Genomic DNA, 72,089 nt, shown 5'->3' with positions numbered 1-72,089 from the left:
TAACATTCCATTATGATGTCATAATGCAAAATTTTATTATGATGTCATAATGTAACATTTCATTATGATGTCATAATGCAACATTCCATTATGATGTCATAATGTAACATTCTATTATGATGTCATAATGTAACATTCCATTATGATATCATAATGTAACATTCCATTATGATGTCATAATGCAAAATTCCATTTTGATGTCATAATGTAAAATTCCATTATGATGTCATAATGTAACATTCTATTATGATGTCATAATGCAAAATTCCATTATGATGTCATAATGTAAAATTCCATTATGATGTCATAATGTAACATTCCATTATGATGTCATAATGCAACATTCCATTATGATGTCATAATGCAACATTCCATTATGATGTCATAATGCAACATTCCATTATGATGTCATAATGCAAAATTCCATTATGATGTCATAATGTAACATTCCATAATGATGCCATAATGCAAAATTCCATTATGATGTCATAATGTAACATTCCATTATGATGTCATAATGAAAAAAATCCATTATGATGTCATAATGTAACATTCCATTATGATGTCATAATGCAACATTCCATTATGATGTCATAATGCAACATTCCATTATGATGTCATAATGCAAAATTCCATTATGATGTCATAATGTAACATTCCATTATGATGCCATAACGCAAAATTCTATTATGATGTCATAATGCAACATTCCATTATGATGTCATAATGTAACATTCTATTATGATGTCATAATGTAACATTCCATTATGATGTCATAATGTAACATTCCATTATGATGTCATAATGCAAAATTCCATTATGATGTCATAATGCAACGTTACATTATGATGGCATAATGCAAAATTCCATTATGATGTCATAATGCAAAATTCCATTATGATGTCATAATGTAACATTCCATTATGATGTCATAATGCAAAATTCCATTATGATGTCATAATGTAACATTCCATTATGATGCCATAATGCAAAATTCTATTATGATGTCATAATGCAACATTCCATTATGATGTCATAATGTAACATTCCATTATGATGTCATAATGCAAAATTCCATTATGATGTCATAATGCAACATTCCATTATGATGTCTTAATGCAAAATTCCATTTTGATGTCATAATGTAAAATTCCATTATGATGTCATAATGTAACATTCCATTATGATGTCATAATGCAAAATTCCATTATGATGTCATAATGTAACATTCTATTATGATGTCATAATGTAACATTCCATTATGATGTCATAATGTAACATTCCATTATGATGTCATAATGCAAAATTCCATTATGATGTCATAATGTGACATTCTATTATGATGTCATAATGTAACATTCCATTATGATGTCATAATGTAACATTCCATTATGATGCCATAATGCAAAATTCTATTATGATGTCATAATGCAACATTCCATTATGATATCATAATGCAAAATTCCATTATGATGTCATAATGTAACATTCTATTATGATGTCATAATGTAACATTCCATTATGATGTCATAATGTAACATTCCATTATGATGCCATAATGCAAAATTCTATTATGATGTCATAATGCAACATTCCATTATGATATCATAATGCAAAATTCCATTATGATGTCATAATGTAACATTCTATTATGATGTCATACTGTAACATTCTATTATGATGTCATAATGTAACATTCCATTATGATGTCATAATGCAAAATTCCATTATGATGTCATAATGTAACATTCCATTATGATGTCATAATGCAAAATTCCAATATGATGTCATAATGTAACATTCCATAATGATGCCATAATGCAAAATTCTATTATGATGTCATAATGCAACATTCCATTATGATGTCATAATGTAATATTCTATTATGATGTCATAATGTAACATTCATTTATGATGTCATAATGTAACATTCCATTATGATGTCATAATGTAACATTCATTTATGATGTCATAATGCAACATTCCATTATGATGTCATAATGTAACATTCCATTATGATGTCATAATGTAACATTCCATTATGATGTCATAATGTAACATTCATTTATGATGTCATAATGCAACATTCCATTATGATGTCATAATGTAACATTCCATTATGATGTCATAATGTAACATTCCATTATGATGTCATAATGCAAAATTCCATTATGATGTCATAATGCAACATTCCATTATGATGTCATTATGTAACATTCCATTATGATGTCATAATGCAAAATTCCATAATGATGTCATAATGCAAAATTCCATTATGATGTCATAATGTAACATTCCATTATGATGCCATAATGCAAAATTCCATTATGATGTCATAATGCAACATTCCATTATGATGTCATAATGTAACATTCTATTATGATGTCATAATGCAACATTCCATTATGATGTCATAATGTAACATTCCATTATGATGTCATAATGCAAAATTCCATTATGATGTCATAATGCAACGTTACATTATGATGGCATAATGCAAAATTCCATTATGATGTCATAATGCAAAATTCCATTATGATGTCATAATGTAACATTCCATTATGATGTCAAAATGCAAAATTCCATTATGATGTCATAATGTAACATTCTATTATGATGTCATAATGTAACATTCCATTATGATGTCATAATGTAACATTCCATTATGATGCCATAATGCAAAATTCTATTATGATGTCATAATGCAACATTCCATTATGATGTCATAATGTAACATTCAATTATGATGTCATAATGTAACATTCCATTATGATGTCATAATGTAACATTCCATTATGATGTCATAATGCAACATTCCATTATGATGTCTTAATGCAAAATTCCATTTTGATGTCATAATGTAAAATTCCATTATGATGTCATAATGTCACATTCCATTATGATGTCATAATGCAAAATTCCATTATGATGCCATAATGTAACATTCCATTATGATGTCATAATGTAAAATTCCATTATGATGTCATAATGCAAAATTCCATTATGATGTCATAATGTAACATTCTATTATGATGTCATAATGTAACATTCCATTATGATGTCATAATGTAACATTCCATTATGATGCCATAATGCAAAATTCTATTATGATGTCATAATGCAACATTCCATTATGATGTCATAATGTAACATTCCATTATGATGTCATAATGTAACATTCCATTATGATGTCATAATGTAACATTCCATTATGATGTCATAATGCAAAATTCCATTATGATGTCATAATGTAACATTCCATTATGATGTCATAATGCAAAATTTTTATTATGATGTCATAATGCAACATTCCATTATGATGTCATAATGTAACATTCCATTATGATGTCATAATGCAACATTCCATTACGATGGCATAATGTAACATTCCATTATGATGCCATAATGCAAAATTCCATTATGATGTCATAATGCAAAATTCCATTATGATGTCATAATGTAACATTCTATTATGATGTCATAATGTAACATTCCATTATGATGTCATAATGTAACATTCCATTATGATGCCATAATGCAAAATTCTATTATGATGTCATAATGCAACATTCCATTATGATGTCATAATGTAACATTCCAATATGATGTCATAATGTAACATTCCATAATGATGTCATAATGCAAAATTCTATTATGATGTCATAATGCAACATTCCATTATGATGTCATAATGCAACATTCCATTATGATGTCATAATGCAAAATTCCATTATGATGTTATAATGTAACATTCCATAATGATGCCATAATACAACATTCCATTATGATGTCATAATGCAACATTCCATTATGATGTCATAATGTAACATTCCATTATGATGTCATAATGCAAAATTCCATTATGATGTCATAATGTAACATTCTATTATGATGTCATAATGTAACATTCCATTATGATGTCATAATGCAAAATTCCATTATGATGTCATAATGTAACATTCCATTATGATGTCATAATGTAACATTCCATAATGATGCCATAATGCAAAATTCTATTATGATGTCATAATGTAACATTCCATTATGATGCCATAATGCAAAATTCCATTATGATGTCATAATGCAATGTTACATTATGATGTCATAATGCAAAATTCCATTTTGATGTCATAATGTAAAATTCCATTATGATGTCATAATGTAACATTCTATTATGATGTCATAATGCAAAATTCCATTATGATGTCATAATGCAAAATTCCATTATGATGTCATAATGTAACATTCCATTATGATGTCATAATGCAAAATTCCATTATGATGTCATAATGTAACATTCTATTATGATGTCATAATGTAACATTCCATTATGATGTCATAATGTAACATTCCATTATGATGCCATAATGCAAAATTCTATTATGATGTCATAATGCAACATTCCATTATGATGTCATAATGTAACATTCAATTATGATGTCATAATGTAACATTCCATTATGATGTCATAATGTAACATTCCATTATGATGTCATAATGCAACATTCCATTATGATGTCTTAATGCAAAATTCCATTTTGATGTCATAATGTAAAATTCCATTATGATGTCATAATGTAACATTCCATTATGATGTCATAATGCAAAATTCCATTATGATGCCATAATGTAACATTCTATTATGATGTCATAATGTAACATTCCATTATGATGTCATAATGTAACATTCCATTATGATGCCATAATGCAAAATTCTATTATGATGTCATAATGCAACATTCCATTATGATGTCATAATGTAACATTCCATTATGATGTCATAATGTAACATTCCATTATGATGTCATAATGTAACATTCCATTATGATGTCATAATGCAACATTCCATTATGATGTCTTAATGCAAAATTCCATTTTGACGTCATAATGTAAAATTCCATTATGATGTCATAATGTAACATTCCATTATGATGTCATAATGCAAAATTCCATTATGATGTCATAATGTAACATTCTATTATGATGTCATAATGTAACATTCCATTATGATGTCATAATGCAACATTCCATTATGATGTCATAATGCAAAATTCCATTATGATGTCATAATGCAACATTCCATTATGATGTCATAATGTAACATTCCATTATGATGTCATAATGCAAAATTCCATTATGATGTCATAATGCAACGTTACATTATGATGTCATAATGCAAAATTCCATTTTGATGTCATAATGTAAAATTCCATTATGATGTCATAATGTAACATTCTATTATGATGTCATAATGCAAAATTCCATTATGATGTCATAATGCAAAATTCCATTATGATGTCATAATGTAACATTCCATTATGATGTCATAATGTAACATTCCATTATGATGTCATAATGCAAAATTCCATTATGATGTCATAATGTAACATTCTATTATGATGTCATAATGTAACATTCCATTATGATGTCATAATGTAACATTCCATTATGATGCCATAATGCAAAATTCTATTATGATGTCATAATGTAACATTCCATTATGATATCATAATGCAAAATTCCAGTATGATGTCATAATGTAACATTCTATTATGATGTCATAATGTAACATTCCATTATGATGTCATAATGCAAAATTCCATTATGATGTCATAATGTAACATTCCATTATGATGTCATAATGCAAAATTCCAATATGATGTCATAATGTAACATTCCATAATGATGCCATAATGCAAAATTCTATTATGATGTCATAATGCAACATTCCATTATGATGTCATAATGTAATATTCTATTATGATGTCATAATGTAACATTCCATTATGATGTCATAATGTAACATTCATTTATGATGTCATAATGCAACATTCCATTATGATGTCATAATGTAACATTCCATAATGATGTCATAATGCAAAATTCCATTATGATGTCATAATGTAACATTCCATTATGATGCCATAATGCAAAATTCCATTATGATGTCATAATGCAACATTCCATTATGATGTCATAATGTAACATTCTATTATGATGTCATAATGCAACATTCCATTATGATGTCATAATGTAACATTCCATCATGATGTCATAATGCAAAATTCCATTATGATGTCATAATGCAACGTTACATTATGATGTCATAATGCAAAATTCTATTTTGATGTCATAATGCAAAATTCCATTATGATGTCATAATGTAACATTCCATTATGATGTCATAATGCAAAATTCCATTATGATGTCATAATGTAACATTCTATTATGATGTCATAATGTAACATTCCATTATGATGTCATAATGTAACATTCCATTATGATGCCATAATGCAAAATTCTATTATGATGTCATAATGCAACATTCCATTATGATGTCATAATGTAACATGCCATTATGATGTCATAATGTAACATTCCATTATGATGTCATAATGTAACATTCCATTATGATGTCATAATGCAACATTCCATTATGATGTCTTAATGCAAAATTCCATTATGATGTCATAATGTAACATTCTATTATGATGTCATAATGTAACATTCCATTATGATGTCATAATGTAACATTTCATAATGATGCCATAATGTAACATTCCATTATGATGTCATAATGCAAAATTCCATTATGATGTCATAATGCAACATTCCATTATGATGTCATAATGTAACATTCCATTATGATGTCATAATGCAACATTCCATTATGATGTCTTAATGCAAAATTCCATTTTGATGTCATAATGTAAAATTCCATTATGATGTCATAATGTAACATTCCATTATGATGTCATAATGCAAAATTCCATTATGATGTCATAATGTAATATTCTATTATGATGTCATAATGTAACATTCCATTATGATGTCATAATGTAACATTCCATTATGATGCCATAATGTAACATTCCATTATGATGTCATAATGCAAAATTCCATTATGATGTCATAATGCAACATTCCATTATGATGTCATAATGTAACATTCCATTATGATGTCATAATGCAAAATTCCATTATGATGTCATAATGCAACGTTACATTATGATGTCATAATGCAAAATTCCATTTTGATGTCATAATGTAAAATTCCATTATGATGTCATAATGTAACATTCTATTATGATGTCATAATGCAAAATTCCATTATGATGTCATAATGCAAAATTCCATTATGATGTCATAATGTAACATTCCATTATGATGTCATAATGTAACATTCCATTATGATGTCATAATGCAAAATTCCATTATGATGTCATAATGTAACATTCTATTATGATGTCATAATGTAACATTCCATTATGATGTCATAATGTAACATTCCATTATGATGCCATAATGCAAAATTCTATTATGATGTCATAATGTAACATTCCATTATGATATCATAATGCAAAATTCCAGTATGATGTCATAATGTAACATTCTATTATGATGTCATAATGTAACATTCTATTATGATGTCATAATGTAACATTCCATTATGATGTCATAATGCAAAATTCCATTATGATGTCATAATGTAACATTCCATTATGATGTCATAATGCAAAATTCCAATATGATGTCATAATGTAACATTCCATAATGATGCCATAATGCAAAATTCTATTATGATGTCATAATGCAACATTCCATTATGATGTCATAATGTAATATTCTATTATGATGTCATAATGTAACATTCCATTATGATGTCATAATGTAACATTCATTTATGATGTCATAATGCAACATTCCATTATGATGTCATAATGTAACATTCCATTATGATGTCATAATGCAAAATTCCATTATGATGTCATAATGCAACATTCCATTATGATGTCATAATGTAACATTCCATTACGATGTCATAATGCAAAATTCCATAATGATGTCATAATGCAAAATTCCATTATGATGTCATAATGTAACATTCCATTATGATGCCATAATGCAAAATTCCATTATGATGTCATAATGCAACATTCCATTATGATGTCATAATGTAACATTCTATTATGATGTCATAATGCAACATTCCATTATGATGTCATAATGTAACATTCCATTATGATGTCATAATGCAAAATTCCATTATGATGTCATAATGCAACGTTACATTATGATGTCATAATGCAAAATTCTATTTTGATGTCATAATGCAAAATTCCATTATGATGTCATAATGTAACATTCCATTATGATGTCATAATGCAAAATTCCATTATGATGTCATAATGTAACATTCTATTATGATGTCATAATGTAACATTCCATTATGATGTCATAATGTAACATTCCATTATGATGCCATAATGCAAAATTCTATTATGATGTCATAATGCAACATTCCATTATGATGTCATAATGTAACATTCCATTATGATGTCATAATGTAACATTCCATTATGATGTCATAATGCAACATGCCATTATGATGTCTTAATGCAAAATTCCATTTTGATGTCATAATGCAAAATTCCATTATGATGTCATAATGTAACATTCCATTATGATGTCATAATGCAAAATTCCATTACGATGCCATAATGTAACATTCCATTATGATGTCATAATGTAAAATTCCATTATGATGTCATAATGTAACATTCCATTATGATGTCATAATGCAAAATTCCATTATGATGTCATAATGTAACATTCCATTATGATGCCATAATGCAAAATTCTATTATGATGTCATAATGCAACATTCCATTATGATGTCATAATGTAACATTCCATTATGATGTCATAATGTAACATTCCATTATGATGTCATAATGTAACATTCCATTATGATGCCATAATGCAAAATTCTATTATGATGTCATAATGCAACATTCCATTATGATGTCATAATGTAACATGCCATTATGATGTCATAATGTAACATTCCATTATGATGTCATAATGTAACATTCCATTATGATGTCATAATGCAACATTCCATTATGATGTCTTAATGCAAAATTCCATTTTGATGTCATAATGTAAAATTCCATTATGATGTCATAATGCAAAATTCCATTATGATGTCATAATGTAACATTCTATTATGATGTCATAATGTAACATTCCATTATGATGTCATAATGTAACATTCCATTATGATGTCATAATGCAAAATTCCATTATGATGTCATAATGTAACATTCTATTATGATGTCATAATGTAACATTCCATTATGATGTCATAATGTCACATTCCATTATGATGCCATAATGCAAAATTCTATTATGATGTCATAATGCAACATTCCATTATGATATCATAATGCAAAATTCCATTATTATGTCATAATGTAACATTCTATTATGATGTCATAATGTAACATTCTATTATGATGTCATAATATTACATTCCATTATGATGTCATAATGCAAAATTCCATTATGATGTCATAATGTAACATTCCATTATGATGTCATAATGCAAAATTCCAATATGATGTCATAATGTAACATTCCATAATGATGCCATAATGCAAAATTCTATTATGATGTCATAATGCAACATTCCATTATGATGTCATAATGTAACATTCCATTATGATGTCATAATGTAACATTCATTTATGATGTCATAATGCAACATTCCATTATGATGTCATAATGTAACATTCCATTATGATGTCATAATGTAACATTCCATTATGATGTCATAATGTAACATTCATTTATGATGTCATAATGCAACATTCCATTATGATGTCATAATGTAACATTCCATTATGATGTCATAATGTAACATTCCATTATGATGTCATAATGCAAAATTCCATTATGATGTCATAATGCAACATTCCATTATGATGTCATTATGTAACATTCCATTATGATGTCATAATGCAAAATTCCATAATGATTTCATAATGCAAAATTCCATTATGATGTCAAAATGTAACATTCCATTATGATGCCATAATGCAAAATTCCATTATGATGTCATAATGCAACATTCCATTATGATGTCATAATGTAACATTCTATTATGATGTCATAATGCAACATTCCATTATGATGTCATAATGTAACATTCCATTATGATGTCATAATGCAAAATTCCATTATGATGTCATAATGCAACGTTACATTATGATGGCATAATGCAAAATTCCATTATGATGTCATAATGCAAAATTCCATTATGATGTCATAATGTAACATTCCATTATGATGTCATAATGCAAAATTCCATTATGATGTCATAATGTAACATTCCATTATGATGCCATAATGCAAAATTCTATTATGATGTCATAATGCAACATTCCATTATGATGTCATAATGTAACATTCCATTATGATGTCATAATGCAAAATTTTATTATGATGTCATAATGTAACATTTCATTATGATGTCATAATGCAACATTCCATTATGATGTCATAATGTAACATTCTATTATGATGTCATAATGTAACATTCCATTATGATATCATAATGTAACATTCCATTATGATGTCATAATGCAAAATTCCATTTTGATGTCATAATGTAAAATTCCATTATGATGTCATAATGTAACATTCTATTATGATGTCATAATGCAAAATTCAATTATGATGTCATAATGTAAAATTCCATTATGATGTCATAATGTAACATTCCATTATGATGTCATAATGCAACATTCCATTATGATGTCATAATGCAACATTCCATTATGATGTCATAATGCAACATTCCATTATGATGTCATAATGCAAAATTCCATTATGATGTCATAATGTAACATTCCATAATGATGCCATAATGCAAAATTCCATTATGATGTCATAATGTAACATTCCATTATGATGTCATAATGAAAAAAATCCATTATGATGTCATAATGTAACATTCCATTATGATGTCATAATGCAACATTCCATTATGATGTCATAATGCAACATTCCATTATGATGTCATAATGCAAAATTCCATTATGATGTCATAATGTAACATTCCATTATGATGCCATAACGCAAAATTCTATTATGATGTCATAATGCAACATTCCATTATGATGTCATAATGTAACATTCTATTATGATGTCATAATGTAACATTCCATTATGATGTCATAATGTAACATTCCATTATGATGTCATAATGCAAAATTCCATTATGATGTCATAATGCAACGTTACATTATGATGGCATAATGCAAAATTCCATTATGATGTCATAATGCAAAATTCCATTATGATGTCATAATGCAACATTCCATTATGATGTCATAATGCAAAATTCCATTATGATGTCATAATGTAACATTCCATAATGATGCCATAATGCAAAATTCTATTATGATGTCATAATGCAACATTCCATTATGATGTCATAATGTAACATTCCATTATGATGTCATAATGCAAAATTCCATTATGATGTCATAATGTAACATTTCATTATGATGTCATAATGCAACATTCCATTATGATGTCATAATGTAACATTCTATTATGATGTCATAATGTAACATTCCATTATGATATCATAATGTAACATTCCATTATGATGTCATAATGCAAAATTCCATTTTGATGTCATAATGTAAAATTCCATTATGATGTCATAATGTAACATTCTATTATGATGTCATAATGCAAAATTCCATTATGATGTCATAATGTAAAATTCCATTATGATGTCATAATGTAACATTCCATTATGATGTCATAATGCAACATTCCATTATGATGTCATAATGCAACATTCCATTATGATGTCATAATGCAACATTCCATTATGATGTCATAATGCAAAATTCCATTATGATGTCATAATGTAACATTCCATAATGATGCCATAATGCAAAATTCCATTATGATGTCATAATGTAACATTCCATTATGATGTCATAATGAAAAAAATCCATTATGATGTCATAATGTAACATTCCATTATGATGTCATAATGCAACATTCCATTATGATGTCATAATGCAACATTCCATTATGATGTCATAATGCAAAATTCCATTATGATGTCATAATGTAACATTCCATTATGATGCCATAACGCACAATTCTATTATGATGTCATAATGTAACATTCCATTATGATGCCATAATGCAAAATTCTATTATGATGTCATAATGCAACATTCCATTATGATGTCATAATGTAACATTCCATTATGATGTCATAATGCAAAATTCCATTATGATGTCATAATGTAACATTTCATTATGATGTCATAATGCAACATTCCATTATGATGTCATAATGTAACATTCTATTATGATGTCATAATGTAACATTCCATTATGATATCATAATGTAACATTCCATTATGATGTCATAATGCAAAATTCCATTTTGATGTCATAATGTAAAATTCCATTATGATGTCATAATGTAACATTCTATTATGATGTCATAATGCAAAATTCCATTATGATGTCATAATGTAAAATTCCATTATGATGTCATAATGTAACATTCCATTATGATGTCATAATGCAACATTCCATTATGATGTCATAATGCAACATTCCATTATGATGTCATAATGCAACATTCCATTATGATGTCATAATGCAAAATTCCATTATGATGTCATAATGTAACATTCCATAATGATGCCATAATGCAAAATTCCATTATGATGTCATAATGTAACATTCCATTATGATGTCATAATGAAAAAAATCCATTATGATGTCATAATGTAACATTCCATTATGATGTCATAATGCAAAATTCCATTATGATGTCATAATGTAACATTCCATTATGATGCCATAACGCAAAATTCTATTATGATGTCATAATGCAACATTCCATTATGATGTCATAATGTAACATTCTATTATGATGTCATAATGTAACATTCCATTATGATGTCATAATGTAACATTCCATTATGATGTCATAATGCAAAATTCCATTATGATGTCATAATGCAACGTTACATTATGATGGCATAATGCAAAATTCCATTATGATGTCATAATGCAAAATTCCATTATGATGTCATAATGTAACATTCCATTATGATGTCATAATGCAAAATTCCATTATGATGTCATAATGTAACATTCCATTATGATGCCATAATGCAAAATTCTATTATGATGTCATAATGCAACATTCCATTATGATGTCATAATGTAACATTCCATTATGATGTCATAATGCAAAATTCCATTATGATGTCATAATGTAACATTTCATTATGATGTCATAATGCAACATTCCATTATGATGTCATAATGTAACATTCTATTATGATGTCATAATGTAACATTCCATTATGATATCATAATGTAACATTCCATTATGATGTCATAATGCAAAATTCCATTTTGATGTCATAATGTAAAATTCCATTATGATGTCATAATGTAACATTCTATTATGATGTCATAATGCAAAATTCCATTATGATGTCATAATGTAACATTCCATTATGATGTCATAATGTAACATTCCATTATGATGTCATAATGCAAAATTCCATTATGATGTCATAATGTAACATTCCATTATGATGCCATAATGCAAAATTCTATTATGATGTCATAATGCAACATTCCATTATGATGTCATAATGTAACATTCCATTATGATGTCATAATGCAAAATTCCATTATGATGTCATAATGTAACATTTCATTATGATGTCATAATGCAAAATTCTATTATGATGTCATAATGCAACATTCCATTATGATGTCATAATGTAACATTCTATTATGATGTCATAATGTAACATTCCATTATGATATCATAATGTAACATTCCATTATGATGTCATAATGCAAAATTCCATTTTGATGTCATAATGTAAAATTCCATTATGATGTCATAATGTAACATTCTATTATGATGTCATAATGCAAAATTCCATTATGATGTCATAATGTAAAATTCCATTATGATGTCATAATGTAACATTCCATTATGATGTCATAATGCAACATTCCATTATGATGTCATAATGCAACATTCCATTATGATGTCATAATGCAACATTCCATTATGATGTCACAATGCAAAATTCCATTATGATGTCATAATGTAACATTCCATAATGATGCCATAATGCAAAATTCCATTATGATGTCATAATGTAACATTCCATTATGATGTCATAATGAAAAAAATCCATTATGATGTCATAATGTAACATTCCATTATGATGTCATAATGCAACATTCCATTATGATGTCATAATGCAACATTCCATTATGATGTCATAATGCAAAATTCCATTATGATGTCATAATGTAACATTCCATTATGATGCCATAACGCAAAATTCTATTATGATGTCATAATGCAACATTCCATTATGATGTCATAATGTAACATTCTATTATGATGTCATAATGTAACATTCCATTATGATGTCATAATGTAACATTCCATTATGATGTCATAATGCAAAATTCCATTATGATGTCATAATGCAACGTTACATTATGATGGCATAATGCAACATTCCATTATGATGTCATAATGCAAAATTCCATTATGATGTCATAATGCAACGTTACATTATGATGGCATAATGCAAAATTCCATTATGATGTCATAATGCAAAATTCCATTATGATGTCATAATGTAACATTCCATTATGATGTCATAATGCAAAATTCCATTATGATGTCATAATGTAACATTCTATTATGATGTCATAATGCAAAATTCCATTATGATGTCATAATGTAAAATTCCATTATGATGTCATAATGTAACATTCCATTATGATGTCATAATGCAACATTCCATTATGATGTCATAATGCAACATTCCATTATGATGTCATAATGCAACATTCCATTATGATGTCATAATGCAAAATTCCATTATGATGTCATAATGTAACATTCCGTAATGATGCCATAATGCAAAATTCCATTATGATGTCATAATGTAACATTCCATTATGATGTCATAATGAAAAAAATCCATTATGATGTCATAATGTAACATTCCATTATGATGTCATAATGCAACATTCCATTATGATGTCATAATGCAAAATTCCATTATGATGTCATAATGTAACATTCCATTATGATGCCATAACGCAAAATTCTATTATGATGTCATAATGCAACATTCCATTATGATGTCATAATGTAACATTCTATTATGATGTCATAATGCAAAATTCCATTATGATGTCATAATGTAAAATTCCATTATGATGTCATAATGTAACATTCCATTATGATGTCATAATGCAAAATTCCATTATGATGTCATAATGTAACATTCCATTATGATGCCATAATGCAAAATTCTATTATGATGTCATAATGCAACATTCCATTATGATGTCATAATGTAACATTCCATTATGATGTCATAATGCAAAATTCCATTATGATGTCATAATGTAACATTCCATTATGATGTCATAATGCAACATTCCATTATGATGTCATAATGCAACATTCCATTATGATGTCATAATGCAACATTCCATTATGATGTCATAATGCAAAATTCCATTATGATGTCATAATGTAACATTCCATAATGATGCCATAATGCAAAATTCCATTATGATGTCATAATGTAACATTCCATTATGATGTCATAATGAAAAAAATCCATTATGATGTCATAATGTAACATTCCATTATGATGTCATAATGCAACATTCCATTATGATGTCATAATGCAACATTCCATTATGATGTCATAATGCAAAATTCCATTATGATGTCATAATGTAACATTCCATTATGATGCCATAACGCAAAATTCTATTATGATGTCATAATGCAACATTCCATTATGATGTCATAATGTAACATTCTATTATGATGTCATAATGTAACATTCCATTATGATGTCATAATGTAACATTCCATTATGATGTCATAATGCAAAATTCCATTATGATGTCATAATGCAACGTTACATTATGATGGCATAATGCAAAATTCCATTATGATGTCATAATGCAAAATTCCATTATGATGTCATAATGTAACATTCCATTATGATGTCATAATGCAAAATTCCATTATGATGTCATAATGTAACATTCCATTATGATGCCATAATGCAAAATTCTATTATGATGTCATAATGCAACATTCCATTATGATGTCATAATGTAACATTCCATTATGATGTCATAATGCAAAATTCCATTATGATGTCATAATGTAACATTTCATTATGATGTCATAATGCAACATTCCATTATGATGTCATAATGTAACATTCTATTATGATGTCATAATGTAACATTCCATTATGATATCATAATGTAACATTCCATTATGATGTCATAATGCAAAATTCCATTTTGATGTCATAATGTAAAATTCCATTATGATGTCATAATGTAACATTCTATTATGATGTCATAATGCAAAATTCCATTATGATGTCATAATGTAACATTCCATTATGATGCCATAATGCAAAATTCTATTATGATGTCATAATGCAACATTCCATTATGATGTCATAATGTAACATTCCATTATGATGTCATAATGCAAAATTCCATTATGATGTCATAATGTAACATTTCATTATGATGTCATAATGCAACATTCCATTATGATGTCATAATGTAACATTCTATTATGATGTCATAATGTAACATTCCATTATGATATCATAATGTAACATTCCATTATGATGTCATAATGCAAAATTCCATTTTGATGTCATAATGTAAAATTCCATTATGATGTCATAATGTAACATTCTATTATGATGTCATAATGCAAAATTCCATTATGATGTCATAATGTAAAATTCCATTATGATGTCATAATGTAACATTCCATTATGATGTCATAATGCAACATTCCATTATGATGTCATAATGCAACATTCCATTATGATGTCATAATGCAACATTCCATTATGATGTCATAATGCAAAATTCCATTATGATGTCATAATGTAACATTCCATAATGATGCCATAATGCAAAATTCCATTATGATGTCATAATGTAACATTCCATTATGATGTCATAATGAAAAAAATCCATTATGATGTCATAATGTAACATTCCATTATGATGTCATAATGCAAAATTCCATTATGATGTCATAATGTAACATTCCATTATGATGCCATAACGCAAAATTCTATTATGATGTCATAATGCAACATTCCATTATGATGTCATAATGTAACATTCTATTATGATGTCATAATGTAACATTCCATTATGATGTCATAATGTAACATTCCATTATGATGTCATAATGCAAAATTCCATTATGATGTCATAATGCAACGTTACATTATGATGGCATAATGCAAAATTCCATTATGATGTCATAATGCAAAATTCCATTATGATGTCATAATGTAACATTCCATTATGATGTCATAATGCAAAATTCCATTATGATGTCATAATGTAACATTCCATTATGATGCCATAATGCAAAATTCTATTATGATGTCATAATGCAACATTCCATTATGATGTCATAATGTAACATTCCATTATGATGTCATAATGCAAAATTCCATTATGATGTCATAATGTAACATTTCATTATGATGTCATAATGCAACATTCCATTATGATGTCATAATGTAACATTCTATTATGATGTCATAATGTAACATTCCATTATGATATCATAATGTAACATTCCATTATGATGTCATAATGCAAAATTCCATTTTGATGTCATAATGTAAAATTCCATTATGATGTCATAATGTAACATTCTATTATGATGTCATAATGCAAAATTCCATTATGATGTCATAATGTAAAATTCCATTATGATGTCATAATGTAACATTCCATTATGATGTCATAATGCAAAATTCCATTATGATGTCATAATGTAACATTCCATTATGATGCCATAATGCAAAATTCTATTATGATGTCATAATGCAACATTCCATTATGATGTCATAATGTAACATTCCATTATGATGTCATAATGCAAAATTCCATTATGATGTCATAATGTAACATTTCATTATGATGTCATAATGCAAAATTCTATTATGATGTCATAATGCAACATTCCATTATGATGTCATAATGTAACATTCTATTATGATGTCATAATGTAACATTCCATTATGATGTCATAATGCAAAATTCCATTTTGATGTCATAATGTAAAATTCCATTATGATGTCATAATGTAACATTCTATTATGATGTCATAATGCAAAATTCCATTATGATGTCATAATGTAAAATTCCATTATGATGTCATAATGTAACATTCTATTATGATGTCATAATGCAAAATTCCATTATGATGTCATAATGTAAAATTCCATTATGATGTCATAATGTAACATTCCATTATGATGTCATAATGCAAAATTCCATTATGATGTCATAATGTAACATTCCATTATGATGCCATAATGCAAAATTCTATTATGATGTCATAATGCAACATTCCATTATGATGTCATAATGTAACATTCCATTATGATGTCATAATGCAAAATTCCATTATGATGTCATAATGTAACATTTCATTATGATGTCATAATGCAAAATTCTATTATGATGTCATAATGCAACATTCCATTATGATGTCATAATGTAACATTCTATTATGATGTCATAATGTAACATTCCATTATGATATCATAATGTAACATTCCATTATGATGTCATAATGCAAAATTCCATTTTGATGTCATAATGTAAAATTCCATTATGATGTCATAATGTAACATTCTATTATGATGTCATAATGCAAAATTCCATTATGATGTCATAATGTAAAATTCCATTATGATGTCATAATGTAACATTCCATTATGATGTCATAATGCAACATTCCATTATGATGTCATAATGCAACATTCCATTATGATGTCATAATGCAACATTCCATTATGATGTCACAATGCAAAATTCCATTATGATGTCATAATGTAACATTCCATAATGATGCCATAATGCAAAATTCCATTATGATGTCATAATGTAACATTCCATTATGATGTCATAATGAAAAAAATCCATTATGATGTCATAATGTAACATTCCATTATGATGTCATAATGCAACATTCCATTATGATGTCATAATGCAACATTCCATTATGATGTCATAATGCAAAATTCCATTATGATGTCATAATGTAACATTCCATTATGATGCCATAACGCAAAATTCTATTATGATGTCATAATGCAACATTCCATTATGATGTCATAATGTAACATTCTATTATGATGTCATAATGTAACATTCCATTATGATGTCATAATGTAACATTCCATTATGATGTCATAATGCAAAATTCCATTATGATGTCATAATGCAACGTTACATTATGATGGCATAATGCAACATTCCATTATGATGTCATAATGCAAAATTCCATTATGATGTCATAATGCAACGTTACATTATGATGGCATAATGCAAAATTCCATTATGATGTCATAATGCAAAATTCCATTATGATGTCATAATGTAACATTCCATTATGATGTCATAATGCAAAATTCCATTATGATGTCATAATGTAACATTCTATTATGATGTCATAATGCAAAATTCCATTATGATGTCATAATGTAAAATTCCATTATGATGTCATAATGTAACATTCCATTATGATGTCATAATGCAACATTCCATTATGATGTCATAATGCAACATTCCATTATGATGTCATAATGCAACATTCCATTATGATGTCATAATGCAAAATTCCATTATGATGTCATAATGTAACATTCCGTAATGATGCCATAATGCAAAATTCCATTATGATGTCATAATGTAACATTCCATTATGATGTCATAATGAAAAAAATCCATTATGATGTCATAATGTAACATTCCATTATGATGTCATAATGCAACATTCCATTATGATGTCATAATGCAAAATTCCATTATGATGTCATAATGTAACATTCCATTATGATGCCATAACGCAAAATTCTATTATGATGTCATAATGCAACATTCCATTATGATGTCATAATGTAACATTCTATTATGATGTCATAATGCAAAATTCCATTATGATGTCATAATGTAAAATTCCATTATGATGTCATAATGTAACATTCCATTATGATGTCATAATGCAAAATTCCATTATGATGTCATAATGTAACATTCCATTATGATGCCATAATGCAAAATTCTATTATGATGTCATAATGCAACATTCCATTATGATGTCATAATGTAACATTCCATTATGATGTCATAATGCAAAATTCCATTATGATGTCATAATGTAACATTCCATTATGATGTCATAATGCAACATTCCATTATGATGTCATAATGCAACATTCCATTATGATGTCATAATGCAACATTCCATTATGATGTCATAATGCAAAATTCCATTATGATGTCATAATGTAACATTCCATAATGATGCCATAATGCAAAATTCCATTATGATGTCATAATGTAACATTCCATTATGATGTCATAATGAAAAAAATCCATTATGATGTCATAATGTAACATTCCATTATGATGTCATAATGCAACATTCCATTATGATGTCATAATGCAACATTCCATTATGATGTCATAATGCAAAATTCCATTATGATGTCATAATGTAACATTCCATTATGATGCCATAACGCAAAATTCTATTATGATGTCATAATGCAACATTCCATTATGATGTCATAATGTAACATTCTATTATGATGTCATAATGTAACATTCCATTATGATGTCATAATGTAACATTCCATTATGATGTCATAATGCAAAATTCCATTATGATGTCATAATGCAACGTTACATTATGATGGCATAATGCAAAATTCCATTATGATGTCATAATGCAAAATTCCATTATGATGTCATAATGTAACATTCCATTATGATGTCATAATGCAAAATTCCATTATGATGTCATAATGTAACATTCCATTATGATGCCATAATGCAAAATTCTATTATGATGTCATAATGCAACATTCCATTATGATGTCATAATGTAACATTCCATTATGATGTCATAATGCAAAATTCCATTATGATGTCATAATGTAACATTTCATTATGATGTCATAATGCAACATTCCATTATGATATCATAATGTAACATTCCATTATGATGTCATAATGCAAAATTCCATTTTGATGTCATAATGTAAAATTCCATTATGATGTCATAATGTAACATTCTATTATGATGTCATAATGCAAAATTCCATTATGATGTCATAATGTAACATTCCATTATGATGCCATAATGCAAAATTCTATTATGATGTCATAATGCAACATTCCATTATGATGTCATAATGTAACATTCCATTATGATGTCATAATGCAAAATTCCATTATGATGTCATAATGTAACATTTCATTATGATGTCATAATGCAACATTCCATTATGATGTCATAATGTAACATTCTATTATGATGTCATAATGTAACATTCCATTATGATATCATAATGTAACATTCCATTATGATGTCATAATGCAAAATTCCATTTTGATGTCATAATGTAAAATTCCATTATGATGTCATAATGTAACATTCTATTATGATGTCATAATGCAAAATTCCATTATGATGTCATAATGTAAAATTCCATTATGATGTCATAATGTAACATTCCATTATGATGTCATAATGCAACATTCCATTATGATGTCATAATGCAACATTCCATTATGATGTCATAATGCAACATTCCATTATGATGTCATAATGCAAAATTCCATTATGATGTCATAATGTAACATTCCATAATGATGCCATAATGCAAAATTCCATTATGATGTCATAATGTAACATTCCATTATGATGTCATAATGAAAAAAATCCATTATGATGTCATAATGTAACATTCCATTATGATGTCATAATGCAACATTCCATTATGATGTCATAATGCAAAATTCCATTATGATGTCATAATGTAACATTCCATTATGATGCCATAACGCAAAATTCTATTATGATGTCATAATGCAACATTCCATTATGATGTCATAATGTAACATTCTATTATGATGTCATAATGTAACATTCCATTATGATGTCATAATGTAACATTCCATTATGATGTCATAATGTAACATTCCATTATGATGTCATAATGCAAAATTCCATTATGATGTCATAATGTAACATTTCATTATGATGTCATAATGCAACATTCCATTATGATGTCATAATGTAACATTCTATTATGATGTCATAATGTAACATTCTATTATGATATCATAATGTAACATTCCATTATGATGTCATAATGCAAAATTCCATTTTGATGTCATAATGTAAAATTCCATTATGATGTCATAATGTAACATTCTATTATGATGTCATAATGCAAAATTCCATTATGATGTCATAATGTAAAATTCCATTATGATGTCATAATGTAACATTCCATTATGATGTCATAATGCAAAATTCCATTATGATGTCATAATGTAACATTCCATTATGATGTCATAATGCAAAATTCCATTTTGATGTCATAATGTAAAATTCCATTATGATGTCATAATGTAACATTCTATTATGATGTCATAATGCAAAATTCCATTATGATGTCATAATGTAACATTCCATTATGATGCCATAATGCAAAATTCTATTATGATGTCATAATGCAACATTCCATTATGATGTCATAATGTAACATTCCATTATGATGTCATAATGCAAAATTCCATTATGATGTCATAATGTAACATTTCATTATGATGTCATAATGCAACATTCCATTATGATGTCATAATGTAACATTCTATTATGATGTCATAATGTAACATTCCATTATGATATCATAATGTAACATTCCATTATGATGTCATAATGCAAAATTCCATTTTGATGTCATAATGTAAAATTCCATTATGATGTCATAATGTAACATTCTATTATGATGTCATAATGCAAAATTCCATTATGATGTCATAATGTAAAATTCCATTATGATGTCATAATGTAACATTCCATTATGATGTCATAATGCAACATTCCATTATGATGTCATAATGCAACATTCCATTATGATGTCATAATGCAACATTCCATTATGATGTCATAATGCAAAATTCCATTATGATGTCATAATGTAACATTCCATAATGATGCCATAATGCAAAATTCCATTATGATGTCATAATGTAACATTCCATTATGATGTCATAATGAAAAAAATCCATTATGATGTCATAATGTAACATTCCATTATGATGTCATAATGCAACATTCCATTATGATGTCATAATGCAAAATTCCATTATGATGTCATAATGTAACATTCCATTATGATGCCATAACGCAAAATTCTATTATGATGTCATAATGCAACATTCCATTATGATGTCATAATGTAACATTCTATTATGATGTCATAATGTAACATTCCATTATGATGTCATAATGTAACATTCCATTATGATGTCATAATGTAACATTCCATTATGATGTCATAATGCAAAATTCCATTATGATGTCATAATGTAACATTTCATTATGATGTCATAATGCAACATTCCATTATGATGTCATAATGTAACATTCTATTATGATGTCATAATGTAACATTCTATTATGATATCATAATGTAACATTCCATTATGATGTCATAATGCAAAATTCCATTTTGATGTCATAATGTAAAATTCCATTATGATGTCATAATGTAACATTCTATTATGATGTCATAATGCAAAATTCCATTATGATGTCATAATGTAAAATTCCATTATGATGTCATAATGTAACATTCCATTATGATGTCATAATGCAAAATTCCATTATGATGTCATAATGTAACATTCCATTATGATGCCATAATGCAAAATTCTATTATGATGTCATAATGCAACATTCCATTATGATGTCATAATGTAACATTCCATTATGATGTCATAATGCAAAATTCCATTATGATGTCATAATGTAACATTCCATTATGATGTCATAATGCAACATTCCATTATGATGTCATAATGCAACATTCCATTATGATGTCATAATGCAACATTCCATTATGATGTCATAATGCAAAATTCCATTATGATGTCATAATGTAACATTCCATAATGATGCCATAATGCAAAATTCCATTATGATGTCATAATGTAACATTCCATTATGATGTCATAATGAAAAAAATCCATTATGATGTCATAATGTAACATTCCATTATGATGTCATAATGCAACATTCCATTATGATGTCATAATGCAACATTCCATTATGATGTCATAATGCAAAATTCCATTATGATGTCATAATGTAACATTCCATTATGATGCCATAACGCAAAATTCTATTATGATGTCATAATGCAACATTCCATTATGATGTCATAATGTAACATTCTATTATGATGTCATAATGTAACATTCCATTATGATGTCATAATGTAACATTCCATTATGATGTCATAATGCAAAATTCCATTATGATGTCATAATGCAACGTTACATTATGATGGCATAATGCAAAATTCCATTATGATGTCATAATGCAAAATTCCATTATGATGTCATAATGTAACATTCCATTATGATGTCATAATGCAAAATTCCATTATGATGTCATAATGTAACATTCCATTATGATGCCATAATGCAAAATTCTATTATGATGTCATAATGCAACATTCCATTATGATGTCATAATGTAACATTCCATTATGATGTCATAATGCAAAATTTTATTATGATGTCATAATGTAACATTTCATTATGATGTCATAATGCAACATTCCATTATGATGTCATAATGTAACATTCTATTATGATGTCATAATGTAACATTCCATTATGATATCATAATGTAACATTCCATTATGATGTCATAATGCAAAATTCCATTTTGATGTCATAATGTAAAATTCCATTATGATGTCATAATGTAACATTCTATTATGATGTCATAATGCAAAATTCCATTATGATGTCATAATGTAAAATTCCATTATGATGTCATAATGTAACATTCCATTATGATGTCATAATGCAACATTCCATTATGATGTCATAATGCAACATTCCATTATGATGTCATAATGCAACATTCCATTATGATGTCATAATGCAAAATTCCATTATGATGTCATAATGTAACATTCCATAATGATGCCATAATGCAAAATTCCATTATGATGTCATAATGTAACATTCCATTATGATGTCATAATGAAAAAAATCCATTATGATGTCATAATGTAACATTCCATTATGATGTCATAATGCAACATTCCATTATGATGTCATAATGCAACATTCCATTATGATGTCATAATGCAAAATTCCATTATGATGTCATAATGTAACATTCCATTATGATGCCATAACGCAAAATTCTATTATGATGTCATAATGCAACATTCCATTATGATGTCATAATGTAACATTCTATTATGATGTCATAATGTAACATTCCATTATGATGTCATAATGTAACATTCCATTATGATGTCATAATGCAAAATTCCATTATGATGTCATAATGCAACGTTACATTATGATGGCATAATGCAAAATTCCATTATGATGTCATAATGCAAAATTCCATTATGATGTCATAATGTAACATTCCATTATGATGTCATAATGCAAAATTCCATTATGATGTCATAATGTAACATTCCATTATGATGCCATAATGCAAAATTCTATTATGATGTCATAATGCAACATTCCATTATGATGTCATAATGTAACATTCCATTATGATGTCATAATGCAAAATTCCATTATGATGTCATAATGTAACATTTCATTATGATGTCATAATGCAACATTCCATTATGATGTCATAATGTAACATTCTATTATGATGTCATAATGTAACATTCCATTATGATATCATAATGTAACATTCCATTATGATGTCATAATGCAAAATTCCATTTTGATGTCATAATGTAAAATTCCATTATGATGTCATAATGTAACATTCTATTATGATGTCATAATGCAAAATTCCATTATGATGTCATAATGTAAAATTCCATTATGATGTCATAATGTAACATTCCATTATGATGTCATAATGCAACATTCCATTATGATGTCATAATGCAACATTCCATTATGATGTCATAATGCAACATTCCATTATGATGTCATAATGCAAAATTCCATTATGATGTCATAATGTAACATTCCATAATGATGCCATAATGCAAAATTCCATTATGATGTCATAATGTAACATTCCATTATGATGTCATAATGAAAAAAATCCATTATGATGTCATAATGTAACATTCCATTATGATGTCATAATGCAACATTCCATTATGATGTCATAATGCAACATTCCATTATGATGTCATAATGCAAAATTCCATTATGATGTCATAATGTAACATTCCATTATGATGCCATAACGCACAATTCTATTATGATGTCATAATGTAACATTCCATTATGATGCCATAATGCAAAATTCTATTATGATGTCATAATGCAACATTCCATTATGATGTCATAATGTAACATTCCATTATGATGTCATAATGCAAAATTCCATTATGATGTCATAATGTAACATTTCATTATGATGTCATAATGCAACATTCCATTATGATGTCATAATGTAACATTCTATTATGATGTCATAATGTAACATTCCATTATGATATCATAATGTAACATTCCATTATGATGTCATAATGCAAAATTCCATTTTGATGTCATAATGTAAAATTCCATTATGATGTCATAATGTAACATTCTATTATGATGTCATAATGCAAAATTCCATTATGATGTCATAATGTAAAATTCCATTATGATGTCATAATGTAACATTCCATTATGATGTCATAATGCAACATTCCATTATGATGTCATAATGCAACATTCCATTATGATGTCATAATGCAACATTCCATTATGATGTCATAATGCAAAATTCCATTATGATGTCATAATGTAACATTCCATAATGATGCCATAATGCAAAATTCCATTATGATGTCATAATGTAACATTCCATTATGATGTCATAATGAAAAAAATCCATTATGATGTCATAATGTAACATTCCATTATGATGTCATAATGCAAAATTCCATTATGATGTCATAATGTAACATTCCATTATGATGCCATAACGCAAAATTCTATTATGATGTCATAATGCAACATTCCATTATGATGTCATAATGTAACATTCTATTATGATGTCATAATGTAACATTCCATTATGATGTCATAATGTAACATTCCATTATGATGTCATAATGCAAAATTCCATTATGATGTCATAATGCAACGTTACATTATGATGGCATAATGCAAAATTCCATTATGATGTCATAATGCAAAATTCCATTATGATGTCATAATGTAACATTCCATTATGATGTCATAATGCAAAATTCCATTATGATGTCATAATGTAACATTCCATTATGATGCCATAATGCAAAATTCTATTATGATGTCATAATGCAACATTCCATTATGATGTCATAATGTAACATTCCATTATGATGTCATAATGCAAAATTCCATTATGATGTCATAATGTAACATTTCATTATGATGTCATAATGCAACATTCCATTATGATGTCATAATGTAACATTCTATTATGATGTCATAATGTAACATTCCATTATGATATCATAATGTAACATTCCATTATGATGTCATAATGCAAAATTCCATTTTGATGTCATAATGTAAAATTCCATTATGATGTCATAATGTAACATTCTATTATGATGTCATAATGCAAAATTCCATTATGATGTCATAATGTAAAATTCCATTATGATGTCATAATGTAACATTCCATTATGATGTCATAATGCAAAATTCCATTATGATGTCATAATGTAACATTCCATTATGATGCCATAATGCAAAATTCTATTATGATGTCATAATGCAACATTCCATTATGATGTCATAATGTAACATTCCATTATGATGTCATAATGCAAAATTCCATTATGATGTCATAATGTAACATTTCATTATGATGTCATAATGCAAAATTCTATTATGATGTCATAATGCAACATTCCATTATGATGTCATAATGTAACATTCTATTATGATGTCATAATGTAACATTCCATTATGATGTCATAATGCAAAATTCCATTTTGATGTCATAATGTAAAATTCCATTATGATGTCATAATGTAACATTCTATTATGATGTCATAATGCAAAATTCCATTATGATGTCATAATGTAAAATTCCATTATGATGTCATAATGTAACATTCTATTATGATGTCATAATGCAAAATTCCATTATGATGTCATAATGTAAAATTCCATTATGATGTCATAATGTAACATTCCATTATGATGTCATAATGCAAAATTCCATTATGATGTCATAATGTAACATTCCATTATGATGCCATAATGCAAAATTCTATTATGATGTCATAATGCAACATTCCATTATGATGTCATAATGTAACATTCCATTATGATGTCATAATGCAAAATTCCATTATGATGTCATAATGTAACATTTCATTATGATGTCATAATGCAAAATTCTATTATGATGTCATAATGCAACATTCCATTATGATGTCATAATGTAACATTCTATTATGATGTCATAATGTAACATTCCATTATGATATCATAATGTAACATTCCATTATGATGTCATAATGCAAAATTCCATTTTGATGTCATAATGTAAAATTCCATTATGATGTCATAATGTAACATTCTATTATGATGTCATAATGCAAAATTCCATTATGATGTCATAATGTAAAATTCCATTATGATGTCATAATGTAACATTCCATTATGATGTCATAATGCAACATTCCATTATGATGTCATAATGCAACATTCCATTATGATGTCATAATGCAACATTCCATTATGATGTCACAATGCAAAATTCCATTATGATGTCATAATGTAACATTCCATAATGATGCCATAATGCAAAATTCCATTATGATGTCATAATGTAACATTCCATTATGATGTCATAATGAAAAAAATCCATTATGATGTCATAATGTAACATTCCATTATGATGTCATAATGCAACATTCCATTATGATGTCATAATGCTACATTCCATTATGATGTCATAATGCAAAATTCCATTATGATGTCATAATGTAACATTCCATTATGATGCCATAACGCAAAATTCTATTATGATGTCATAATGCAACATTCCATTATGATGTCATAATGTAACATTCTATTATGATGTCATAATGTAACATTCCATTATGATGTCATAATGTAACATTCCATTATGATGTCATAATGCAAAATTCCATTATGATGTCATAATGCAACGTTACATTATGATGGCATAATGCAACATTCCATTATGATGTCATAATGCAAAATTCCATTATGATGTCATAATGCAACGTTACATTATGATGGCATAATGCAAAATTCCATTATGATGTCATAATGCAAAATTCCATTATGATGTCATAATGTAACATTCCATTATGATGTCATAATGCAAAATTCCATTATGATGTCATAATGTAACATTCTATTATGATGTCATAATGCAAAATTCCATTATGATGTCATAATGTAAAATTCCATTATGATGTCATAATGTAACATTCCATTATGATGTCATAATGCAACATTCCATTATGATGTCATAATGCAACATTCCATTATGATGTCATAATGCAACATTCCATTATGATGTCATAATGCAAAATTCCATTATGATGTCATAATGTAACATTCCGTAATGATGCCATAATGCAAAATTCCATTATGATGTCATAATGTAACATTCCATTATGATGTCATAATGAAAAAAATCCATTATGATGTCATAATGTAACATTCCATTATGATGTCATAATGCAACATTCCATTATGATGTCATAATGCAAAATTCCATTATGATGTCATAATGTAACATTCCATTATGATGCCATAACGCAAAATTCTATTATGATGTCATAATGCAACATTCCATTATGATGTCATAATGTAACATTCTATTATGATGTCATAATGCAAAATTCCATTATGATGTCATAATGTAAAATTCCATTATGATGTCATAATGTAACATTCCATTATGATGTCATAATGCAAAATTCCATTATGATGTCATAATGTAACATTCCATTATGATGCCATAATGCAAAATTCTATTATGATGTCATAATGCAACATTCCATTATGATGTCATAATGTAACATTCCATTATGATGTCATAATGCAAAATTCCATTATGATGTCATAATGTAACATTCCATTATGATGTCATAATGCAACATTCCATTATGATGTCATAATGCAACATTCCATTATGATGTCATAATGCAACATTCCATTATGATGTCATAATGCAAAATTCCATTATGATGTCATAATGTAACATTCCATAATGATGCCATAATGCAAAATTCCATTATGATGTCATAATGTAACATTCCATTATGATGTCATAATGAAAAAAATCCATTATGATGTCATAATGTAACATTCCATTATGATGTCATAATGCAACATTCCATTATGATGTCATAATGCAACATTCCATTATGATGTCATAATGCAAAATTCCATTATGATGTCATAATGTAACATTCCATTATGATGCCATAACGCAAAATTCTATTATGATGTCATAATGCAACATTCCATTATGATGTCATAATGTAACATTCTATTATGATGTCATAATGTAACATTCCATTATGATGTCATAATGTAACATTCCATTATGATGTCATAATGCAAAATTCCATTATGATGTCATAATGCAACGTTACATTATGATGGCATAATGCAAAATTCCATTATGATGTCATAATGCAAAATTCCATTATGATGTCATAATGTAACATTCCATTATGATGTCATAATGCAAAATTCCATTATGATGTCATAATGTAACATTCCATTATGATGCCATAATGCAAAATTCTATTATGATGTCATAATGCAACATTCCATTATGATGTCATAATGTAACATTCCATTATGATGTCATAATGCAAAATTCCATTATGATGTCATAATGTAACATTTCATTATGATGTCATAATGCAACATTCCATTATGATATCATAATGTAACATTCCATTATGATGTCATAATGCAAAATTCCATTTTGATGTCATAATGTAAAATTCCATTATGATGTCATAATGTAACATTCTATTATGATGTCATAATGCAAAATTCCATTATGATGTCATAATGTAACATTCCATTATGATGCCATAATGCAAAATTCTATTATGATGTCATAATGCAACATTCCATTATGATGTCATAATGTAACATTCCATTATGATGTCATAATGCAAAATTCCATTATGATGTCATAATGTAACATTTCATTATGATGTCATAATGCAACATTCCATTATGATGTCATAATGTAACATTCTATTATGATGTCATAATGTAACATTCCATTATGATATCATAATGTAACATTCCATTATGATGTCATAATGCAAAATTCCATTTTGATGTCATAATGTAAAATTCCATTATGATGTCATAATGTAACATTCTATTATGATGTCATAATGCAAAATTCCATTATGATGTCATAATGTAAAATTCCATTATGATGTCATAATGTAACATTCCATTATGATGTCATAATGCAACATTCCATTATGATGTCATAATGCAACATTCCATTATGATGTCATAATGCAACATTCCATTATGATGTCATAATGCAAAATTCCATTATGATGTCATAATGTAACATTCCATAATGATGCCATAATGCAAAATTCCATTATGATGTCATAATGTAACATTCCATTATGATGTCATAATGAAAAAAATCCATTATGATGTCATAATGTAACATTCCATTATGATGTCATAATGCAACATTCCATTATGATGTCATAATGCAAAATTCCATTATGATGTCATAATGTAACATTCCATTATGATGCCATAACGCAAAATTCTATTATGATGTCATAATGCAACATTCCATTATGATGTCATAATGTAACATTCTATTATGATGTCATAATGTAACATTCCATTATGATGTCATAATGTAACATTCCATTATGATGTCATAATGTAACATTCCATTATGATGTCATAATGCAAAATTCCATTATGATGTCATAATGTAACATTTCATTATGATGTCATAATGCAACATTCCATTATGATGTCATAATGTAACATTCTATTATGATGTCATAATGTAACATTCTATTATGATATCATAATGTAACATTCCATTATGATGTCATAATGCAAAATTCCATTTTGATGTCATAATGTAAAATTCCATTATGATGTCATAATGTAACATTCTATTATGATGTCATAATGCAAAATTCCATTATGATGTCATAATGTAAAATTCCATTATGATGTCATAATGTAACATTCCATTATGATGTCATAATGCAAAATTCCATTATGATGTCATAATGTAACATTCCATTATGATGTCATAATGCAAAATTCCATTTTGATGTCATAATGTAAAATTCCATTATGATGTCATAATGTAACATTCTATTATGATGTCATAATGCAAAATTCCATTATGATGTCATAATGTAACATTCCATTATGATGCCATAATGCAAAATTCTATTATGATGTCATAATGCAACATTCCATTATGATGTCATAATGTAACATTCCATTATGATGTCATAATGCAAAATTCCATTATGATGTCATAATGTAACATTTCATTATGATGTCATAATGCAACATTCCATTATGATGTCATAATGTAACATTCTATTATGATGTCATAATGTAACATTCCATTATGATATCATAATGTAACATTCCATTATGATGTCATAATGCAAAATTCCATTTTGATGTCATAATGTAAAATTCCATTATGATGTCATAATGTAACATTCTATTATGATGTCATAATGCAAAATTCCATTATGATGTCATAATGTAAAATTCCATTATGATGTCATAATGTAACATTCCATTATGATGTCATAATGCAACATTCCATTATGATGTCATAATGCAACATTCCATTATGATGTCATAATGCAACATTCCATTATGATGTCATAATGCAAAATTCCATTATGATGTCATAATGTAACATTCCATAATGATGCCATAATGCAAAATTCCATTATGATGTCATAATGTAACATTCCATTATGATGTCATAATGAAAAAAATCCATTATGATGTCATAATGTAACATTCCATTATGATGTCATAATGCAACATTCCATTATGATGTCATAATGCAAAATTCCATTATGATGTCATAATGTAACATTCCATTATGATGCCATAACGCAAAATTCTATTATGATGTCATAATGCAACATTCCATTATGATGTCATAATGTAACATTCTATTATGATGTCATAATGTAACATTCCATTATGATGTCATAATGTAACATTCCATTATGATGTCATAATGTAACATTCCATTATGATGTCATAATGCAAAATTCCATTATGATGTCATAATGTAACATTTCATTATGATGTCATAATGCAACATTCCATTATGATGTCATAATGTAACATTCTATTATGATGTCATAATGTAACATTCTATTATGATATCATAATGTAACATTCCATTATGATGTCATAATGCAAAATTCCATTTTGATGTCATAATGTAAAATTCCATTATGATGTCATAATGTAACATTCTATTATGATGTCATAATGCAAAATTCCATTATGATGTCATAATGTAAAATTCCATTATGATGTCATAATGTAACATTCCATTATGATGTCATAATGCAAAATTCCATTATGATGTCATAATGTAACATTCCATTATGATGCCATAATGCAAAATTCTATTATGATGTCATAATGCAACATTCCATTATGATGTCATAATGTAACATTCCATTATGATGTCATAATGCAAAATTCCATTATGATGTCATAATGTAACATTCCATTATGATGTCATAATGCAACATTCCATTATGATGTCATAATGCAACATTCCATTATGATGTCATAATGCAACATTCCATTATGATGTCATAATGCAAAATTCCATTATGATGTCATAATGTAACATTCCATAATGATGCCATAATGCAAAATTCCATTATGATGTCATAATGTAACATTCCATTATGATGTCATAATGAAAAAAATCCATTATGATGTCATAATGTAACATTCCATTATGATGTCATAATGCAACATTCCATTATGATGTCATAATGCAACATTCCATTATGATGTCATAATGCAAAATTCCATTATGATGTCATAATGTAACATTCCATTATGATGCCATAACGCAAAATTCTATTATGATGTCATAATGCAACATTCCATTATGATGTCATAATGTAACATTCTATTATGATGTCATAATGTAACATTCCATTATGATGTCATAATGTAACATTCCATTATGATGTCATAATGCAAAATTCCATTATGATGTCATAATGCAACGTTACATTATGATGGCATAATGCAAAATTCCATTATGATGTCATAATGCAAAATTCCATTATGATGTCATAATGTAACATTCCATTATGATGTCATAATGCAAAATTCCATTATGATGTCATAATGTAACATTCCATTATGATGCCATAATGCAAAATTCTATTATGATGTCATAATGCAACATTCCATTATGATGTCATAATGTAACATTCCATTATGATGTCATAATGCAAAATTTTATTATGATGTCATAATGTAACATTTCATTATGATGTCATAATGCAACATTCCATTATGATGTCATAATGTAACATTCTATTATGATGTCATAATGTAACATTCCATTATGATATCATAATGTAACATTCCATTATGATGTCATAATGCAAAATTCCATTTTGATGTCATAATGTAAAATTCCATTATGATGTCATAATGTAACATTCTATTATGATGTCATAATGCAAAATTCCATTATGATGTCATAATGTAAAATTCCATTATGATGTCATAATGTAACATTCCATTATGATGTCATAATGCAACATTCCATTATGATGTCATAATGCAACATTCCATTATGATGTCATAATGCAACATTCCATTATGATGTCATAATGCAAAATTCCATTATGATGTCATAATGTAACATTCCATAATGATGCCATAATGCAAAATTCCATTATGATGTCATAATGTAACATTCCATTATGATGTCATAATGAAAAAAATCCATTATGATGTCATAATGTAACATTCCATTATGATGTCATAATGCAACATTCCATTATGATGTCATAATGCAACATTCCATTATGATGTCATAATGCAAAATTCCATTATGATGTCATAATGTAACATTCCATTATGATGCCATAACGCAAAATTCTATTATGATGTCATAATGCAACATTCCATTATGATGTCATAATGTAACATTCTATTATGATGTCATAATGTAACATTCCATTATGATGTCATAATGTAACATTCCATTATGATGTCATAATGCAAAATTCCATTATGATGTCATAATGCAACGTTACATTATGATGGCATAATGCAAAATTCCATTATGATGTCATAATGCAAAATTCCATTATGATGTCATAATGTAACATTCCATTATGATGTCATAATGCAAAATTCCATTATGATGTCATAATGTAACATTCCATTATGATGCCATAATGCAAAATTCTATTATGATGTCATAATGCAACATTCCATTATGATGTCATAATGTAACATTCCATTATGATGTCATAATGCAAAATTCCATTATGATGTCATAATGTAACATTTCATTATGATGTCATAATGCAACATTCCATTATGATGTCATAATGTAACATTCTATTATGATGTCATAATGTAACATTCCATTATGATATCATAATGTAACATTCCATTATGATGTCATAATGCAAAATTCCATTTTGATGTCATAATGTAAAATTCCATTATGATGTCATAATGTAACATTCTATTATGATGTCATAATGCAAAATTCCATTATGATGTCATAATGTAAAATTCCATTATGATGTCATAATGTAACATTCCATTATGATGTCATAATGCAACATTCCATTATGATGTCATAATGCAACATTCCATTATGATGTCATAATGCAACATTCCATTATGATGTCATAATGCAAAATTCCATTATGATGTCATAATGTAACATTCCATAATGATGCCATAATGCAAAATTCCATTATGATGTCATAATGTAACATTCCATTATGATGTCATAATGAAAAAAATCCATTATGATGTCATAATGTAACATTCCATTATGATGTCATAATGCAACATTCCATTATGATGTCATAATGCAACATTCCATTATGATGTCATAATGCAAAATTCCATTATGATGTCATAATGTAACATTCCATTATGATGCCATAACGCACAATTCTATTATGATGTCATAATGTAACATTCCATTATGATGCCATAATGCAAAATTCTATTATGATGTCATAATGCAACATTCCATTATGATGTCATAATGTAACATTCCATTATGATGTCATAATGCAAAATTCCATTATGATGTCATAATGTAACATTTCATTATGATGTCATAATGCAACATTCCATTATGATGTCATAATGTAACATTCTATTATGATGTCATAATGTAACATTCCATTATGATATCATAATGTAACATTCCATTATGATGTCATAATGCAAAATTCCATTTTGATGTCATAATGTAAAATTCCATTATGATGTCATAATGTAACATTCTATTATGATGTCATAATGCAAAATTCCATTATGATGTCATAATGTAAAATTCCATTATGATGTCATAATGTAACATTCCATTATGATGTCATAATGCAACATTCCATTATGATGTCATAATGCAACATTCCATTATGATGTCATAATGCAACATTCCATTATGATGTCATAATGCAAAATTCCATTATGATGTCATAATGTAACATTCCATAATGATGCCATAATGCAAAATTCCATTATGATGTCATAATGTAACATTCCATTATGATGTCATAATGAAAAAAATCCATTATGATGTCATAATGTAACATTCCATTATGATGTCATAATGCAAAATTCCATTATGATGTCATAATGTAACATTCCATTATGATGCCATAACGCAAAATTCTATTATGATGTCATAATGCAACATTCCATTATGATGTCATAATGTAACATTCTATTATGATGTCATAATGTAACATTCCATTATGATGTCATAATGTAACATTCCATTATGATGTCATAATGCAAAATTCCATTATGATGTCATAATGCAACGTTACATTATGATGGCATAATGCAAAATTCCATTATGATGTCATAATGCAAAATTCCATTATGATGTCATAATGTAACATTCCATTATGATGTCATAATGCAAAATTCCATTATGATGTCATAATGTAACATTCCATTATGATGCCATAATGCAAAATTCTATTATGATGTCATAATGCAACATTCCATTATGATGTCATAATGTAACATTCCATTATGATGTCATAATGCAAAATTCCATTATGATGTCATAATGTAACATTTCATTATGATGTCATAATGCAACATTCCATTATGATGTCATAATGTAACATTCTATTATGATGTCATAATGTAACATTCCATTATGATATCATAATGTAACATTCCATTATGATGTCATAATGCAAAATTCCATTTTGATGTCATAATGTAAAATTCCATTATGATGTCATAATGTAACATTCTATTATGATGTCATAATGCAAAATTCCATTATGATGTCATAATGTAAAATTCCATTATGATGTCATAATGTAACATTCCATTATGATGTCATAATGCAAAATTCCATTATGATGTCATAATGTAACATTCCATTATGATGCCATAATGCAAAATTCTATTATGATGTCATAATGCAACATTCCATTATGATGTCATAATGTAACATTCCATTATGATGTCATAATGCAAAATTCCATTATGATGTCATAATGTAACATTTCATTATGATGTCATAATGCAAAATTCTATTATGATGTCATAATGCAACATTCCATTATGATGTCATAATGTAACATTCTATTATGATGTCATAATGTAACATTCCATTATGATATCATAATGTAACATTCCATTATGATGTCATAATGCAAAATTCCATTTTGATGTCATAATGTAAAATTCCATTATGATGTCATAATGTAACATTCTATTATGATGTCATAATGCAAAATTCCATTATGATGTCATAATGTAAAATTCCATTATGATGTCATAATGTAACATTCCATTATGATGTCATAATGCAACATTCCATTATGATGTCATAATGCAACATTCCATTATGATGTCATAATGCAACATTCCATTATGATGTCACAATGCAAAATTCCATTATGATGTCATAATGTAACATTCCATAATGATGCCATAATGCAAAATTCCATTATGATGTCATAATGTAACATTCCATTATGATGTCATAATGAAAAAAATCCATTATGATGTCATAATGTAACATTCCATTATGATGTCATAATGCAACATTCCATTATGATGTCATAATGCAACATTCCATTATGATGTCATAATGCAAAATTCCATTATGATGTCATAATGTAACATTCCATTATGATGCCATAACGCAAAATTCTATTATGATGTCATAATGCAACATTCCATTATGATGTCATAATGTAACATTCTATTATGATGTCATAATGTAACATTCCATTATGATGTCATAATGTAACATTCCATTATGATGTCATAATGCAAAATTCCATTATGATGTCATAATGCAACGTTACATTATGATGGCATAATGCAACATTCCATTATGATGTCATAATGCAAAATTCCATTATGATGTCATAATGCAACGTTACATTATGATGGCATAATGCAAAATTCCATTATGATGTCATAATGCAAAATTCCATTATGATGTCATAATGTAACATTCCATTATGATGTCATAATGCAAAATTCCATTATGATGTCATAATGTAACATTCTATTATGATGTCATAATGCAAAATTCCATTATGATGTCATAATGTAAAATTCCATTATGATGTCATAATGTAACATTCCATTATGATGTCATAATGCAACATTCCATTATGATGTCATAATGCAACATTCCATTATGATGTCATAATGCAACATTCCATTATGATGTCATAATGCAAAATTCCATTATGATGTCATAATGTAACATTCCGTAATGATGCCATAATGCAAAATTCCATTATGATGTCATAATGTAACATTCCATTATGATGTCATAATGAAAAAAATCCATTATGATGTCATAATGTAACATTCCATTATGATGTCATAATGCAACATTCCATTATGATGTCATAATGCAAAATTCCATTATGATGTCATAATGTAACATTCCATTATGATGCCATAACGCAAAATTCTATTATGATGCCATAACGCAAAATTCTATTATGATGTCATAATGCAACATTCCATTATGATGTCATAATGTAACATTCTATTATGATGTCATAATGCAAAATTCCATTATGATGTCATAATGTAAAATTCCATTATGATGTCATAATGTAACATTCCATTATGATGTCATAATGCAAAATTCCATTATGATGTCATAATGTAACATTCCATTATGATGCCATAATGCAAAATTCTATTATGATGTCATAATGCAACATTCCATTATGATGTCATAATGTAACATTCCATTATGATGTCATAATGCAAAATTCCATTATGATGTCATAATGTAACATTCCATTATGATGTCATAATGCAACATTCCATTATGATGTCATAATGCAACATTCCATTATGATGTCATAATGCAACATTCCATTATGATGTCATAATGCAAAATTCCATTATGATGTCATAATGTAACATTCCATAATGATGCCATAATGCAAAATTCCATTATGATGTCATAATGTAACATTCCATTATGATGTCATAATGAAAAAAATCCATTATGATGTCATAATGTAACATTCCATTATGATGTCATAATGCAACATTCCATTATGATGTCATAATGCAACATTCCATTATGATGTCATAATGCAAAATTCCATTATGATGTCATAATGTAACATTCCATTATGATGCCATAACGCAAAATTCTATTATGATGTCATAATGCAACATTCCATTATGATGTCATAATGTAACATTCTATTATGATGTCATAATGTAACATTCCATTATGATGTCATAATGTAACATTCCATTATGATGTCATAATGCAAAATTCCATTATGATGTCATAATGCAACGTTACATTATGATGGCATAATGCAAAATTCCATTATGATGTCATAATGCAAAATTCCATTATGATGTCATAATGTAACATTCCATTATGATGTCATAATGCAAAATTCCATTATGATGTCATAATGTAACATTCCATTATGATGCCATAATGCAAAATTCTATTATGATGTCATAATGCAACATTCCATTATGATGTCATAATGTAACATTCCATTATGATGTCATAATGCAAAATTCCATTATGATGTCATAATGTAACATTTCATTATGATGTCATAATGCAACATTCCATTATGATGTCATAATGTAACATTCTATTATGATGTCATAATGTAACATTCCATTATGATATCATAATGTAACATTCCATTATGATGTCATAATGCAAAATTCCATTTTGATGTCATAATGTAAAATTCCATTATGATGTCATAATGTAACATTCTATTATGATGTCATAATGCAAAATTCCATTATGATGTCATAATGTAACATTCCATTATGATGCCATAATGCAAAATTCTATTATGATGTCATAATGCAACATTCCATTATGATGTCATAATGTAACATTCCATTATGATGTCATAATGCAAAATTCCATTATGATGTCATAATGTAACATTTCATTATGATGTCATAATGCAACATTCCATTATGATGTCATAATGTAACATTCTATTATGATGTCATAATGTAACATTCAATTATGATATCATAATGTAACATTCCATTATGATGTCATAATGCAAAATTCCATTTTGATGTCATAATGTAAAATTCCATTATGATGTCATAATGTAACATTCTATTATGATGTCATAATGCAAAATTCCATTATGATGTCATAATGTAAAATTCCATTATGATGTCATAATGTAACATTCCATTATGATGTCATAATGCAACATTCCATTATGATGTCATAATGCAACATTCCATTATGATGTCATAATGCAACATTCCATTATGATGTCATAATGCAAAATTCCATTATGATGTCATAATGTAACATTCCATAATGATGCCATAATGCAAAATTCCATTATGATGTCATAATGTAACATTCCATTATGATGTCATAATGAAAAAAATCCATTATGATGTCATAATGTAACATTCCATTATGATGTCATAATGCAACATTCCATTATGATGTCATAATGCAAAATTCCATTATGATGTCATAATGTAACATTCCATTATGATGCCATAACGCAAAATTCTATTATGATGTCATAATGCAACATTCCATTATGATGTCATAATGTAACATTCTATTATGATGTCATAATGTAACATTCCATTATGATGTCATAATGTAACATTCCATTATGATGTCATAATGTAACATTCCATTATGATGTCATAATGCAAAATTCCATTATGATGTCATAATGTAACATTTCATTATGATGTCATAATGCAACATTCCATTATGATGTCATAATGTAACATTCTATTATGATGTCATAATGTAACATTCTATTATGATATCATAATGTAACATTCCATTATGATGTCATAATGCAAAATTCCATTTTGATGTCATAATGTAAAATTCCATTATGATGTCATAATGTAACATTCTATTATGATGTCATAATGCAAAATTCCATTATGATGTCATAATGTAAAATTCCATTATGATGTCATAATGTAACATTCCATTATGATGTCATAATGCAAAATTCCATTATGATGTCATAATGTAAAATTCCATTATGATGTCATAATGTAACATTCCATTATGATGTCATAATGCAAAATTCCATTATGATGTCATAATGTAACATTCCATTATGATGCCATAATGCAAAATTCTATTATGATGTCATAATGCAACATTCCATTATGATGTCATAATGTAACATTCCATTATGATGTCATAATGCAAAATTCCATTATGATGTCATAATGTAACATTTCATTATGATGTCATAATGCAAAATTCTATTATGATGTCATAATGCAACATTCCATTATGATGTCATAATGTAACATTCTATTATGATGTCATAATGTAACATTCCATTATGATGTCATAATGCAAAATTCCATTTTGATGTCATAATGTAAAATTCCATTATGATGTCATAATGTAACATTCTATTATGATGTCATAATGCAAAATTCCATTATGATGTCATAATGTAAAATTCCATTATGATGTCATAATGTAACATTCTATTATGATGTCATAATGCAAAATTCCATTATGATGTCATAATGTAAAATTCCATTATGATGTCATAATGTAACATTCCATTATGATGTCATAATGCAAAATTCCATTATGATGTCATAATGTAACATTCCATTATGATGCCATAATGCAAAATTCTATTATGATGTCATAATGCAACATTCCATTATGATGTCATAATGTAACATTCCATTATGATGTCATAATGCAAAATTCCATTATGATGTCATAATGTAACATTTCATTATGATGTCATAATGCAAAATTCTATTATGATGTCATAATGCAACATTCCATTATGATGTCATAATGTAACATTCTATTATGATGTCATAATGTAACATTCCATTATGATATCATAATGTAACATTCCATTATGATGTCATAATGCAAAATTCCATTTTGATGTCATAATGTAAAATTCCATTATGATGTCATAATGTAACATTCTATTATGATGTCATAATGCAAAATTCCATTATGATGTCATAATGTAAAATTCCATTATGATGTCATAATGTAACATTCCATTATGATGTCATAATGCAACATTCCATTATGATGTCATAATGCAACATTCCATTATGATGTCATAATGCAACATTCCATTATGATGTCACAATGCAAAATTCCATTATGATGTCATAATGTAACATTCCATAATGATGCCATAATGCAAAATTCCATTATGATGTCATAATGTAACATTCCATTATGATGTCATAATGAAAAAAATCCATTATGATGTCATAATGTAACATTCCATTATGATGTCATAATGCAACATTCCATTATGATGTCATAATGCAACATTCCATTATGATGTCATAATGCAAAATTCCATTATGATGTCATAATGTAACATTCCATTATGATGCCATAACGCAAAATTCTATTATGATGTCATAATGCAACATTCCATTATGATGTCATAATGTAACATTCTATTATGATGTCATAATGTAACATTCCATTATGATGTCATAATGTAACATTCCATTATGATGTCATAATGCAAAATTCCATTATGATGTCATAATGCAACGTTACATTATGATGGCATAATGCAACATTCCATTATGATGTCATAATGCAAAATTCCATTATGATGTCATAATGCAACGTTACATTATGATGGCATAATGCAAAATTCCATTATGATGTCATAATGCAAAATTCCATTATGATGTCATAATGTAACATTCCATTATGATGTCATAATGCAAAATTCCATTATGATGTCATAATGTAACATTCTATTATGATGTCATAATGCAAAATTCCATTATGATGTCATAATGTAAAATTCCATTATGATGTCATAATGTAACATTCCATTATGATGTCATAATGCAACATTCCATTATGATGTCATAATGCAACATTCCATTATGATGTCATAATGCAACATTCCATTATGATGTCATAATGCAAAATTCCATTATGATGTCATAATGTAACATTCCGTAATGATGCCATAATGCAAAATTCCATTATGATGTCATAATGTAACATTCCATTATGATGTCATAATGAAAAAAATCCATTATGATGTCATAATGTAACATTCCATTATGATGTCATAATGCAACATTCCATTATGATGTCATAATGCAAAATTCCATTATGATGTCATAATGTAACATTCCATTATGATGCCATAACGCAAAATTCTATTATGATGTCATAATGCAACATTCCATTATGATGTCATAATGTAACATTCTATTATGATGTCATAATGCAAAATTCCATTATGATGTCATAATGTAAAATTCCATTATGATGTCATAATGTAACATTCCATTATGATGTCATAATGCAAAATTCCATTATGATGTCATAATGTAACATTCCATTATGATGCCATAATGCAAAATTCTATTATGATGTCATAATGCAACATTCCATTATGATGTCATAATGTAACATTCCATTATGATGTCATAATGCAAAATTCCATTATGATGTCATAATGTAACATTCCATTATGATGTCATAATGCAACATTCCATTATGATGTCATAATGCAACATTCCATTATGATGTCATAATGCAACATTCCATTATGATGTCATAATGCAAAATTCCATTATGATGTCATAATGTAACATTCCATAATGATGCCATAATGCAAAATTCCATTATGATGTCATAATGTAACATTCCATTATGATGTCATAATGAAAAAAATCCATTATGATGTCATAATGTAACATTCCATTATGATGTCATAATGCAACATTCCATTATGATGTCATAATGCAACATTCCATTATGATGTCATAATGCAAAATTCCATTATGATGTCATAATGTAACATTCCATTATGATGCCATAACGCAAAATTCTATTATGATGTCATAATGCAACATTCCATTATGATGTCATAATGTAACATTCTATTATGATGTCATAATGTAACATTCCATTATGATGTCATAATGTAACATTCCATTATGATGTCATAATGCAAAATTCCATTATGATGTCATAATGCAACGTTACATTATGATGGCATAATGCAAAATTCCATTATGATGTCATAATGCAAAATTCCATTATGATGTCATAATGTAACATTCCATTATGATGTCATAATGCAAAATTCCATTATGATGTCATAATGTAACATTCCATTATGATGCCATAATGCAAAATTCTATTATGATGTCATAATGCAACATTCCATTATGATGTCATAATGTAACATTCCATTATGATGTCATAATGCAAAATTCCATTATGATGTCATAATGTAACATTTCATTATGATGTCATAATGCAACATTCCATTATGATGTCATAATGTAACATTCTATTATGATGTCATAATGTAACATTCCATTATGATATCATAATGTAACATTCCATTATGATGTCATAATGCAAAATTCCATTTTGATGTCATAATGTAAAATTCCATTATGATGTCATAATGTAACATTCTATTATGATGTCATAATGCAAAATTCCATTATGATGTCATAATGTAACATTCCATTATGATGCCATAATGCAAAATTCTATTATGATGTCATAATGCAACATTCCATTATGATGTCATAATGTAACATTCCATTATGATGTCATAATGCAAAATTCCATTATGATGTCATAATGTAACATTTCATTATGATGTCATAATGCAACATTCCATTATGATGTCATAATGTAACATTCTATTATGATGTCATAATGTAACATTCCATTATGATATCATAATGTAACATTCCATTATGATGTCATAATGCAAAATTCCATTTTGATGTCATAATGTAAAATTCCATTATGATGTCATAATGTAACATTCTATTATGATGTCATAATGCAAAATTCCATTATGATGTCATAATGTAAAATTCCATTATGATGTCATAATGTAACATTCCATTATGATGTCATAATGCAACATTCCATTATGATGTCATAATGCAACATTCCATTATGATGTCATAATGCAACATTCCATTATGATGTCATAATGCAAAATTCCATTATGATGTCATAATGTAACATTCCATAATGATGCCATAATGCAAAATTCCATTATGATGTCATAATGTAACATTCCATTATGATGTCATAATGAAAAAAATCCATTATGATGTCATAATGTAACATTCCATTATGATGTCATAATGCAACATTCCATTATGATGTCATAATGCAAAATTCCATTATGATGTCATAATGTAACATTCCATTATGATGCCATAACGCAAAATTCTATTATGATGTCATAATGCAACATTCCATTATGATGTCATAATGTAACATTCTATTATGATGTCATAATGTAACATTCCATTATGATGTCATAATGTAACATTCCATTATGATGTCATAATGTAACATTCCATTATGATGTCATAATGCAAAATTCCATTATGATGTCATAATGTAACATTTCATTATGATGTCATAATGCAACATTCCATTATGATGTCATAATGTAACATTCTATTATGATGTCATAATGTAACATTCTATTATGATATCATAATGTAACATTCCATTATGATGTCATAATGCAAAATTCCATTTTGATGTCATAATGTAAAATTCCATTATGATGTCATAATGTAACATTCTATTATGATGTCATAATGCAAAATTCCATTATGATGTCATAATGTAAAATTCCATTATGATGTCATAATGTAACATTCCATTATGATGTCATAATGCAAAATTCCATTATGATGTCATAATGTAACATTCCATTATGATGCCATAATGCAAAATTCTATTATGATGTCATAATGCAACATTCCATTATGATGTCATAATGTAACATTCCATTATGATGTCATAATGCAAAATTCCATTCTGATGTCATAATGTAACATTCCATTATGATGTCATAATGCAACATTCCATTATGATGTCATAATGCAACATTCCATTATGATGTCATAATGCAACATTCCATTATGATGTCATAATGCAAAATTCCATTATGATGTCATAATGTAACATTCCATAATGATGCCATAATGCAAAATTCCATTATGATGTCATAATGTAACATTCCATTATGATGTCATAATGAAAAAAATCCATTATGATGTCATAATGTAACATTCCATTATGATGTCATAATGCAACATTCCATTATGATGTCATAATGCAACATTCCATTATGATGTCATAATGCAAAATTCCATTATGATGTCATAATGTAACATTCCATTATGATGCCATAACGCAAAATTCTATTATGATGTCATAATGCAACATTCCATTATGATGTCATAATGTAACATTCTATTATGATGTCATAATGTAACATTCCATTATGATGTCATAATGTAACATTCCATTATGATGTCATAATGCAAAATTCCATTATGATGTCATAATGCAACGTTACATTATGATGGCATAATGCAAAATTCCATTATGATGTCATAATGCAAAATTCCATTATGATGTCATAATGTAACATTCCATTATGATGTCATAATGCAAAATTCCATTATGATGTCATAATGTAACATTCCATTATGATGCCATAATGCAAAATTCTATTATGATGTCATAATGCAACATTCCATTATGATGTCATAATGTAACATTCCATTATGATGTCATAATGCAAAATTCCATTATGATGTCATAATGTAACATTTCATTATGATGTCATAATGCAACATTCCATTATGATGTCATAATGTAACATTCTATTATGATGTCATAATGTAACATTCCATTATGATATCATAATGTAACATTCCATTATGATGTCATAATGCAAAATTCCATTTTGATGTCATAATGTAAAATTCCATTATGATGTCATAATGTAACATTCTATTATGATGTCATAATGCAAAATTCCATTATGATGTCATAATGTAACATTCCATTATGATGCCATAATGCAAAATTCTATTATGATGTCATAATGCAACATTCCATTATGATGTCATAATGTAACATTCCATTATGATGTCATAATGCAAAATTCCATTATGATGTCATAATGTAACATTTCATTATGATGTCATAATGCAACATTCCATTATGATGTCATAATGTAACATTCTATTATGATGTCATAATGTAACATTCCATTATGATATCATAATGTAACATTCCATTATGATGTCATAATGCAAAATTCCATTTTGATGTCATAATGTAAAATTCCATTATGATGTCATAATGTAACATTCTATTATGATGTCATAATGCAAAATTCCATTATGATGTCATAATGTAAAATTCCATTATGATGTCATAATGTAACATTCCATTATGATGTCATAATGCAACATTCCATTATGATGTCATAATGCAACATTCCATTATGATGTCATAATGCAACATTCCATTATGATGTCATAATGCAAAATTCCATTATGATGTCATAATGTAACATTCCATAATGATGCCATAATGCAAAATTCCATTATGATGTCATAATGTAACATTCCATTATGATGTCATAATGAAAAAAATCCATTATGATGTCATAATGTAACATTCCATTATGATGTCATAATGCAACATTCCATTATGATGTCATAATGCAACATTCCATTATGATGTCATAATGCAAAATTCCATTATGATGTCATAATGTAACATTCCATTATGATGCCATAACGCAAAATTCTATTATGATGTCATAATGCAACATTCCATTATGATGTCATAATGTAACATTCTATTATGATGTCATAATGTAACATTCCATTATGATGTCATAATGTAACATTCCATTATGATGTCATAATGCAAAATTCCATTATGATGTCATAATGCAACGTTACATTATGATGGCATAATGCAAAATTCCATTATGATGTCATAATGCAAAATTCCATTATGATGTCATAATGTAACATTCCATTATGATGCCATAATGCAAAATTCTATTATGATGTCATAATGCAACATTCCATTATGATATCATAATGTAACATTCCATTATGATGTCATAATGCAAAATTCCATTATGATGTCATAATGTAACATTTCATTATGATGTCATAATGCAACATTCCATTATGATGTCATAATGTAACATTCTATTATGATGTCATAATGTAAAATTCCATTATGATATCATAATGTAACATTCCATTATGATGTCATAATGCAACATTCCATTATGATGTCATAATGCAACATTCCATTATGATGTCATAATGCAACATTCCATTATGATGTCATAATGCAAAATTCCATTATGATGTCATAATGTAACATTCCATAATGATGCCATAATGCAAAATTCCATTATGATGTCATAATGTAACATTCCATTATGATGTCATAATGAAAAAAATCCATTATGATGTCATAATGTAACATTCCATTATGATGTCATAATGCAACATTCCATTATGATGTCATAATGCAACATTCCATTATGATGTCATAATGCAAAATTCCATTATGATGTCATAATGTAACATTCCATTATGATGCCATAACGCAAAATTCTATTATGATGTCATAATGCAACATTCCATTATGATGTCATAATGTAACATTCTATTATGATGTCATAATGTAACATTCCATTATGATGCCATAATGCAAAATTCTATTATGATGTCATAATGCAACATTCCATTATGATGTCATAATGTAACATTCCATTATGATGTCATAATGCAAAATTCCATTATGATGTCATAATGTAACATTTCATTATGATGTCATAATGCAACATTCCATTATGATGTCATAATGTAACATTCTATTATGATGTCATAATGTAACATTCCATTATGATATCATAATGTAACATTCCATTATGATGTCATAATGCAAAATTCCATTTTGATGTCATAATGTAAAATTCCATTATGATGTCATAATGTAACATTCTATTATGATGTCATAATGCAAAATTCCATTATGATGTCATAATGTAACATTCCATTATGATGCCATAATGCAAAATTCTATTATGATGTCATAATGCAACATTCCATTATGATGTCATAATGTAACATTCCATTATGATGTCATAATGCAAAATTCCATTATGATGTCATAATGTAACATTTCATTATGATGTCATAATGCAACATTCCATTATGATGTCATAATGTAACATTCTATTATGATGTCATAATGTAACATTCCATTATGATATCATAATGTAACATTCCATTATGATGTCATAATGCAAAATTCCATTTTGATGTCATAATGTAAAATTCCATTATGATGTCATAATGTAACATTCTATTATGATGTCATAATGCAAAATTCCATTATGATGTCATAATGTAAAATTCCATTATGATGTCATAATGTAACATTCCATTATGATGTCATAATGCAACATTCCATTATGATGTCATAATGCAACATTCCATTATGATGTCATAATGCAACATTCCATTATGATGTCATAATGCAAAATTCCATTATGATGTCATAATGTAACATTCCATAATGATGCCATAATGCAAAATTCCATTATGATGTCATAATGTAACATTCCATTATGATGTCATAATGAAAAAAATCCATTATGATGTCATAATGTAACATTCCATTATGATGTCATAATGCAACATTCCATTATGATGTCATAATGCAACATTCCATTATGATGTCATAATGCAAAATTCCATTATGATGTCATAATGTAACATTCCATTATGATGCCATAACGCAAAATTCTATTATGATGTCATAATGCAACATTCCATTATGATGTCATAATGTAACATTCTATTATGATGTCATAATGTAACATTCCATTATGATGTCATAATGTAACATTCCATTATGATGTCATAATGCAAAATTCCATTATGATGTCATAATGCAACGTTACATTATGATGGCATAATGCAAAATTCCATTATGATGTCATAATGCAAAATTCCATTATGATGTCATAATGTAACATTCCATTATGATGCCATAATGCAAAATTCTATTATGATGTCATAATGCAACATTCCATTATGATATCATAATGTAACATTCCATTATGATGTCATAATGCAAAATTCCATTATGATGTCATAATGTAACATTTCATTATGATGTCATAATGCAACATTCCATTATGATGTCATAATGTAACATTCTATTATGATGTCATAATGTAAAATTCCATTATGATATCATAATGTAACATTCCATTATGATGTCATAATGCAACATTCCATTATGATGTCATAATGCAACATTCCATTATGATGTCATAATGCAACATTCCATTATGATGTCATAATGCAAAATTCCATTATGATGTCATAATGTAACATTCCATAATGATGCCATAATGCAAAATTCCATTATGATGTCATAATGTAACATTCCATTATGATGTCATAATGAAAAAAATCCATTATGATGTCATAATGTAACATTCCATTATGATGTCATAATGCAACATTCCATTATGATGTCATAATGCAACATTCCATTATGATGTCATAATGCAAAATTCCATTATGATGTCATAATGTAACATTCCATTATGATGCCATAACGCAAAATTCTATTATGATGTCATAATGCAACATTCCATTATGATGTCATAATGTAACATTCTATTATGATGTCATAATGTAACATTCCATTATGATGTCATAATGTAACATTCCATTATGATGTCATAATGCAAAATTCCATTATGATGTCATAATGCAACGTTACATTATGATGGCATAATGCAAAATTCCATTATGATGTCATAATGCAAAATTCCATTATGATGTCATAATGTAACATTCCATTATGATGTCATAATGCAAAATTCCATTATGATGTCATAATGTAACATTCCATTATGATGCCATAATGCAAAATTCTATTATGATGTCATAATGCAACATTCCATTATGATGTCATAATGTAACATTCCATTATGATGTCATAATGCAAAATTCCATTATGATGTCATAATGTAACATTTCATTATGATGTCATAATGCAACATTCCATTATGATGTCATAATGTAACATTCTATTATGATGTCATAATGTAACATTCCATTATGATATCATAATGTAACATTCCATTATGATGTCATAATGCAAAATTCCATTTTGATGTCATAATGTAAAATTCCATTATGATGTCATAATGTAACATTCTATTATGATGTCATAATGCAAAATTCCATTATGATGTCATAATGTAAAATTCCATTATGATGTCATAATGTAACATTCCATTATGATGTCATAATGCAACATTCCATTATGATGTCATAATGCAACATTCCATTATGATGTCATAATGCAACATTCCATTATGATGTCATAATGCAACATTCCATTATGATGTCATAATGCAAAATTCCATTATGATGTCATAATGTAACATTCCATAATGATGCCATAATGCAAAATTCCATTATGATGTCATAATGTAACATTCCATTATGATGTCATAATGAAAAAAATCCATTATGATGTCATAATGTAACATTCCATTATGATGTCATAATGCAACATTCCATTATGATGTCATAATGCAACATTCCATTATGATGTCATAATGCAAAATTCCATTATGATGTCATAATGTAACATTCCATTATGATGCCATAACGCAAAATTCTATTATGATGTCATAATGCAACATTCCATTATGATGTCATAATGTAACATTCTATTATGATGTCATAATGTAACATTCCAATATGATGTCATAATGTAACATTCCATTATGATGTCATAATGCAAAATTCCATTATGATGTCATAATGCAACGTTACATTATGATGGCATAATGCAAAATTCCATTATGATGTCATAATGCAAAATTCCATTATGATGTCATAATGTAACATTCCATTATGATGTCATAATGCAAAATTCCATTATGATGTCATAATGTAACATTCCATTATGATGCCATAATGCAAAATTCTATTATGATGTCATAATGCAACATTCCATTATGATGTCATAATGTAACATTCCATTATGATGTCATAATGCAAAATTCCATTATGATGTCATAATGTAACATTTCATTATGATGTCATAATGCAACATTCCATTATGATGTCATAATGTAACATTCTATTATGATGTCATAATGTAACATTCCATTATGATATCATAATGTAACATTCCATTATGATGTCATAATGCAAAATTCCATTTTGATGTCATAATGTAAAATTCCATTATGATGTCATAATGTAACATTCTATTATGATGGCATAATGCAAAATTCCATTATGATGTCATAATGTAAAATTCCATTATGATGTCATAATGTAACATTCCATTATGATGTCCTAATGCAACATTCCATTATGATGTCATAATGCAACATTCCATTATGATGTCATAATGCAACATTCCATTATGATGTCATAATGCAACATTCCATTATGATGTCATAATGCAAAATTCCATTATGATGTCATAATGTAACATTCCATAATGATGCCATAATGCAAAATTCCATTATGATGTCATAATGTAACATTCCATTATGATGTCATAATGAAAAAAATCCATTATGATGTCATAATGTAACATTCCATTATGATGTCATAATGCAACATTCCATTATGATGTCATAATGCAACATTCCATTATGATGTCATAATGCAAAATTCCATTATGATGTCATAATGTAACATTCCATTATGATGCCATAACGCAAAATTCTATTATGATGTCATAATGCAACATTCCATTATGATGTCATAATGTAACATTCTATTATGATGTCATAATGTAACATTCCATTATGATGTCATAATGTAACATTCCATTATGATGTCATAATGCAAAATTCCATTATGATGTCATAATGCAACGTTACATTATGATGGCATAATGCAAAATTCCATTATGATGTCATAATGCAAAATTCCATTATGATGTCATAATGTAACATTCCATTATGATGTCATAATGCAAAATTCCATTATGATGTCATAATGTAACATTCCATTATGATGCCATAATGCAAAATTCTATTATGATGTCATAATGCAACATTCCATTATGATGTCATAATGTAACATTCCATTATGATGTCATAATGCAAAATTCCATTATGATGTCATAATGTAACATTTCATTATGATGTCATAATGCAACATTCCATTATGATGTCATAATGTAACATTCTATTATGATGTCATAATGTAACATTCCATTATGATATCATAATGTAACATTCCATTATGATGTCATAATGCAAAATTCCATTTTGATGTCATAATGTAAAATTCCATTATGATGTCATAATGTAACATTCTATTATGATGGCATAATGCAAAATTCCATTATGATGTCATAATGTAAAATTCCATTATGATGTCATAATGTAACATTCCATTATGATGTCCTAATGCAACATTCCATTATGATGTCATAATGCAACATTCCATTATGATGTCATAATGCAACATTCCATTATGATGTCATAATGCAACATTCCATTATGATGTCATAATGCAAAATTCCATTATGATGTCATAATGTAACATTCCATAATGATGCCATAATGCAAAATTCCATTATGATGTCATAATGTAACATTCCATTATGATGTCATAATGAAACATTCCATTATGATGTCATAATGAAAAAAATCCATTATGATGTCATAATGTAACATTCCATTATGATGTCATAATGTAACATTCCATTATGATGTCATAATGTAACATTCCATTATGATGTCATAATGAAAAAAATCCATTATGATGTCATAATGTAACATTCCATTATGATGTCATAATGCAACATTCCATTATGATGTCATAATGCAACATTCCATTATGATGTCATAATGCAAAATTCCATTATGATGTCATAATGTAACATTCCATTATGATGCCATAACGCAAAATTCTATTATGATGTCATAATGCAACATTCCATTATGATGTCATAATGTAACATTCTATTATGATGTCATAATGTAACATTCCATTATGATGTCATAATGCAAAATTCCATTATGATGTCATAATGCAACGTTACATTATGATGGCATAATGCAAAATTCCATTTTGATGTCATAATGCAAAATTCCATTATGATGTCATAATGTAACATTCCATTATGATGTCATAATGCAAAATTCCATTATGATGTCATAATGTAACATTCCATTATGATGCCATAATGCAAAATTCTATTATGATGTCATAATGCAACATTCCATTATGATGTCATAATGTAACATTCCATTATGATGTCATAATGCAAAATTCCATTATGATGTCATAATGTAACATTTCATTATGATGTCATAATGCAACATTCCATTATGATGTCATAATGTAACATTCTATTATGATGTCATAATGTAACATTCCATTATGATATCATAATGTAACATTCCATTATGATGTCATAATGCAAAATTCCATTTTGATGTCATAATGTAAAATTCCATTATGATGTCATAATGTAACATTCTATTATGATGTCATAATGCAAAATTCCATTATGATGTCATAATGTAAAATTCCATTATGATGTCATAATGTAACATTCCATTATGATGTCATAATGCAACATTCCATTATGATGTCATAATGCAACATTCCATTATGATGTCATAATGCAACATTCCATTATGATGTCATAATGCAACATTCCATTATGATGTCATAATGCAAAATTCCATTATGATGTCATAATGTAACATTCCATAATGATGCCATAATGCAAAATTCCATTATGATGTCATAATGTAACATTCCATTATGATGTCATAATGAAAAAAATCCATTATGATGTCATAATGTAACATTCCATTATGATGTCATAATGCAACATTCCATTATGATGTCATAATGCAACATTCCATTATGATGTCATAATGCAAAATTCCATTATGATGTCATAATGTAACATTCCATTATGATGCCATAACGCAAAATTCTATTATGATGTCATAATGCAACATTCCATTATGATGTCATAATGTAACATTCTATTATGATGTCATAATGTAACATTCCATTATGATGTCATAATGTAACATTCCATTATGATGTCATAATGCAAAATTCCATTATGATGTCATAATGCAACGTTACATTATGATGGCATAATGCAAAATTCCATTATGATGTCATAATGCAAAATTCCATTATGATGTCATAATGTAACATTCCATTATGATGTCATAATGCAAAATTCCATTATGATGTCATAATGTAACATTCCATTATGATGCCATAATGCAAAATTCTATTATGATGTCATAATGCAACATTCCATTATGATGTCATAATGTAACATTCCATTATGATGTCATAATGCAAAATTCCATTATGATGTCATAATGTAACATTTCATTATGATGTCATAATGCAACATTCCATTATGATGTCATAATGTAACATTCTATTATGATGTCATAATGTAACATTCCATTATGATATCATAATGTAACATTCCATTATGATGTCATAATGCAAAATTCCATTTTGATGTCATAATGTAAAATTCCATTATGATGTCATAATGTAACATTCTATTATGATGGCATAATGCAAAATTCCATTATGATGTCATAATGTAAAATTCCATTATGATGTCATAATGTAACATTCCATTATGATGTCCTAATGCAACATTCCATTATGATGTCATAATGCAACATTCCATTATGATGTCATAATGCAACATTCCATTATGATGTCATAATGCAACATTCCATTATGATGTCATAATGCAAAATTCCATTATGATGTCATAATGTAACATTCCATAATGATGCCATAATGCAAAATTCCATTATGATGTCATAATGTAACATTCCATTATGATGTCATAATGCAACATTCCATTATGATGTCATAATGTAACATTCTATTATGATGTCATAATGTAACATTCCATTATGATATCATAATGTAACATTCCATTATGATGTCATAATGCAAAATTCCATTATGATGTCATAATGTAACATTCCATTATGATGCCATAACGCAAAATTCTATTATGATGTCATAATGCAACATTCCATTATGATGTCATAATGTAACATTCTATTATGATGTCATAATGTAACATTCCATTATGATGTCATAATGTAACATTCCATTATGATGTCATAATGCAAAATTCCATTATGATGTCATAATGCAACGTTACATTATGATGGCATAATGCAAAATTCCATTATGATGTCATAATGTAAAATTCCATTATGATGTCATAATGTAACATTCCATTATGATGTCCTAATGCAACATTCCATTATGATGTCATAATGCAACATTCCATTATGATGTCATAATGCAACATTCCATTATGATGTCATAATGCAACATTCCATTATGATGTCATAATGCAAAATTCCATTATGATGTCATAATGTAACATTCCATAATGATGCCATAATGCAAAATTCCATTATGATGTCATAATGTAACATTCCATTATGATGTCATAATGAAACATTCCATTATGATGTCATAATGAAAAAAATCCATTATGATGTCATAATGTAACATTCCATTATGATGTCATAATGTAACATTCCATTATGATGTCATAATGTAACATTCCATTATGATGTCATAATGAAAAAAATCCATTATGATGTCATAATGTAACATTCCATTATGATGTCATAATGCAACATTCCATTATGATGTCATAATGCAACATTCCATTATGATGTCATAATGCAAAATTCCATTATGATGTCATAATGTAACATTCCATTATGATGCCATAACGCAAAATTCTATTATGATGTCATAATGCAACATTCCATTATGATGTCATAATGTAACATTCTATTATGATGTCATAATGTAACATTCCATTATGATGTCATAATGCAAAATTCCATTATGATGTCATAATGCAACGTTACATTATGATGGCATAATGCAAAATTCCATTTTGATGTCATAATGCAAAATTCCATTATGATGTCATAATGTAACATTCCATTATGATGTCATAATGCAAAATTCCATTATGATGTCATAATGTAACATTCCATTATGATGCCATAATGCAAAATTCTATTATGATGTCATAATGCAACATTCCATTATGATGTCATAATGTAACATTCCATTATGATGTCATAATGCAAAATTCCATTATGATGTCATAATGTAACATTTCATTATGATGTCATAATGCAACATTCCATTATGATGTCATAATGTAACATTCTATTATGATGTCATAATGTAACATTCCATTATGATATCATAATGTAACATTCCATTATGATGTCATAATGCAAAATTCCATTTTGATGTCATAATGTAAAATTCCATTATGATGTCATAATGTAACATTCTATTATGATGTCATAATGCAAAATTCCATTATGATGTCATAATGTAAAATTCCATTATGATGTCATAATGTAACATTCCATTATGATGTCATAATGCAACATTCCATTATGATGTCATAATGCAACATTCCATTATGATGTCATAATGCAACATTCCATTATGATGTCATAATGCAAAATTCCATTATGATGTCATAATGTAACATTCCATAATGATGCCATAATGCAAAATTCCATTATGATGTCATAATGTAACATTCCATTATGATGTCATAATGAAAAAAATCCATTATGATGTCATAATGTAACATTCCATTATGATGTCATAATGCAACATTCCATTATGATGTCATAATGCAACATTCCATTATGATGTCATAATGCAAAATTCCATTATGATGTCATAATGTAACATTCCATTATGATGCCATAACGCAAAATTCTATTATGATGTCATAATGTAACATTCCATTATGATGCCATAATGCAAAATTCTATTATGATGTCATAATGCAACATTCCATTATGATGTCATAATGTAACATTCCATTATGATGTCATAATGCAAAATTCCATTATGATGTCATAATGTAACATTTCATTATGATGTCATAATGCAACATTCCATTATGATGTCATAATGTAACATTCTATTATGATGTCATAATGTAACATTCCATTATGATATCATAATGTAACATTCCATTATGATGTCATAATGCAAAATTCCATTTTGATGTCATAATGTAAAATTCCATTATGATGTCATAATGTAACATTCTATTATGATGTCATAATGCAAAATTCCATTATGATGTCATAATGTAAAATTCCATTATGATGTCATAATGTAACATTCCATTATGATGTCATAATGCAACATTCCATTATGATGTCATAATGCAACATTCCATTATGATGTCATAATGCAACATTCCATTATGATGTCATAATGCAAAATTCCATTATGATGTCATAATGTAACATTCCATAATGATGCCATAATGCAAAATTCCATTATGATGTCATAATGTAACATTCCATTATGATGTCATAATGAAAAAAATCCATTATGATGTCATAATGTAACATTCCATTATGATGTCATAATGCAAAATTCCATTATGATGTCATAATGTAACATTCCATTATGATGCCATAACGCAAAATTCTATTATGATGTCATAATGCAACATTCCATTATGATGTCATAATGTAACATTCTATTATGATGTCATAATGTAACATTCCATTATGATGTCATAATGTAACATTCCATTATGATGTCATAATGCAAAATTCCATTATGATGTCATAATGCAACGTTACATTATGATGGCATAATGCAAAATTCCATTATGATGTCATAATGCAAAATTCCATTATGATGTCATAATGTAACATTCCATTATGATGTCATAATGCAAAATTCCATTATGATGTCATAATGTAACATTCCATTATGATGCCATAATGCAAAATTCTATTATGATGTCATAATGCAACATTCCATTATGATGTCATAATGTAACATTCCATTATGATGTCATAATGCAAAATTCCATTATGATGTCATAATGTAACATTTCATTATGATGTCATAATGCAACATTCCATTATGATGTCATAATGTAACATTCTATTATGATGTCATAATGTAACATTCCATTATGATATCATAATGTAACATTCCATTATGATGTCATAATGCAAAATTCCATTTTGATGTCATAATGTAAAATTCCATTATGATGTCATAATGTAACATTCTATTATGATGTCATAATGCAAAATTCCATTATGATGTCATAATGTAAAATTCCATTATGATGTCATAATGTAACATTCCATTATGATGTCATAATGCAAAATTCCATTATGATGTCATAATGTAACATTCCATTATGATGCCATAATGCAAAATTCTATTATGATGTCATAATGCAACATTCCATTATGATGTCATAATGTAACATTCCATTATGATGTCATAATGCAAAATTCCATTATGATGTCATAATGTAACATTTCATTATGATGTCATAATGCAACATTCCATTATGATGTCATAATGTAACATTCTATTATGATGTCATAATGTAACATTCCATTATGATATCATAATGTAACATTCCATTATGATGTCATAATGCAAAATTCCATTTTGATGTCATAATGTAAAATTCCATTATGATGTCATAATGTAACATTCTATTATGATGTCATAATGCAAAATTCCATTATGATGTCATAATGTAAAATTCCATTATGATGTCATAATGTAACATTCCATTATGATGTCATAATGCAACATTCCATTATGATGTCATAATGCAACATTCCATTATGATGTCATAATGCAACATTCCATTATGATGTCACAATGCAAAATTCCATTATGATGTCATAATGTAACATTCCATAATGATGCCATAATGCAAAATTCCATTATGATGTCATAATGTAACATTCCATTATGATGTCATAATGAAAAAAATCCATTATGATGTCATAATGTAACATTCCATTATGATGTCATAATGCAACATTCCATTATGATGTCATAATGCAACATTCCATTATGATGTCATAATGCAAAATTCCATTATGATGTCATAATGTAACATTCCATTATGATGCCATAACGCAAAATTCTATTATGATGTCATAATGCAACATTCCATTATGATGTCATAATGTAACATTCTATTATGATGTCATAATGTAACATTCCATTATGATGTCATAATGTAACATTCCATTATGATGTCATAATGCAAAATTCCATTATGATGTCATAATGCAACGTTACATTATGATGGCATAATGCAACATTCCATTATGATGTCATAATGCAAAATTCCATTATGATGTCATAATGCAACGTTACATTATGATGGCATAATGCAAAATTCCATTATGATGTCATAATGCAAAATTCCATTATGATGTCATAATGTAACATTCCATTATGATGTCATAATGCAAAATTCCATTATGATGTCATAATGTAACATTCTATTATGATGTCATAATGTAACATTCTATTATGATGTCATAATGTAAAATTCCATTATGATGTCATAATGTAACATTCCATTATGATGTCATAATGCAACATTCCATTATGATGTCATAATGCAACATTCCATTATGATGTCATAATGCAACATTCCATTATGATGTCATAATGCAAAATTCCATTATGATGTCATAATGTAACATTCCATAATGATGCCATAATGCAAAATTCCATTATGATGTCATAATGTAACATTCCATTATGATGTCATAATGAAAAAAATCCATTATGATGTCATAATGTAACATTCCATTATGATGTCATAATGCAACATTCCATTATGATGTCATAATGCAACATTCCATTATGATGTCATAATGCAAAATTCCATTATGATGTCATAATGTAACATTCCATTATGATGCCATAACGCAAAATTCTATTATGATGTCATAATGCAACATTCCATTATGATGTCATAATGTAACATTCTATTATGATGTCATAATGTAACATTCCATTATGATGTCATAATGTAACATTCCATTATGATGTCATAATGCAAAATTCCATTATGATGTCATAATGCAACGTTACATTATGATGGCATAATGCAAAATTCCATTATGATGTCATAATGCAAAATTCCATTATGATGTCATAATGTAACATTCCATTATGATGTCATAATGCAAAATTCCATTATGATGTCATAATGTAACATTCCATTATGATGCCATAATGCAAAATTCTATTATGATGTCATAATGCAACATTCCATTATGATGTCATAATGTAACATTCCATTATGATGTCATAATGCAAAATTCCATTATGATGTCATAATGTAACATTTCATTATGATGTCATAATGCAACATTCCATTATGATGTCATAATGTAACATTCTATTATGATGTCATAATGTAACATTCCATTATGATATCATAATGTAACATTCCATTATGATGTCATAATGCAAAATTCCATTTTGATGTCATAATGTAAAATTCCATTATGATGTCATAATGTAACATTCTATTATGATGTCATAATGCAAAATTCCATTATGATGTCATAATGTAAAATTCCATTATGATGTCATAATGTAACATTCCATTATGATGTCATAATGCAACATTCCATTATGATGTCATAATGCAACATTCCATTATGATGTCATAATGCAACATTCCATTATGATGTCATAATGCAACATTCCATTATGATGTCATAATGCAAAATTCCATTATGATGTCATAATGTAACATTCCATAATGATGCCATAATGCAAAATTCCATTATGATGTCATAATGTAACATTCCATTATGATGTCATAATGAAAAAAATCCATTATGATGTCATAATGTAACATTCCATTATGATGTCATAATGCAACATTCCATTATGATGTCATAATGCAACATTCCATTATGATGTCATAATGCAAAATTCCATTATGATGTCATAATGTAACATTCCATTATGATGCCATAACGCAAAATTCTATTATGATGTCATAATGCAACATTCCATTATGATGTCATAATGTAACATTCTATTATGATGTCATAATGTAACATTCCATTATGATGTCATAATGTAACATTCCATTATGATGTCATAATGCAAAATTCCATTATGATGTCATAATGCAACGTTACATTATGATGGCATAATGCAAAATTCCATTATGATGTCATAATGCAAAATTCCATTATGATGTCATAATGTAACATTCCATTATGATGTCATAATGCAAAATTCCATTATGATGTCATAATGTAACATTCCATTATGATGCCATAATGCAAAATTCTATTATGATGTCATAATGCAACATTCCATTATGATGTCATAATGTAACATTCCATTATGATGTCATAATGCAAAATTCCATTATGATGTCATAATGTAACATTTCATTATGATGTCATAATGCAACATTCCATTATGATGTCATAATGTAACATTCTATTATGATGTCATAATGTAACATTCCATTATGATATCATAATGTAACATTCCATTATGATGTCATAATGCAAAATTCCATTTTGATGTCATAATGTAAAATTCCATTATGATGTCATAATGTAACATTCTATTATGATGGCATAATGCAAAATTCCATTATGATGTCATAATGTAAAATTCCATTATGATGTCATAATGTAACATTCCATTATGATGTCCTAATGCAACATTCCATTATGATGTCATAATGCAACATTCCATTATGATGTCATAATGCAACATTCCATTATGATGTCATAATGCAACATTCCATTATGATGTCATAATGCAAAATTCCATTATGATGTCATAATGTAACATTCCATAATGATGCCATAATGCAAAATTCCATTATGATGTCATAATGTAACATTCCATTATGATGTCATAATGAAAAAAATCCATTATGATGTCATAATGTAACATTCCATTATGATGTCATAATGCAACATTCCATTATGATGCCATAACGCAAAATTCTATTATGATGTCATAATGCAACATTCCATTATGATGTCATAATGTAACATTCTATTATGATGTCATAATGTAACATTCCATTATGATGTCATAATGTAACATTCCATTATGATGTCATAATGCAAAATTCCATTATGATGTCATAATGCAAAATTCCATTATGATGTCATAATGTAACATTCTATTATGATGTCATAATGCAAAATTCCATTATGATGTCATAATGTAACATTCCATAATGATGCCATAATGCAAAATTATATTATGATGTCATAATGCAACATTCCATTATGATGTCATAATGTAACATTCCATTATGATGTCATAATGCAAAATTCCATTATGATGTCATAATGCAACATTCCATTATGATGCCATAATGCAAAAGTCCATTATGATGTCATAATGTAACATTCCATAATGATGCCATAATGTAACATTCCATTATGATGCCATAATGCAACATTCCATTATGATGTCATAATGTAACATTCTATTATGATGTCATAATGTAACATTCCATTATGATGCCATAATGCAAAATTCTATTATGATGTCATAATGCAAAATTCCATTATGATGTCATAATGTAACATTCCATTATGATGCCATAATGCAAAATTCTATTATGATGTCATAATGCAAAATTCCATTATGATGTCATAATGTAACATTCAATATGATGTCATAATGCAAAATTCAATTATGATGTCATAATGCAACATTCCATTATGATGTCATAATGCAAAATTCCATTATGATGTCATAATGCAAAATTCCATTGTGATGTCATAATGTAACATTCCATTATGATGCCATAATGCAATGTTCTATTATGATGTCATAATGCAACATTCCATTATGATGTCACAATGCAACATTCCATTATGATGTCATAATGCAACATTCCATTATGATGTCATAATGTAACATTCCATAATGATGCCATAATGCAACATTCCATTATGATGTCATAATGCAAAATTCCATTATGATGTCATAATGCAACATTCCATTATGATGTCATAATGCAAAATTCAATTTTGATGTAATAATGTAAAATTCCATTATGATGTCATAATGTAACATTCTATTATGATGTCATAATGTAACATTCAATATGATGTCATAATGCAAAATTCAATTATGATGTCATAATGCAACATTCCATTATGATGTCATAATGCAAAATTCCATTATGATGTCATAATGCAAAATTCCATTATGATGTCATAATGTAAAATTCCATTATGATGTCATAATGTAACATTCCATTATGATGTCATAATGTAACATTCCATTATGATGTCATAATGCAAAATTCCATTATGATGTCATAATGCAACATTCCATTATTATGTCATAATGCAAAATTCCATTATGATGTCATAATGTGACATTCCATAATGATGCCATAATGCAACATTCCATTATGATGTCATAATGCAACATTCCATTATGATGTCATAATGTAACATTCCATTATGATGTCATAATGCAACATTCCATTATGATGTCATAATGCAAAATTCCATTGTGATGTCATAATGTAACATTCCATTATGATGTCATAATGCAACATTCCATTATGATGTCATAATGCAACATTCCATTATGATGTCATAATGTAACATTCCATTATGATGTCATAATGTAACATTCCATTATGATGTCATAATGTAACATTCCATAATGATGCCATAATGCAACATTCCATTATGATGTCATAATGCAACATTCCATTATGATGTCATAATGTAACATTCCATTATGATGTCATAATGTAACATTCCATTATGATGCCATAATGCAAAATTCCATTATGATGTCATAATGCAAAATTCCATTATGATGTCATAATGTAACATTCCATTATGATGCCATAATGCAAAATTCTAATATGATGTCATAATGCAACATTCCATTATGATGTCATAATGCAAAATTCCATTATGATGTCATAATGCAAAATTCCATTATGATGTCATAATGTAACATTCTATTATGATGCCATAATGCAAAATTCTATTATGATGTCATAATGCAACATTCCATTATGATGTCAAAATGTAACATTCTATTATGATGTCATAATGTAACATTCCATTATGATGTCATAATGTAACATTCCATTATGATGTCATAATGTAACATTCCATTATGATGTCATAATGCAAAATTCCATTATGATGTCATAATGTAAAATTCCATTATGATGTCATAATGTAACATTCCATTATGATGCCATAATGCAATGTTCTATTATGATGTCATAATGCAAAATTCCATTATGATGTCATAATGCAAAATTCCATTATGATGTCATAATGTAACATTCCATAATGATGCCATAATGCAAAATTCTATTATGATGTCATAATGCAACATTCCATTATGATGTCATAATGTAACATTCTATTATGATGTCATAATGTAACATTCAATTATGATGTCATAATGTAACATTCCATTATGATGTCATAATGCAAAATTCCATTATGATGTCATAATGCAAAATTCCATTATGATGTCATAATGTAACATTCCATTATGATGTCATAATGCTAAATTCCATTATGATGTCATAATGTAACATTCCATTATGATGTCATAATGCAACATTCCAATATGATGTCATAATGCAAAATTCCATTATGATGTCATAATGTAACATTCCATTATGATGCCATAATGCAAAATTCTATTATGATGTCATAATGCAACATTCCATTATGATGTCATAATGTAACATTCCATTATGATGTCATAATGCAAAATTCCATTATGATGTCATAATGTAACATTTCATTATGATGTCATAATGCAACATTCCATTATGATGTCATAATGTAACATTCTATTATGATGTCATAATGTAACATTCCATTATGATATCATAATGTAACATTCCATTATGATGTCATAATGTAACATTCTATTATGATGTCATAATGCAAAATTCCATTATGATGTCATAATGTAAAATTCCATTATGATGTCATAATGTAACATTCCATTATGATGTCATAATGCAACATTCCATTATGATGTCATAATGCAGCATTCCATTATGATGTCATAATGCAAAATTCCATTATGATGTCATAATGTAACATTCCATAATGATGCCATAATGCAAAATTCCATTATGATGTCATAATGTAACATTCCATTATGATGTCATAATGAAAAAATTCCATTATGATGTCATAATGTCACATTCCATTTTGATGTCATAATGCAACATTCCATTATGATGTCATAATGCAACATTCCATTATGATGTCATAATGCAAAATTCCATTATGATGTCATAATGTAACATTCCATTATGATGTCATAATGCAAAATTCCATTATGATGTCATAATGTAACATTCCATTATGATGTCATAATGCAAAATTCCATTATGATGTCATAATGCAAAATTCCATTATGATGTCATAATGTAACATTCTATTATGATGCCATAATGCAAAATTCTATTATGATGTCATAATGCAACATTCCATTATGATGTCATAATGTAACATTCTATTATGATGTCATAATGCAAAATTCCATTATGATGTCATAATGTAACATTCCATTATGATGCCATAATGCAAAATTCTATTATGATGTCATAATGCAAAATTCCATTATGATGTCATAATGTAACATTCAATATGATGTCATAATGCAAAATTCAATTATGATGTCATAATGCAACATTCCATTATGATGTCATAATGCAAAATTCCATTATGATGTCATAATGCAAAATTCCATTGTGATGTCATAATGTAACATTCCATTATGATGCCATAATGCAATGTTCTATTATGATGTCATAATGCAACATTCCATTATGATGTCACAATGCAACATTCCATTATGATGTCATAATGCAACATTCCATTATGATGTCATAATGTAACATTCCATAATGATGCCATAATGCAACATTCCATTATGATGTCATAATGCAAAATTCCATTATGATGTCATAATGCAACATTCCATTATGATGTCATAATGCAAAATTCAATTTTGATGTCATAATGTAAAATTCCATTATGATGTCATAATGTAACATTCTATTATGATGTCATAATGTAACATTCAATATGATGCCATAATGCAAAATTCAATTATGATGTCATAATGCAACATTCCATTATGATGTCATAATGCAAAATTCCATTATGATGTCATATTGCAAAATTCCATTATGATGTCATAATGTGAAATTCCATTATGATGTCATAATGTAACATTCCATTATGATGTCATAATGTAACATTCCATTATGATGTCATAATGCAAAATTCCATTATGATGTCATAATGCAACATTCCATTATTATGTCATAATGCAAAATTCCATTATGATGTCATAATGTAACATTCCATAATGATGCCATAATGCAACATTCCATTATGATGTCATAATGCAACATTCCATTATGATGTCATAATGCAACATTCCATTATGATGTCATAATGCAAAATTCCATTGTGATGTCATAATGTAACATTCCATTATGATGTCATAATGCAACATTCCATTATGATGTCATAATGCAACATTCCATTATGATGTCATAATGTAACATTCCATTATGATGTCATAATGTAACATTCCATTATGATGTCATAATGTAACATTCCATTATGATGTCATAATGTAACATTCCATAATGATGCCATAATGCAACATTCCATTATGATGTCATAATGCAACATTCCATTATGATGTCATAATGTAACATTCTATTATGATGTCATAATGTAACATTCCATTATGATGTCATAATGTAACATTCCATTATGATGCCATAATGCAAAATTCCATTATGATGTCATAATGCAAAATTCCATTATGATGTCATAATATAACATTCCATTATGATGCCATAATGCAAAATTCTATTATGATGTCATAATGCAACATTCCATTATGATGTCATAATGCAAAATTCCATTATGATGTCATAATGCAAAATTCCATTATGATGTCATAATGTAACATTCTATTATGATGCCATAATGCAAAATTCTATTATGATGTCATAATGCAACATTCCATTATGATGTCATAATGTAACATTCTATTATGATGTCATAATGTAACATTCAATTATGATGTCATAATGTAACATTCCATTATGATGTCATAATGTAACATTCCATTATGATGTCATAATGTAACATTCCATTATGATGTCATAATGCAAAATTCCATTATGATGTCATAATGTAAAATTCCATTATGATGTCATAATGTAACATTCCATTATGATGTCATAATGTAAAATTCCATTATGATGTCATAATGTAAAATTCCATTATGATGTCATAATGTAACATTCCATTATGATGTCATAATGCAACATTCCATTATGATGTCATAATGTAACATTCCATAATGATGCCATAATGCAAAATTCTATTATGATGTCATAATGCAACATTCCATTATGATGTCATAATGTAACATTCTATTATGATGTCATAATGTAACATTCAATTATGATGTCATAATGTAACATTCCATTATGATGTCATAATGCAAAATTCCATTATGATGTCATAATGCAAAATTCCATTTTGATGTCATAATGTAAAATTCCATTATGATGTCATAATGTAACATTCCATTATGATGTCATAATGTAGCATTCTATTATGATGTCATAATGCAACATTCCATTATGATGTCATAATGTAACATTCTATTATGATGTCATAATGTAACATTCCATTATGATGTCATAATGTAACATTCCATTATGATGTCATAATGCAAAATTCCATTTTGATGTCATAATGCAAAATTCAAATTCCATTATGATGTCATAATGTAAAATTCCATTATGATGTCATAATGTAAAATTCCATTATGATGTCATAATGTAACATTCCATTATGATGTCATAATGTAAAATTCCATTATGATGTCATAATGTAACATTCCATTATGATGTCATAATGCAACATTCCATTATGATGTCATAATGCAACATTCCATTATGATGTCATAATGTAACATTCCATAATGATGCCATAATGCAAAATTCTATTATGATGTCATAATGCAACATTCCATTATGATGTCATAATGTAACATTCTATTATGATGTCATAATGTAACATTCCATTATGATGTCATAATGTAACATTCCATTATGATGTCATAATGCAAAATTCCATTATGATGTCATAATGTAACATTCCATTATGATGTCATAATGCAAAATTCCATTATGATGTCATAATGCAAAATTCCATTATGATGTCATAATGTAACATTCCATTATGATGCCATAATGCAAAATTATATTATGATGTCATAATGCAACATTCCATTATGATGTCATAATGTAACATTCTATTATGATGTCATAATGTAACATTCCATTATGATGTCATAATGCAAAATTCCATTATGATGTCATAATGTAACATTCCATTATGATGTCATAATGCAACATTCCATTATGATGTCATAATGCAAAATTCCATTATGATGTCATAATGTAACATTCCATTATGATGCCATAATGCAAAATTCTATTATGATGTCATAATGCAACATTCCATTATGATGTCCTAATGTAACATTCTATTATGATGTCATAATGTAACATTCCATTATGTTGCCATAATGTAACATTCCATTATGATGTCATAATGCAAAATTCCATTATGATGTCATAATGCAAAATTCCATTATGATGTCATAATGTAACATTCCATTATGATGTCATAATGCAAAATTCCATTATGATGTCATAATGTAAAATTCCATTATGATGTCATAATGTAACATTCCATTATGATGTCATAATGCAAAATTCCATTATGATGTCATAATGCAAAATTCCATTATGATGTCATAATGTAACATTCCATTATGATGTCATAATGCAAAATTCCATTATGATGTCATAATGTAAAATTCCATTATGATGTCATAATGCAAAATTCTATTATGATGTCATAATGCAAAATTCCATTATGATGTCATAATGTAACATTCCATTATGATGCCATAATGCAAAATTCTATTATGATGTCATAATGCAAAATTCCATTATGATGTCATAATGTAACATTCAATATGATGTCATAATGCAAAATTCAATTATGATGTCATAATGCAACATTCCATTATGATGTCATAATGCAAAATTCCATTATGATGTCATAATGCAAAATTCCATTATGATGTCATAATGTAACATTCCATTATGATGCCATAATGCAAAATTCTATTATAATGTCATAATGCAACATTCCATTATGATGTCCTAATTTAACATTCTATTATGATGTCATAATGTAACATTCCATTATGTTGCCATAATGTAACATTCCATTATGATGTCATAATGCAAAATTCCATTATGATGTCATAATGCAAAATTCCATTATGATGTCATAATGTAACATTCCATTATGATGTCATAATGCAAAATTCCATTATGATGTCATAATGTAAAATTCCATTATGATGTCATAATGTAACATTCCATTATGATGTCATAATGTAACATTCCATTATGATGTCATAATGCAAAATTCCATTATGATGTCATAATGTAACATTCCATTATGATGTCATAATGTAACATTCCATTATGATGTCATAATGTAACATTCCATTATGATGTCATAATGCAAAATTCTATTATGATGTCATAATGCAAAATTCCATTATGATGTCATAATGTAACATTCCATTATGATGCCATAATGCAAAATTCCATTATGATGTCATAATGCAAAATTCCATTATGATGTCATAATGCAACATTCCATTATGATGTCATAATGCAAAATTCCATTATGATGTCATAATGTAACATTCCATAATGATGCCATAATGCAAAATTCTATTATGATGTCATAATGCAACATTCCATTATGATGTCATAATGTAACATTCCATAATGATGCCATAATGCAACATTCCATTATGATGTCATAATGTAACATTCTATTATGATGTCATAATGCAAAATTCCATTATGATGTCATAATGCAAAATTCCATTGTGATGTCATAATGCAAAATTCCATTATGATGTCATAATGCAAAATTCCATTGTGATGTCATAATGTAACATTCCATTATGATGCCATAATGCAAAATTCTATTATGATGTCATAATGCAACATTCCATTATGATGTCATAATGTAACATTCCATTATGATGTCATAATGTAACATTCCATTAGGATGTCATAATGCAAAATTCCATTATGATGTCATAATGCAAAATTCCATTATGATGTCATAATGCAACATTCCATAATGATGCCATAATGCAAAATTCCATTATGATGTCATAATGTAACATTCTATTATGATGTCATAATGTAACATTTCATTATGATGTTATAATGTAACATTCCATTATGATGTCATAATGAAAAATTCCATAATGATGTCATAATGCAAAATTCCATTATGATGTCATAATGTAACATTCCATTATGATGCCATAATGCAAAATTCCATTAT

This window comes from Eleutherodactylus coqui, chromosome 2 (assembly GCF_035609145.1).
Source record: "Eleutherodactylus coqui strain aEleCoq1 chromosome 2, aEleCoq1.hap1, whole genome shotgun sequence".
Taxonomy (NCBI): Eukaryota; Metazoa; Chordata; class Amphibia; order Anura; family Eleutherodactylidae; genus Eleutherodactylus; species Eleutherodactylus coqui.
Note: the sequence above shows the minus strand (reverse complement) of the source record.